Genomic DNA, 70,964 nt, shown 5'->3' with positions numbered 1-70,964 from the left:
TCCCTGGCTAGTTTCCATGCCAAATATTCCTGAAATCCTGTGTAACCTGCTCAACCAAAACAAACAAATTTCACACGAACGCTCGCGCATACACACACACACACACACACACACACACACACACACACACACACACACACTAATTTCTGACACGAGTCATCTTTTCATAATCCAGGCAGAAAGAATGATTATGTAAGTAGTTATCCAATCGAAACCCGATTGGATCACAGAGTCCTCTCCTTTCTGCTGCCTGTTTTTTTCCCATAGCAGAGAGACACAGACCAACTATGCTGCTGCCTGTTTGTTCCCATAGCAAAGAGACACAGACCAACTCTGCTGCTGCCTGTTTGTTCCCATAGCAGAGAGACACAGACCAACTCTGCTGCTGCCTGTTTGTTCCAATAGCAGAGAGACACAGACCAACTCTGCTGCTGCCTGTTTGTTCCCATAGCAGAGAGACACAGACCAACTCTGCTGCTGCCTGTTTGTTCCCATAGCAGAGAGACACAGACCAACTCTGCTGCTGCCTGTTTGTTCTCATAGCAGAGAGACACAGACCAACTCTGCTGCTGCCTGTTTGTTCTCATAGCAGAGAGACACATACCAACTCTGCTGCTGCCTGTTTGTTCCCATAGCAGAGAGACACAGACCAACTCTGCTGCTGCCTGTTTGTTCCCATAGCAGAGAGACACAGACCAACTCTGCTGCTGCCTGTTTGTTCCAATAGCAGAGAGACACAGACCAACTATGCTGCTGCCTGTTTGTTCCCATAGCAGAGAGACACAGACCAACTCTGCTGCCTGTTTGTTCCCATAGCAGAGAGACACAGACCAACTCTGCTGCTGCTTGTTTGTTCTCATAGCAGAGAGACACAGACCAACTCTGCTGCCTGTTTGTTCCCATAGCAGAGAGACACAGACCAACTCTGCTGCTGCCTGTTTGTTCCCATAGCAGAGAGACACAGACCAACTCTGCTGCCTGTTTGTTCCCATAGCAGAGAGACACAGACCAACTCTGCTGCTGCCTGTTTGTTCCCATAGCAGAGAGACACAGATCAAGTCTGCTGCTGCCTGTTTGTTCCCATAGCAGAGAGACACACACACACACACACACACACACACACACACACACACACACACACACACACACACACACACACACACACACACACACACACACACACACACACACACACACACACACACACACACACACACACACACACACACACACGTGCTGAGGAACTGGACATGCCAGCAAGGAGAGTAGGAGAGTAGGGTAGACGCACTGTATAGCACAGAACATGAGTACAGAATGAGTGAGTGAATGATTCTCCTTTGGCCCGTTTTACTGCGTTGAATGGTAGACTGTATAGTTCAGACTTTGAGACACAATTGAGTACAGGCTAACGAGGGTGCTTGATAGAGTGATGTAAGTGATTCTCCTTTGGCCTGCTTTCAGTGCAGACTGCACGGAGGCCAGGCAGACGTGGAGAGGGAGTGGAGGAATTCACAGGTCCACCTTTGCCCTATCTATCTATCTATCTATCTATCTATCTATCTATCTATCTATCTATCTATCTATCTATCTATCTGTCTGTCTGTCTGTCTGTCTGTCTGTCTGTCTGTCTGTCTGTCTGTCTGTCTGTCTGTCTGTCTGTCTGTCTGTCTGTCTGTCTGTCTGTCTGTCTGTCTGTCTGTCTGTCTGTCTGTCTGTCCGTCCGTCCGTCCGTCCGTCCGTCTATCTATCTATCTATCTATCTATCTATCTATCTATCTATGTAGGGCATCTATGTAGCATCTATGAAGAATCTATGTAGCATCTATGTAGCATCTGTCTGTCTGTCTGTCTGTCTGTCTGTCTGTCTGTCTGTCTGTCTGTCTGTCTGTCTGTCTGTCTGTCTGTCTATCTATCTATCTATCTATCTATCTATCTATCTATCTATCTATCTATCTATCTATCTATGTAGGGCATCTATGTAGCATCTATGAAGAATCTATGAAGAATCTATGTAGCATCTATGTAGCATCTATGTAGGGCATCTATGTAGAATATATATAGGGCATCTCTGTAGCATCTATGTAAGGCATTTATGTAGCATCTATGTAGGGCATTTATGTGGCATCTATGTAGCATCTATGTATAGCGTATATGTGGCATCTATGTAGAATCTATGTAGCATCTGTGTAGCATCTATGTAGGGCATCTATGTAGGATCTATGTAGAATATATGTAGGGCATCTATGTAGCATCTGTGTAGGGCATCTATGTAGAATATATGTAGGGAATCTATACATTATCTATGCAGGGCATTTATGTAGCCAATATATAGGGCAATTATGTAGCATCTATGTAGGGCATATATGTGGCATCTATGTAAAATATATATTAGCATCTATAACGGGCATCTATGTAGGATCTATGTAGAATATATGTATGGCATCTATGTAGGATCTATGTAGAATATATGTGGAATCTATGTCGGGTGTCTATTAGCATCTATGAAGATTCTATGTAGCATCTATATAGGGCATCTATGTAGGATCTATGTAGAATACATGTAGCATCTATGTAGCATCTATGTAGGGCATCTATGTAGCATCTGCATAGGACATCTACGTAGGATCTATGTAGAATATATGTAGGGCATCTATGCATTATCTATGTAGGGAATTTATGTAGCATCTATGCAGGGCATTTATGTAGCATATATGTGGCATCTATGTAGGGAGTTTATGTGGCATCTATGTAGCATCTATCTTGTGCATCTATGTAGGATCTATGTCGAATATATGTAGGCATCTATGTAGCATCTATGTAGGGGAATCTATGTAGGGCATCTATGTAGGGGATTTATGTTGCACCTATGTAGCATTTATGTAGGGCATCGATGTAAACTATATATTAGCATCTATGTAGGATCTATATAGAATATATGTAGGGCATCTACATAGAATCTATGTAGGGCATCTATGTAGGATCTATGTAGAATATATGTAGCATCTAAGTAGGGCATATATGTAGAATCTATGTAGCATCTATGTAGGATCTATGCAGCATCTATGTAGCATCTATGTAGCATATTTGAAGAATTTATGTAGGGCATTTATATAGCATCTATGTAGGGCATTTATGTAAGATCTATGTAGAATATTTGTAGGGCATCTATGTAGAATATATGTAGTATCTATGTAGCATCTATGTAGGGCATCTATGTAAGATCTATGTAGAATATATGTAGCATCTATGTAGGGCATCTATGTAGCATCTATGTGGCATCTATGTAGGACCTATGTAGCGTCTAAGTAGCATCTATGTAGGGCATCTATGTAGGATCAATGTTGATTATTTGTAGGGCATATATGTAGCATCTATGTAGGGCATCTATGTTGGGCATATTTGTAGCATCTATGTATCATCTATGTAGCATGTATGTAGTGCATCTATGCAGCACATATGTTGGGCATCTATGTAACATCTATGTATCATCTACGTACCATCTATGTATCATCTATGTAGAATTTATGTAAGGCATCTATGTAGCGTCTATATAGCATCTATGTAGGGCATCTATGTAGGATCTATGTAGAATACATGTAGCATCTTTGTTGGGCATCTATGTAGCATCTATGTAGCATCTATGTAGAATCTACATAGCATCTATGTAGGGCATCTTTGTAGCATCTATGTAGTACCTATGTAGGGCATATATGTATTATCTATGTAGCATCTATGTAAGGAATCTATGTAGGGCATCTATGTAGCATCTTTGTAGGGCATCTATGTATCATCTTGGTAGGGCATCTTTGTAGGGCATCTATTTAGGGCATCTATGTATTATCTATGTAGCATATATGTAGCATCTATGTACGGCATCTATGTAGCATCTATGTAGGGCATCTATGTATCATATATGTATCATCAATGTAGCATCTATGCAGGGCATTTATGTAGGGAATCTATGCATCATTATTGTATCATCTATGTAGGGCATCTATGTAGCATCTATGTAGGGCATCTATGTAGCATCTATGTAGGGCATCTATGTTGCATCTATGTAGCATCTATGTAGGGCATCTATGTATCATATATGTATCATCAATGTAGCATCTATGCAGGGCATTTATGTAGGGAATCTATGCATCATCTATGTATCATCTATGTAGGGCATCTATGGTGCATCTATGTAGAATATATGTAGGGCATCTACGAAGGGCATCTATGTAGTGCTTATGGCGGCTTATGAATGTTCTATAATGCCTTATGAAGTTGGACCAAACAGATTAAAAATAACACAGACTCCCAAACACATTGATATTGATATTCTTTCCAATTTATATACTGGTCAGGTGTACTGCAAGAGAAAGTAATCTACCTTGGAGGAGGGGATAATTGCATTGCAGTGTTTATGTGGATAACTTGATCAGAGCTGAGGTGTGTTAAGGTAAGCCTGTTCGTGAAATCACATAGACAGAGGAATCAATATTGTGAAGGGCACATGTTATTGTGGTGTACGATAAGCCCTGCTGTTAGTGCCCATGTTATTTTACCATTCTTTCTCCACATTACACCAAGTCAAATAAAAGTCTACTAAAGATGAAGGGTTGGCATCATGAAAAAGGCTTCAATCAACTGGAGCAGTGAGCGGAGAAAAGAGATGGGTGAGTGATAAAAAGAGGTAAAAACATAGATAGAAATGATCTTGTCCCTCCTCTCTTTCTCTCTCCTCTCATTCTCCTCTCCTCCCTGGTCCCTGTCAGTCCACTCAGTGTTGATTTCCATATCAATATTTGAGTGGTGCTGAATAATTTAAAGGCGTGTGGTGACACAACAGGATGGGAGGCAGAGTGGCACTTCCCTTGCCACCGCTAGCTAGCTCCTTATTGTGTGTTCACTGTGGGATGGGCGGTGGGGGGGGGGGGGGTGCTCTCCACAACATCAAACAAAAAGCAATTGGTCTGAATAAAACGTGGGAGAAAAAGGATCTCAAATGCTCATGGGAGAAGAAAAAAATGGTTGGAAAACCCCCAGTAAGAACACTTGACAAAATGACAAAAATAAGTGACAATTTCTCAGAATTAAATACATTGCTTTGTATCAGCCTGGTATGTAAGGTAGGCAGATGCACTTTGTGTTGTGAGGCCAATGCATTGGCAATAACCTGATGAAGCAAGCCACCTTTGTGGAGAGTATACCAGTGATCACTGGCACACAGCTGAGAGAGAGAGAGAGATAGAGTAGAGAGATTAGAAATAGAGTAGAGAAAGAGAGAGTAGAGAGAGCAGAGAGAGTAGACAGAGAGTGGAGAGATTAGAAATAGAGTAGAGAAAGAGAGAGTAGAGAGAGATTAGAGAGAGCAGAGAGAGCAGAGAGAGTAGACAGAGAGTGGAGAGAGAGCAGAGAGAGTAGACAGAGAGCAGAGAGTAGAGAGAGTAGTGAGAGTAGATAGAGAGTAGAGAGAGAGCGAGAGTAGAGAGAGAAGATAGAGACGATAGAGTAGAGAGAGTAGAGAGAAGAGAGAGAGTAGAGAGAGAAGATAGAGAGTAGAGAGAGAAGATAGAGACGATAGAGCAGAGAGAGTAGAGAGAATAGAGAGAGAGTAGAGAGAGTAGAGAGAGAAGATAGAGACGATAGAGTAGAGAGAGTAGAGAGAATAGAGAGAGAGTAGAGAGAGTAGAGAGAGAGTAGAGAGAGAAGATAGAGACGATAGAGCAGAGAGAGTAGATAGAGAGCAGAGAGTAGAGAGAGTAGTGAGAGTAGATAGAGAGTAGAGAGAGAGCGAGAGTAGAGAGAGAAGATAGAGACGATAGAGTAGAGAGAGTAGAGAGAGTAGAGAGAGAGTTGATAGAGTGATGAGACAGAGAGTAGAGAGAGGAGAGAGATTAGAGAGAATAGATAGAACATAGAGAGAGAGAGAGTAGAGAGACAGATTAGAGAGAGAGTAGAGAGAGTAGATAGAGTAGTTTGAGAGTAGAGAGAGAGTAGAGAGATGAAAGAGAGAAAGAATGAGAGTAGAGAGAGGGAGAGTAGATAGTAGAAAGAGAGTAGAGAGAGTGTAGAGCGAGAGTAGAGAGGGAGAGAGAAAGAGCGAGAGAACAGAGAGAGTACAGAGAGAGAGAAAGAAAGAGAGTAGAGAGAGAGAGTAGAGGGAGAGCGAGTAGAGAGAGAGAGTAGAGAGAGAGAGTAGAGAGGGAGAGCGAAAGAGCGAGAGAACAGAGAGAGGACAGAGAGAGAGAAAGAAAGAGAGTAGAGAGAGAGAGTAGAGGGAGAGCGAGTAGAGAGAGAGAGTAGAGAGGGATAGAGAAACAGCGAGAGTACAGAGAGAGGACAGAGAGAGAGATAGAAAGAGAGTAGAGAGAGAGAGTAGAGGGAGAGCGAGTAGAGAGAGAGAGAGTAGAGAGAGATAGTAGAGAGGGAGAGAGAAAGAGCGAGAGTACAGAGAGAGAGAAAGAAAGAGAGTAGAGAGAGGGAGAGAAGAGAGAGTGTAGAGAGAGTAGATAGAGTAGAGAGATTATATAGACAGTAGAGAGAGAGTAGAGAGAGTAGAGAGAGAGTAGAGAGTAGAGCGAGAGAGTAGATAGATAGAGAGTAGAGAGAGGGCAGAGAGTAGAGAGAGAGTTGATAGAGCGATGAGACAGAGAGTAGAGAGAGGAGAGATTAGAGAGAGTAGAGAGAGTAGATAGAGTAGTTAGAGAGTAGAGAGAGAGTAGAGAGTAGAGAGAGAGTAGAGAGAAAGAGAGCAGAGAGATGAAAGAGTACAGAAAGAGAGAAAAAATGAGATTAGAGAGAGTAGAGAGAGGGGGAGAGTAGAGGGACAGAGAGTGTAGGGAGAGAGTAGAGAGAATAGATAGAGAGATTAGGGAGAGAGCAGAGAGATAGTAGAGAGAGTAGAGAGAGAGTAGAGAGAGTAGATAGAGAGTGGAGAGAGGGTAGAGAGGGAGTATAGAGAGTGTAGATAGAGTATATATATTATATAGACAGTAGAGAAAGAGTAGAGAGAGAGTAGAGAGAGAGAGAGAGTAGAGAGAGTGGATAGAGAGTAGAGAGAGTAGATAGAGAGCAGAGAAAGAGCAGAGAGAGAGTAGAGAGAGTAGGGAGAGGGAGAGTAGAGATTAGAGAGAGAGCAGAGAGATAGTAGAGAGAGTAGAGAGAGAGTAGAGAAAGTGGAAAGAGAGTAGAGAGAGTAGAGAGAGTAGATAGAGAGTAGAGAGAGTAGAGAGAGAGTACAGAGTAGAGAGTAGAGAGAGAGAGCGATGAGACAGAGAGTAGAGGGAGGAGAGAGATTAGAGAGAATAGATCGGATGTAGAGAGAGAGAGAGTAGAGAGAGTAGATAGAGTTGAGAGAGAGTAGAGAGAGATAGTAGAGAGATTAGAGAGAGAGTAGAGAGAGTAGAGAGAGAGTAGAGAGTAGAGATAGCGAGAGAGTAGAGAGAGAGTAGATAGATAGAGAGTAGAGAGAGTAGAGGGAGAGTAGAGAGAGGGCAGAGAGTAGAGAGAGAGTTGATAGAGCGATGAGACAGAGAGTAGAGAGAGGAGAGAGATTATGGAGAGAGTAGAGAGAGTAGAGAGAGAGTAGAGAGAAAGAGAGTAGAGCGATGAAAGAGTACAGGAAGAGAGAAAGAAAGAAAGAGAGTAGAGAGAGTAGAGAGACAGGGAGAGAGTAGATAGAGAGTAGAGAGAGGGGAGAGAGATTAGATAGAGAGTAGAGAGAGTAGAGAGAGAGTAGAGCAAGAGAGAGTAGAGAGAGAGTAGATAGAGAGCAGAGAGAGAGTAGAGCAAAAGAGAGAGTAGAGAGAGAATAGAGAGAGAGTAGAGAGAGTAGAGAGAATAGAGAGAGTAGATAGAGAGTGGAGAGAGAGTAGAGAGAGAGTAGAGAGAGAATAGAGAGAGAGTAGAGCAAGAGAGAGAGTAGAGAGAGAGTAGATAGAGAGCAGAAAGAGAGTAGAGCAAGAGAGAGAGTAGAGAGAGAGAATAGAGAGAGAGTAGAGAGAGTATAGAAAAAAGAAAAAAGAAAAAAAAGCCCCACCCTCTTCAACATATATATTAACGAATTGGCGCGGGCACTAGAACAGTCTGCAGCACCCGGTAGAGAGAGAGAGAGAAAAGAGAGAGAATAATTAGACAGTAGAGAGACAGTATAAAGAGAGTAGAGAGAGAGTAGAGAGAGAGAGTAGATAGAGAGTAGAGATGGAGTAGAGAGAGGAGATAGAGAGTAGAGAGATTATATAGAGAGTAGAGAGAGTAGAGAGAGAGTAGTGAGAGTGGATAGAGAGTAGATAGAGAGTAGAGAGAGTAGAGAGAGAGTAGAGAGAGTAGAGAGAGGAGAGAGAGAGAGTAAAGTGAGAGAGCGAGAGTAGAGAGACAGAGAGAGTAGATATAGAGTAGACAGAGAGTAGATAGAGAGTAGAGATGGAGTAGAGAGATTATATAGACAGTAGAGCGAGAGTAGAGAGAGTAGAGAGTAGAGAGACAGAGAGAGTAGATATAGAGTAGACAGAGAGTAGAGAGAGAGTAGAGATGGAGTAGAGAGATTATATAGACAGTAGAGCGAGAGTAGAGAGAGTAGAGAGTAGAGAGACAGAGAGAGTAGATATAGAGTAGACAGAGTAGATAGAGAGTAGAGATGGAGTAGAGAGATTATATAGACAGTAGAGCGAGAGTAGATAGAGAGTAGAGAGAGTAGATAGAGAGTAGAGAGAGTAGATAGAGAGTAGAGAGAGTAGGGAGTAGAGAGAGAGAGTGCGAGAGTGGAGAGATTAGAGAGAGAGTAGAAAGTGTAGATAGAGAGTAGATAAAGAGCTGAGATAGATTAGATAGTGTAGAGAGAAAGTAGAGAGTAGAGATAGTAGAGAGAGAGCCGAGAGAGAGTAGAGAGATTAGAGAGAACGAGAGTAGAGAGAGTGGAGAGAAAGAGAGATAGCGTAGAGAGCGTAGAGCGAGAGTAGAGAGACAGAGTAGCAAGAGAGAGTAGAGAGAGTGGATAGAGAGAGCAGAGAGAGAGTAGAGAAAGAGTACAGAGAGTAGCTAGAGAGTAGCTAGAGAGTAGAGAGATTACATAGAGAGTAGAGAGAGAGTAGAGAGAGATTAATTAGAGAGTACAGAGAGAGTACAGAGAGAGTAGAGCGAGAGGGAGAGAGTAGAGAGAGAGTAGATAGAGAGCAGAGATAGAGTAGAGAAAATAGATAGAACATAGAGAGAGTAGTTAGAGAGTGGAGAAAGAGTAGAGAGAGAGAGTACAGAGAGAGTAGATAGAGAGCAGAGATAGAGTAGAGAAAATAGATAGAACATTGAGAGAGTAGTTAGAGAGTGGAGAAAGAGTAGAGAGAGTAGAGAGAGTAGAGAGGGTAGAGAGAGAGTAGATAGAGAGTAGAGAGGGTAGAGCGAGAGTAGAGAGTGGATAGAGAGTAGAGAGGGTAGAGAGAGAGTAGATAGAGAGCAGAGATAGAGTAGAGAGTGGATAGAGAGTGGAGAGAGTAGAGAGTGGAGAGAGAGTAGAGAGAGAAGAGAGAGATTAGAGAGAATTGATAGAACATAGAGAGAGAGAGTAGAGAGAGCAGAGAGAGAGTAGAGTAGAGAGAGAGTAGATAGAGAGCAGAGATAGAGTAGAGAGAGTAGAGCGAGAGTAGAGCGTGGATAGAGAGTAGAGAGAGTAGAGAGAGAGTAGAGAGAGAGTAGGGAGAATAGATAGTGAGTAGAGAAAGTAGATAGAGAGTAGAGAGGGTAGAGAGAGAGTAGAGAAAGATTAGAGGGAGTAGATAGAGAGTAGAGAGAGAGTGGAGAGAGAGAGAGTAGAGAGAGTGTAGAGAGAGTAGAGAGAAAGAGAGTACAGAGCGAGAAAGTGAGTAGAGAGATAGTAGAGAGAGGGAGAGAGAGAGGGAGAGAGGGAGAGAGAGTAGAGAGAGAGCGTGATAGAAAGAATGAGAGTAGAGAGAGAGAGTGAGAGAGGGAGAGAGAATAGAAAGAGAGTAAACTGTCCTTTGGATCCCATTGAGCCACGTCAGATAATTGTCTCCTGTCAGCGTGACGGATCAGCCATTTATCACCGTGGTAACTAACCTGGGACTGAGTAGCTAGGCTATACTGTCGTCACAGAGCCTTTGTCCTGGTTGGCTGGTATAGGGCTGTTCTCCTTTCATCCATTTCAGTTAACACAGTGGAGAGGAGGATGATACTGTAAACCTGTCTTGAATATTGTATAACACATAGTAATAAAGTTACTAGAAGAGGCGTCCCCATTCAAGTCAATGAGGCTCTCATTCTATTCTGCGGTTTTCTAACAGAAAGGCTCAGTGCAACATGGCAGTTGCCATCGTTTATAAAAGTTTTTCTCTAAAAGGTCCAAATAAACATGTCTCCAACCCCCATATCACACACTGAAAATATACACTGAGTGCACAAAACATTAGGAACACCTTCCTGATTTTGAGTTGCCCTCAGAACAGCCGCAATTCGTTGGGGCATGACCTCTACAAGGTCTCTAAAGCGTTCCACAGGGATACCGGCCCATGTTGACGCCAACGCTTCCCACAGTTGTGTTGAGTTGGCTGGATGTCCTTTGGGTGGTGGACCATTCTTGATACACATGGGAAACTGTTGAGCATGAAAAACCCAGCAGCGTTGCAGTTCTTGACACTCAAACCAGTGCCCCTGGCACCTACTACCATACCCTGTTCAAAGACACTTAAATATTTTGTCTTGTCACTGATTGAAGTGGATTTAATATTTTGTCTTGTCACTGATTGAAGTGGATTTAACAGGTGACTTCAATAAAGGATCATAGCTTTCACCTGGATTCCCCTAGTCAGTCTATGTTAAGGAAAGTGTTCCTAATTGTGTTCCTAATGTTTTGTACACTCAGTGCATGTGTACATTGTACAATCAATTGGCGAGAGAGAGAGGGTCTTAAATATTACATTAATTTGTACATATGCACTGCATACATGAATTGCAGCAAAGTTGGTTCCTGTTTCAGTCATCTCTTTGGTTACGTTCGCGTGCGTCAAACAATAACACCCCAAATGATTGGTTGCCAATAGAGCAATGCAGACGATGGTTGCAGGATGATGTTAGTGAAGAGCAACTGTAGAAACTGTTCATCCTGCAGCCATCACCTGCATTGTGGGAGGATCTATTGTCAACCAATCATTAAGGTGTTTTTGTTTGACCCACCTAAACGTGACCAAAGACATGACTGATACAGGAACCAACTTTGCCACAATTCAGGGATACAGTGGATATGTACAAATTAATGTGATATTTGAGCCTCTCTCTCTCTCAGTAATTGATTGAACAATGTTCAGTTTGCAAGTGATGTGTGATTTGGGGTTGGAGACTGCCAAGTTACACTGAGCCTTGCTGTAGGAAAACCACATCAGTGTCCGACTTTCGGCTGTTGCAGATGCACCTCCCCGACTTCACTCCTCAACTTGTCTCAGTCTGTTGCTTTCGCCAACATCTCTCTCTCTCTCTCTCTCTCTCTCTCTCTCTCTCTCTCTCTCTCTCTCTCTCTCTCTATCTCTCTCTCTCTCTCTCTCTCTCTCAGCTCCTACATGTGTGGGTCAATACTTAGTAGATTTCGAGGTCACTGCGATGGATGCTTCCCTCGGATATGATTTAAAAGGGCAAAAGTGATTTTAGTCCATCACACTACAAAACCAAAATATAAAATAGGACCCCCACTGACCATGCTTGGGTTGAAATATGTTCAAACATGTACTGCCCTTCAAAACGACTCAGACTAGATATGGTATACTATCAAACCAGCTTGTGGTCACCTTCCTCATGGTCATACATGTCATATACAGCCAGGGGAAGGGAGGAGGAAAGGGAGGAGGAAAGAGAGGAGGAGGGAGGGCTATTATTGTGCCAAACCCATCCCTCTCACACCACATGATTCAGAGAGATAGCCAGGGAGAGAAAGAGAGAGAGTGGAAAAGAGAGGGAAAGACAGAGGGACAGTGACAGAAAAAAGAGAGAGCTCAGCCACCCATGAGTTATTCATATTCTAATTAAACTAGTCAATGAAGGCATGTTGGGCACGCAAGGAGAGGAGAGGAGAGGAGAGGCTGTCTTCCACCCTGAAACAACATTCATGGTCATGTAGCACAATGGGCTTAGCCCCCGCCAGATAACTCTCTCTCTCTCCTGCCTCCCTCTCTCCCTTGCATGTCTCTCGGTGGAGAGAGCGAGCTCCAGGGCTGTGTGTGTGTGCATTCTGTTAAAAGGTCCTTGCTGGATGAATGATCAGAGATCGTCACCTTCTAGTTAGTACATTCACTTTCCTGTTCAGGGTTTCTGCCCTCGTCACTGAGCATCAGGGATGAACTGGTACCAGAAATAAGCCGGGGTATTTCACACACACCAGACCATTTTTTTTCCTTAAAAACCTTCATTATTAGCCAATAATGGACATTTTGTGCAAAACCCTACATTTTGACAGGCACACTGGGCTAAAAATGGACCAGCCTATCTAGCAGTTGCCAGAACTGCCCTGTGGCCAGCCCGCCGCTGCTGGGCGTTAAAAAGAACAACTCGAGCACACTGGTAATCTGAATGCTTCCAACAATTTAATGGATGGTATTTACCAACATTTCGGTCAAACGACCTTCATCAGGGTGTTTTATTACTGAGCATGCCGACATCTCACGTTCTGGAGGGAGATTATCACTGTATAAAGAATGTTACAGGTAATCAATAAAGCATGGCAGAGATATTCAGTCTCTTTGAAAGCCACTGATTCTCCAGAGGGAGGAATGTCTAATCTACTCCTCAGAAGAATGCATGCATCCTGGGATAGCTGATCCCAATGCATCTTGGGGTGGCTGATCCCAATGGACCACGACGAGGTTGTCTATCTGGAAATGAATATGAATCGTTTTTAATGTATTCATTTCTGAACTACGGTTTTAAATGCATGCAATATAATCACATGAAAGTAGTTATGATGTTTAGAACAGCAGCTAAGTAGCATCTTTGTGTCCATCGAGCGACGGAGCCTGTATCTGACAGTCTATGGAAGAACAGTCAAACACACACACACACACAAACACACTCTGACACCAGTGAATGGCAGCCCTGTCATGGTAAGTGGACTGTCAGTACAGTCTCTCCTTTCTTCTTCTGCCCTCTAGCTATATAGCCTACTGTCTGCCTCTTGACTGTCATCTGGTCATGGCACACAGGGCAGCTCAGCTCAGACACACAGCAGGTGGTCTATACATACACGCATACTACACTCCATGGCAGAGGATGGAGGACCACTTGACTCAGGAGAGTCTATGTCCGCATCCCAAAAGGCATCCTATTCCCTACAGGAATGGGCCCTGGTATAAGGAAGTGCCCTATAGAGGCTATATGTTGTCAGGAGGGCAGTTTACATGTCTGTGATGGGATGGACAGTCACAAGGCTATGGAGTATGGGTACACACAATGGATCTGTATGTTAAGCCATGATCTACACCATCAGCGGTTATTTCAAGAACAGATGGGGTTTTTGTCCCCTTTCTTTGTCTCTTCTGTTGTGACTGGGAAAGTCCCCTGTGTTCCTCTGAACTGATAACTAGGAACTATGAAACAGACACGGAACTGCCAGCTGCAGTGTCCTAATAAAGAAAACATATTTGGTTTTGGTTTTCAGTTCTCAGACCAAATGGAGAGCTTTGATTTCACAAGTGCCCTACTGTTAGCATGTTGTTATTCAACAACAATTCTCTGTCCATGACTGCCGTTATGTATAGTCAGAAGGTTAGAATTACAAGAACAAACAAAGCTCCTCAGATCATGGCTGTGTCCCAAATGGCACTCTATTCCCTATTGAGTGCACTACTTTTGACCAGGGCCCATAGGGAATAAGGTGCAATTTGGGACATATCCCACAGCTAAGCGTCTCAGTAGAGCTCTCCAGATTTGGTATGCGTCTGTTATCTGCTGTAGTAGAGTGCTATTTCTGACGCTCAGATGGCGAGCAGCTTCAAGCTGTCTCATGGAATTCATTCTTCAATACAACTCGAATTCTTCCCTCCCCTCCTTGGGTGTTCTCTGGACAAGTGTGTGGAATGAGAGAACGGTCAGCTGCCTCATTGGGAAACGCCATAGAATAGAAACAACATAGCCTCGCAATGTATGTAAATGATAGGAATTTCCTGTCTGTCTGTCTGCTTTGGTCTGGTCTGGCCTAGTGTAGCATAGGGGAGCCTAGCCATATAGATGAATGATAGGAATTGAATTCCCTCAGTCTGTACAATATAGTCACACAAAAGAATGCTCACGTCTGTCTGATATCTACAACGGTGTTATGTGGTTGTCTCACCTAGCTATCTTAAGATGAGTGCATTAACCGTAACCGTATAAGTGCATTAACCGTAACCGTATAAGTGCACTAACCGTAACCGTATAAGTGCACTAACCGTAACCGTATAAGTGCACTAACTCGGCATAAGAGCGTCTGCTAAATTTCAAAACTGTAAATGCTGGTCTGGAGGTTGGGGTTGATTTGGATGTCATTCCTTCTCCCTCCCTCCCTCCCTCCCTCCCTCCCTCCCCCCCTCCCTCCCTCCCTCCCTCCCTCCCTCCCTCCCTCCCTCCCTCCCTCCCTCCTTTTGTCTGTGCATCCAGCTGGGAGCCTGGCCAGGCTGTGGGGGGAACATCACTCTTCTCTCTCTGTGATTATTGTGTTGTTATAGCAGGGTGGAGGGAGGTGACAGGGGCAGACAGAGGAGGTAGAGGGAAACACAATAGGCTGGCTGACGTTGGCCTACGCCGTGTGTGTGTGGGGTGGTGCATCTGTAGAGGGTGGCAGCGTATGTGTGTGCATCCTGTCCCCTCCCTTGAATCCCTCATAGTGTTGTGATGGGGCTGTCCTGAGCAGTGTACCGTTACTGTAGACCCACTCTTAATCACTTCCCTGCATTGTGTGTCCCTGCTGAAGGAAGGGGATGGAGAAAGACTGCACTTCCTTTCAAAGCAACACAACTGTCGCCTGGTGGCTTTCTGTTTAGGAGAAGTGTATTTTTTGAGGCAGCTGCTGGGGGTGTGTTTTGTACTGTATGGATGTAGAAGTGGTGAGGGAGGGAGGTTTAGTAACAGGAGGAGGAAGAGGAGGAGGAGGAGAGGAGCGGTGGAACATCCCAAGGGTGTTCGATTTGGAGAGAGGACAGACAACAAGATGGAGATAGACAAAAAGGAGTAGGAGGTGGAATGTAAAGAGGGAGAGGGCGGAGAGGAAAGAGAGAGGGAGTGTGGGGAGAGGAGAGAGAGAGGGAGAGAGGAGAGAGAGGGAGAGAGGAGAGAGGGAAGGAGAGAGGGGGAGAGGGGAAGAGGGGTAAGAGGGGGAGAGGAAGAAGAGGGGGAGAGGAGGAAAGTGGTGAGAGGGGGAAGAGACGGTCAATAACTTCAAATTCCTCAGCGTACACATCTCAGAGGATCTGAAATGGTCAAACCACACAGACACCGTGGTGAAGTAGGCACGACAGCGACTCTTCAACCTCAGGATGCTGAAGAAATTCGGGCCCTCACAGTGTTCTACAGAAGAACCATCAAGAGCATACTGCCGGGCTGCATCATAGACTGGTACGGCAACTCCACGGCCGTGAACTGCAAGGGGCTTCAGAGGGTAAAACCCACAGCCGAACGCACCATTGGGTGCCCACTACCTGCCCTCCAGGACAGATTCAGATTCAGAGTGTTTAATAGTCACATGTACAGGGTTGCAAGTGTGATTGCAAGGTACAGTGAAAGTCTATTGATTTATTCTGCCTCCACCCACCCCAACGGAAATGTGTTTATTCAGACTACTACGGTTGTTATTATGTATATAGAGCTATTTTTATTTCTATTGTTGTTGTTGTTTTATTACCACTGTTATTGCTTTATTTCACACAGTCCTGCATGTTGGAGCTCGGAGGACAAGAGTTTCACTGTACCCTGCAAACACACCTGCAACCCTGTACATGTGAATCTGAGTGTGAAAAGAGGGGGAGATGAAAACAGAGAGAAGCAGGAAGTTGTTTGAGGAAGATAAAGTTTAAATAGAGATACCAAATGAAAAGCTGCTTGTTGAAATGCTATCTGGGTAGCATCTTCACTCAATAATTACAACTCAGCCTCTCTCTCTTTCTCTTGTCTTTCCCCCTCTGTCTCCCTCTCCTTTTTCTCTCTCTGTCATTGTTTCTGTCTCTCTCTTTCACACACGCACGTACCACACACACACACCAAACACACAGATCATCGCCCTTTGCCTGCTCGTCCTCACAGTAACGCTACCCTCACAGAAGCACGTGTGGCACACTCTCCATGAATCATTAACCATCTGCTGGCTAGGAGGAACAAGGGAGGGGAGGGGAGGAGAGAGATGAGGAGAGAGAGACAGGGAAGGAGAAGATAGTAACGAGAACAAAGTCTTCCTTTTGTTTGGCATGTCTTGACCCAAAACAAAGGGTCTGTTTAGTTGCCTGCAGGAGGACAGCACAGGGTGGCTGGGAGGGGAGGGATGGAGGGACGGAGAAGGGGGAGAGAGGGAAAAAACTGCAACACAATTAGACCCAACCAAATCATGAGAAAACAAAAAAAGAATTACTTGACACATTGGAAAGAATTAACAAAAAAACTGCACAAACTAGAATGCTATTTGGCCCTAAACAGAGAGTACACAGTGGCAGAATACCTGACCACTGTGACTGACCCAAACTTAAGGAAAGCTTTGACTATGTACAGACTCAGTGAGCATAGCCTTGCTATTGAGAAAGGCAGCCGAAGGCAGACCTGGCTCTCAAGAGATGACAGGCTATGTGCACACTGCTCACATAATGAGGTGGAAACTGAGCTGCACTTCCTAACCTCCTGCCCAATGTATGACCATATTAGAGACACATATTTCCCTCAGATTACACAGATCCACAAAGAATTAGAAAACAAATCCAATTTTGATAAACTCCCATATCTACTGGGTGAAATACCACAGTGTGCCATCACAGCAGCAAGATTTATGACCTGTTGCCACAAGAAAAGGTCAACCAGTGAAGAACAAACACCATTATAAATACAACCCATATTCATGTTATTTATTTTCCCTTTTGTACCTTAACCATTTGTACACCGTTACAACACTGTATATAGACATAATATGGCATTTGTAATGTCTTTATTCTTTAGGAACATCTGTGAGTGTAATGTTTACTGTTCATTTTTATTGTTTATTTCACTTTTGTATATTATCTACTTCACTTGCTTTGGCAATGTTAACATATGTTTCCCATGCCAATAAAGCCCCTTGAATTGAATTGCACAGTAAGCACATCCTTCCAGTGGATACAGCTGCTCTCCTTGGCCTGGCCACTCGTCCTTGCCATCAGGGATCCTTGGGACACCCAAGTCTGACGTCACCCCATTGAAGTGGACATTTAAAATGGTTAAGGTAAGGGTTAAGGTGAGGGTTAAGGTTAGGGTTAGGTAAGGGTTATGGTTAGGTTAGGTAAGGGTTATGGTTAGGTTAGGTGTTAAGGTTAGGGATTAGGGTAAGGATGTCCCAAGGATACTCAATAGCACTAACCCTGGCCACTCCCCACTGACCACCCAAGGCCTGGCCCTCACAATCTGCCAAACAGCTGTTTCAATTACCCACCAGGTTAGTCAGCACAGCCAGCACACACACACACGCACACACACACACACCAGTGGTGGTGGTCAGTGCCGTTTAAGAGAAGGGAGGACAATTTTCTGTTAATGAGCATGGCCTTATTTCTATTACAGCATATTGGATGACTGTCATTCATATTCCATTTACCCAGTTCAATGTAACATTGATAGGTTTAGGCTACAACATGATACTCCAATTTTCCCGATACCCATCATGAGGTTGCTACAACCTAGCCTATGAAGGAAAGTTTACAACTTAGGTGCACACAGGTCGAGACGAATTTGAGGTGACAGTGACATATGGACAGACAGTGACATTCAATACTGTCTTGCACGCTCTTGCCTGCATCTAGCTGATATAGGGTGTAATCATTAGTCCCACAGTGGCAAACGAGAGTTTCTATTGTACAAATTCAGGTATGTTCATCCCCATTTTGTTCCGTTTGCCCTCCGTTTAAGAAACGTTTTTCAACAGATTTGGCGGAATGAATACACCCCTGATAACGCGTAAACACAGTTCACTTTCATAGCAGCCACATTGTATTAATTCTCGCATCTATGCGTCTCCTCCTCTCACCTCTTCCCTTCACTTGTGGACTTCAATGCACAACCCATCAGCTGTATGTGACCAGGCGAAAACAATCTTTCCAAGCCAAACCTCTACAAACAACCTACATCGTTGTCACAATATTAGCTAAAATAATGCCATACTAATGCATAGCTAATAAAACTAACTCGTTAGTAAACCCACTGCCATCATACAGTAACGTTACAGCGTACAGTCAGTAAGTGGTTACACCGCGGGCCCCGGTGGCATTAAATTGGTAAAATCAAAAGCTTACCTTGACATGGAAGAGTTCCAGTGTTAGGTTGGAAAGTCATAGCCAGCTAGCTAACTGTTTGAACAGGGTGTTCCAGTAGGCTAAACTAGCTCGCTGGATTTGCTAGCTAAGTAGCGTTAAGTGAAACTGAAGGTGAAAAAAAGAGGAAATCTATCTCTCTATTTCTCTCTTGCTTCTCTTTCATTTTGGAAGAAATTAATTTGTTAAAAACTGTTCAACTACTGTCTTTCTCTCTCTTTGAGTCAACTGCTCACCACATTTTATGCACTACTGCAGTGCTAGCTAGCTGTAGCTTATGCTTTCAGTACTAGATTCATTCTCTGATCCTTTGATTGGGTGGACAACTGTCAGTTGAGAGTAGAGAGCGCTGCTGAGACTACTGTTGACGTTCTTTGCAAAATAGTGTGTTTTAATCAATTATTTGGTGATTTGTGATTATATTTAGCATAGTTTTATCTAAAAAGAATAACTTTTTAAATGTTTTACCATAAGGAGAATGGTCCTCCCCTTCCTCCTCTGAGGAGCATCCACTGACACACACACAAGAAGGCTGGCTGGCGGTCAAACCCAGCCTCAGGTATTTATATTTAGTCCTGACTAAATGCCAAAGTTGGTTGACCACCAGCATAGTTCACTATGGCTTGCCACAGGCAAGTTATATTCTGGTCAATTGTTGGCTATAACCGAGAGTCTAATGAATGGTGTTTTAAACAATTATTCTATGCATGTGTGCTGGTGTTATTATACCTTTGAATATTATCTAAGGATTTATCTAAACTCTTGAGGAGTCCATGGCGAGTCTATGGCAATGTGTTACAATGTGTCATTGTGAACCCGCAAATAAAGCTTTGAGCTGAGTGTGTGATGCAGTGTGTGACAGTGTGTGGTAGTATGTTTAGTGGTGGGGGGTAGAGGCTGGTGCATAGCTGCAAGCTGTTACACTCCTGGCTTAAAGAAGCAGCCTGCGGACTCCTTCCAACAGCACACAGCGGCACACACTCACACACTCTCACACACTCACACACTCTTACATGCTCACACACATACTCACACACACAGCGGCTGAAGGAGCCTATTGTTGCAGCCGGCAGCCAGTCTGGGTGGAAGGAAAAGCACACACACACACACACATCCTCCAATGGAGTCCATTGTCGAGGGAAGAGAGACAAACACAACAAAGAAAGACGGGGACAAAGAGAGGAGCGGAGAGGGCCACTGAGAAAGCAGGAGAAAAGAGAAATGAGAGAATTAGAAAGCGAGAGATGAGAAAGAGAACAGAGGGGGTGTTGTGATGGACAGGTGGAAGGATGCAGGGAGGGAGGGAGGGATGCAGGGAGGGAGGGAGGGAGGAAGGGGTGAAGCATTCTGTGTACTATGTGTACTGTGTACTGGTATATTGAATGAATGTCTGGCTATGTGTCTTTCTCTGCTTTATGAGTGGAGAGGGCTTTCATATGTTGTCATTTAGCATGTATGTAATGGACCACTGATCCTTACTAATGTGATGTATTGACTGTCTATGGATTGCTCACTTGCAGCTTGGGTTCAGGGTTAAGAAATGGTTCTACACCTATATCCTCCCCCATGACACCCCCCAGAACAGTATTGTGGATGGCTAATACTTCACCATGCACTGTCAGATACCTAGGCTGGCCTATGGGCGCTGGTCAAAGTAGCTGACTAATAGAATAGGGTGTTGTTTGACACACAGCCCTATTGTAGTCATAGGAAAGAAGCAGCTGGGGGTAGCACAGGATTAGAGCTATTTAAGGACCTGCACGTCTGGCTATCTGACTCCAGGCCCAGGCACTTTGTAAAGCACACCCACACGCATGCACGGACGCACGCACGCACTCATAAACACAAACGGCAAACACACACAAATGACAAACACACACGTACACACACGTACACAAGCACACGACACACACACACACATCCCCCCTCCTGTAGCTGTAGTGTTCTTAGAAGAAGAGGTCAGTGAGTGCAGTAGCCCGAGGCCCAGACGGTTCTACTTTCCTCTACCATGGAGGATGATGTTATATAACCTAGCCCAGAAGACCAGGCCTGTCTGCCTTCCTGCCTAGCCTAGATAGAGAATAGAAAAGTGAAGGACAGAGAGAGAGAGAGAGAGACTGCAAGAGAGAGAACAAGACAGAGAGAGATTTAATTCCATAAGTGTTTCAGTCTCACAAATCACCAGTAAGCGATGATGAGGTAGAAGTGCTGGACATGTTCTCACAAAATATCCCAAATCCTGTTTAACTACAGGAATTCTCCTCAGCACATCTGGTTGGGGTGGGGAGAGGAGGAGAGGGAGAGAGGGGAAGAGGGAAAGAGGGGGATGGGTACTATTGAGTAATGGAGGGATGACAGTCTGATGTGTGTCCTTGTATCGAGGTTAACACAATGTCTGTTGGACATAAGCTGTAGTCCTGACTGAACCATGCGGAATGGAGATGTCTGTCTGTCTGTCTGCTTCTCTCTGTTTAACGGTAAAGGAAACACACTGCACAGCAGACACGTACACTGTGCTTGATTTAGCTTGTCTGGCCCAATGGAGCCACTGGAATAGTACCAAAAGTGCAAACCCAGCTCATCGAGCTCGCCAGGGCAGGTTCAAGCAAACTCGCAGTATTTGAAAGAGTTGGAATAGGGAACTCAGGTCTGCCGCACAGCCTTCCTCCCATGGGACCCTGCGTCTTCCTTTCCCTGACACCCAAGTTAATTATGTAGCTTAGAGGGTTTCTCCCTTTGGGGATTCAAACCTCTTTCAACATGCTTTTAAAAAGACTTCACTTGCAGAACTTCACTTGCAGGATGAGAAGCAGACTGAGTGTGTGTCTCTCCATCTTTCAATTTATCTCTGTTACATCTGAGCTGGGGTTTGACAGTTTGACAGGTCTGATCTGTGAAAGGGGTCACGGCCTAGCCTTGCTGTGTTTTGATGCTGTCGTCCTGCCTGCCGCCTCACGCTGCTACGGCTTCAGACCATCACCAGTGAGACTCCTGCTGTGTTTCTATAGCAGGCAGCTTTTCTGTTGGGGCCATTGAGCACCTAAAGCTGGAGAGCTGCTGGTAGGAAAATAGCCTTGTAGAAAGCAGTGTGAGTGCAAAGGACTCTTCATTTGTGCCGTCCAGTCCTGTCTCTCCCAGTAATTACCTCACCCCAACGCCACAGAGACTGGGGCTGAGACTGTGCATTATGCAAAACGTTTTGCTACATTTTAATTTTTGCTACAATATTTGCTTGCCCTACTGAACACAACCATGCTCTGTTTGGTAGCAGGACTCAGGCAGAACACATTCAGCCTGACCCAGGGCTGAGGCCCATCATTAATGACCTCCCTCCCTTCTTCAGCCTGGCCGAGGCCTGGCCCAGGGGAAGGGAGCTGGGAGCTGACTCTGAGGCAATCTGTCGCTTGTTTGTGCCTGTGACATCTGCTCCCATGGGGACCAGGATTGGTTCTCTCCCTGAGACAGAGAGAGAGAGAGAGAGAGAGAGGAGGAGGAGAAGAGTGAGTTCCACAGGCAGGGGAGTGAAAAAAGGCAGAGGAGTGAAAAAAGATAGCGTGCATATTGGTTTTTCAGTATTCATCACACGTCGACACAGCAGTTCTATGTCCTTAATCACGACTTACACAGTCAGCTATATAACACTGTCATGGCTACCCATCCATAGAGAGACAGAGACGGAGAGAGAGAGAGAGCACCTTACCACCCTCCTGAAGCACCTTACCACCCTCCTGAAGCACGTGACCACCCTCCTGAAGCACCTTACCACCCTCCTGAAGCACGTGACCACCCTCCTGAAGCACGTGACCACCCTCCTGAAGCACCTTACCACCCTCCTGAAGCACGTGACCACCCTTCTGAAGCGCTTTACCACCATCCTGAAGCACCTTACCACCCTCCTAAAGCACGTGACCACCCTCCTGAAGCACCTTACCACCCTCCTAAAGCACCTTACCACCCTCCTGAAGCACCTTACCACCCTCCTGAAGCACGTGACCACCCTCCTGAAGCGCTTTACCACCCTCCTGAAGCACCTTACCAGTCACGCCACGTGAAAAGCTAGCGACTCACTGGCGCAAGTGGTGCCACTTCAGGCTGAGGAGTATGTTTTACATCTCCCCATGTGCTACCCACACACTTATCTCTCTTTCTCTGTCTTGTTTTTCCTAGCAAGCAGAAAACATTTTGTTCCACGGTGTTGTGCTACGTTCGTATGACTTGCCACTAGTTCTTAGAACCGAAACAAACAGACTACGGACACAGATATTGTGTTCTCCCTTCTTCCTCTCTTCCTGCTCTGCTCTCGCTCTGTTTTCTCTTGCTGTGAGCTCTGAGAGAAACAGAACATTCTCAACATTCCAGACGTTCTGATTGGACAGTGTGGATGCAGCTGGCCTCATTCACAACTACCCCAATCTTCATCACGATCATCATCATCGTCATCATCATTTCTAAAACATGACACCCTGAACTTCAAACACAACTGAATACACCCTACTAATTGTAATGGGTCTGGAAGTATTAACAATATCAGGTCATTGTGTGTTGCAAAGTCCTGAGTCACCTTCACTGAACTGCAGTTATATTCCAGCTATTTGAATTGGCATATTGCGTTCTCGACTGCTGGGCGACAAAAAAGTGAGTTACTGCATCTTTATTCGGTGTACACAAAGGTCCATAGAAGGTTTACTTTTTTTTGTCACAAACAAGATTGAAGTTCGGCAACATGGCAGTGTACCCGTGAAGTGTTGAGTCTACATGGTTACTACATACTACACCCCTGTCCCACACAGCCAACCGATGACTGTAGAAAGACACAGATCATATGGGTTGTGAACTGTAGATGTAGCTTAGACCTTATGCAAGAGTACAATTTTACCTCATTCAATGAAACGTTTTGTGTTGTTAAGCATGTACTATGGCGCAAAGTGTTAATGAATCTGTCAGATACTTTATGTTTCATGAGGCTTCTAAGGATTCATGTCACTTGTTCTTCAGTACAGCTGTGACTCATTGTTACCATTGTGCCTATGCAAACATCCTTCTCCGTCTCTCTTGCCCACTCTCTTTCACACACACACACACACACACACACACACACACACACACACACACACACACACACACACACACACACACACACACACACACACACACACACACACACACACACACACACACACACACACACACACACACACACACACACAGAGTGCAGCTAGAACACTCCCCCCACTGCTGCCCTTGTTTGAAACATATATCCTGCCTAATTCACTGTTATATAAGACACAATTATACAAGCAATTCACGGGGCTCCTCAAAGACCCCGCCCGCCTAGCGTCACAAGGGCACTTCAAACACATCGCAGGGAAAGGGAGGGGGCAGGGGAGATAGAGATGTATAGGAGATAGAGTGTGGGGGGGAGAGAGAGAGAGAGAGGGGATAAACTTCATTGAGAAGGAGATCCCTCACAGAGAAAAGGGGAACAAGGGAGGAGAGAGGGGAGGGGGGGGGGGGGGGTATAGGGTGCTAGACTAGTAACCATTAATCCTTAGTTTATGGAATATTTTTCTTCTCTATATAGCTGCACTCTTCCATTCCTTTCCTGCTCCTCCAGATATGAGTGTCTACATAGTGGCAAGGCAGCAATGCTGTGTCCAAAAGGCTTTTGCTTCCTCTTTGTAATTCTGTACACTGATGACTGTGTGTCCGGCCTCACACCAGACTAACATTCCAGTAAACATGTGACTGATCCTTCTCTCCCTAGTACCTTCCCTACCCCCGACCATGTGACCGCAAGCCCCAGCTAGCCATCGACAAAGTTGATAAGGAATCGGATATAAGCAAATGAGTTAGGGCAGTGCCAAAACTATTATTATGAATCATAGCTACCACCGCACACACACACACACACACACACACACACACACACACACACACACACACACACACACACACACACACACACACACACACACACACACACACACACACACACACACACACACACACACACACACACACACACACACACACTCCCCATATGGACATACTTATTGGTTTGCATGTCCGTCTCCTTGCCACTAAAAACAGCAAATCAAACAGCTGTTGAAGACTACAGTGATGTCCAATCATCTGGCCTGGCCATCATGTCTAGGAAGGTCACTAATACAGCCAGCGGTTGTAATTTACCCACACACACATCTGCCTCTCACAGAGAAATAGTAGTCCTGTGTGGGTCAATTGGTAAAAGCGTGATGCTAGCAACGCCAAGGTCGTGGGTTTGATTCCTGCAAGAGTCATATACAAAATGGATGCACATACTGTAGCCTACTATAAGACCTCTATACGAGGCGGTGTTAGAGGAAGGCCATAAAAATGGTCAAAGACTACAGCCACCCAAGTCATAGATGGTTCTCTCTGGTACTGAGGCGCCAAGTCTTGGACAAAAAGGCTCCTTATCAGCTTCTAGACATAAGACTGCTGAACAGTTCATCAAATGGCCACCTGGACTATTTGCATTGACCCCCTTATTTTCTTTTGCACTGACTTTCTTGCACAGGCTGGATGTACACTCACTGGACCCACACACTCATAAATACTACACTGACACTCCAACACACACACATGCTCACATTCCTTCACACTCTTCACATACACTGCTGCTACTCTCTGTTTATTAGCTATGCATAGTCACTACCCCTACTTACATGTACATATTACCTCAATTACCTGGACAAACCCATACCCCTGCACATTGCCTCAGTACCGGTACCCCCTGTATATTGCCTCGTTACTGTTCTTTAAGGTGTTACTATTTTTCCTTTAGTTAAGCAACATTTTCTTACTTTTTTAAACTCTGCATTGTTGGTTAGGGGCTCGTAAGTAAGCATTTCACTGTAAGGTCTACACCTATTGTATTCGGCGAATGTGACAAATACAATTTGATTTGTACGTTGCTTTGAATAAATGTCTGCTAAATGGCATATATCAGGAAGATACATCAACCAACCAGTAGATTTACAGTAGAACCAATTGGATTTACACTATGTAAGTTCAACAGGGAATGATATAAAGGATACCTTGGGATAGTATAATACAATATGTGAAACCTGCAGCTCGTGTATGCACCATTATACTGTACTGCCAAGGTCATAGAGGAATATATAGGTGAGGAAGACCTCACACAATGTAACATCCTAGAAGATTTTATGGGATTTGTTTTTCAGCATGAATATGTTTTTGTCCCTCTCTCTTTTCCTTTCCCCTCACCAGCTGCATCACGTTGTTCTGTTGGGCCAGGAAGACACCCAACCAGCTGCATCATGTTGTTCTGTTGGACCAGGAAGACACCCAACCAGCTGCATCATGTTGTTCTGTTGGACCAGGAAGACACCCAACCAGCTGTATAATTTTGTTCTGTTGGACCAGGAAGACACCCAACCAGCTGTATCATGTTGTTCTGTTGGGCCAGGAAGACACCCAACCAGCTGTATAATTTTGTTCTGTTGGACCAGGAAGACACCCAACCAGCTGTATCATGTTGTTCTGTTGGGCCAGGAAGACACCCAACCAGCTGCATCACGTTGTTCTGTTGGGCCAGGAAGACACCCAACCAGCTGTATAATTTTGTTCTGTTGGACCAGGAAGACACCCAACCAGCTGTATCATGTTGTTCTGTTGGGCCAGGAAGACACCCAACCAGCTGTATCATGTTGTTCTGTTGGACCAGGAAGACACCCAACCAGCTGCATCACGTTGTTCTGTTGGGCCAGGAAGACACCCAACCAGCTGTATCATTTTGTTCTGTTGGACCAGGAAGACACCCAACCAGCTGTATCATGTTGTTCTGTTGGGCCAGGAAGACACCCAACCAGCTGTATCACGATGTTCTGTTGGGCCAGGAAGACACCCAACCAGCTGCATCATGTTATTCTGTTGGACCAGGAAGACACCCAACCAGCTATATCACGTTGTTCTGTTGGGCCAGGAAGACACCCAACCAGCTGTATCACGATATTCTGTTGGGCCAGGAAGACACCCAACCAGCTGCATCATGTTATTCTGTTGGACCAGGAAGACACCCAACCAGCTGTATCACGTTGTTCTGTTGGACCAGGAAGACACCCAACCAGCTGCATCATGTTATTCTGTTGGACCAGGAAGACAACCAACCAACTACATCACGCTGTTCTGTTGGGCCAGGGAAATGAAACAGTCATATGCTGGCCTTTCCCTCCCCCTCTTTTCAGCCTGTGATATAGATATGAATGAGATATGTGGGGGATGAGGCTTTAAATATTATCACTGTGTCCTTGTCCTCTCTCTCTCTCCCCACTCCTCTCCCTCTCATCGCTCCCCACCCTCACTGCCTCTCTCTCCATGGCAGCAACAGTAGTTTGATTCATGATTTGTGTTATCTGTTCTCCAGGAACCACCAAGCCCAGCTGTTCCAACAGTCACCGTGGAGCAGAAGGCTAAATGTAATTAGCCAATGGATGGGAGAGTGGGAGATGGGGCCTGGGTTTGGCTGTGTGTGTGTGTGTGTGTGTGTGTGTGTGTGTGTGTGTGTGTGTGTGTGTGTGTGTGTGTGTGTGTGTGTGTGTGTGTGTGTGTGTGTGTGTGTGTGTGTGTGTGTGTGTGTGTGTGTGTGTGTGTGTGTGTCACTCCAATATGACAGTGCGATATCGCACCATGTATAAACCCCCTGGTCGAATGTCATCCTCTCAGAATAATCAAATGAGATAAAAGTCACAGTGGGTGGAAGAGAACAGCCCAACACACCCACACACACACCCTTCACACACACGCACACACTGCCATGACTATTAGCTGGGTTTTGGTTGTTCTGATGTTGATGAGATAACATGTGTGGATACATGTGGCCGTCCTCCTGACTTGGGACCCTAGGGAGATAGCTGTAGATTAGAAAGTGAGAGAGAGATGGAAAGAGAGAGAAAGAAAGACAGTGAGAGAGAGCAAGAACACACAGTCCTCACTACCCATCCCCCCTCACACACATACTCACTCTATCAGCCTGGTCAGTGGTATGCTCTGAGCATGTCAAGGTAATCCACACCACTATTAAAGAGCCTCCACTAGGTATGCCCCCTACCTTTATTACAACCCAGCCTGACCCGAAGTTACTACTCTCTTTTCCCACCCCCTATGTTGTTACCTGCACTTCCCAGTCTCCAGCCTCACAGATCAGGGAGGGAGGTTTTCATGAAAAAGATTGAGAAAGGGATGAAACCCTGTTCTTTTCTTTTATCACACAGGGCATATGGGACTTAGGCCTAGTACACCATGTGGTTAATCAGCTGCCATGCTACGTTTCCATTTCTAACCAGAGGAAATGGCTTGTGGAGGAGGCAGGCAGCCAATCAGCCAGTCACACTGTGGGAGTTTAATGAGATCATTGCCATGGTCAGATTCCATATTAAAATGGACTCATTAAGCGTTACTTCCCAGAGACAGGGGCCTGATGATAATATTCACTAGTGTGGAATGACTGTTTCTGGACTAAAGGAATCATTTAGCCCTAGGAAGTGCTGTGGTCGTCACCCCTCTGGTCCAGTCGTCAGTCAGACACTCCAATACTCAATGCCCAGGGTTGTGTTCAATATAGATTAACGTTCTGAAACGGGGAGGTATTACCTGAACACATATTTTCTAAATGTTTTCCTACTGTGTGCCATATTGGAATAATGAAGATAACCCTGCTCTCCTGTATATTGGCCAGTGGCGACCCGTCATTCAGGGCAGGTGGGACAGAGCCCCACCTGTTTTGAGCTCCACCTGTTTAGCAAAAAATAAATGGAAATGTCATGTAATTTTGGCATTATTACGTGTCACATATCAGTTTGCAAACAACGTAAAACATTTTAATAATAATTGAGTTAATAAAGCCGCATAACAACATGGTCTCTTTTTTGCTTTCTTCAATAAGGCAGCTCCAAAATGCAGGTATTTCAGCCTAGCTCAGTGCTTTCTGTGGTAGTGGGGCAGCCAGCGGAAAATACAGCACGTAGGGGTTGGTAATGTTCTCTAGTTGCGCCATGATTGGCTCAGTGTTCTGTCACTCATGGGGACGCTACGTCACTGCAAATTCTACGGGGAGAGCTAAAAAATTCAAGCACCTTAGGTGCTGCCATAGAAGTACCCATCCAAGAAGGCTCAAGGTCATTGTGCACAGATAAAATGATGTCAAATCACGTTATATCTACCATAGCTTTGATTGGTCTGATCATGTCAACATCATACCTTCAAAATCTTAGCTAGCAAGCATGCAGTCATCATCATGAATCAAGTCAGCTATCTACTGGCAAATTCTTTTCAATCCTTGTCATTTGAAGATAAATAATGAAGAGAAATTATAGATCAAACATATCGGTGCTCATCGGCAATTGGACATTAACATTACACAACAAGTTAGAAATCACAAATTCAACAATGAGTGGTTTGGAAGGAATCAGTGACTAACTGCAAGTATTGCAAAACAATCACTAGCCTGCTATTCAGTGGAGTGGCTGTGTGGTCCAAATCTGGTTTTAAAGGTTTCTTTTCAATCCAGCATGACTTCCGCCACGTTTAAAAAAAATGGAAACTTCAAACTGGGAAATCTCAGACTTCAATGAGTTCAAGACAACTGGGAACTCTGAAAAAACTAGCTCTGACTGGGAAAATACGTTTTCAAAAGTCATCCAACTTGGAATTGCAAGTTGGGAACTCGGGACTCTTTCTAGAGCTCTGACCTGAAGATCACTGACGTCATGATTCAACCTTGTTTTTTTCAGAGTTGTTTTGAAAGCACCATAATTCCAGAGAATGCCAGACTTTGATGACAAAGTTCGATGACAAAATTTGCCCATGAAGGACCGCCGTACCACCTTCCTGTTCAAGTGAGCACAGCATAACAAGGTGAGTCCAAAAATGTATCGTATGTTGCTGCATAAATTATATGCTGTACCTAGGAAAGTAATACTAAGTGTATGTTGTGTAAGCTGTTGGTAGCCCATGTGCCTCACCCTAATAATTTGGTCCTAACAGCCCATGTGCCTCACCCTTATAATTTTGTACCTTTTCCTTTCATAATTTAGCCTACTGTTCTGACTTGGTGGTGGACATGTAGCCTTTAGCCTGTTTTAGAGATATGTCATCAAATATTGAAGGAGTTTTCATTGTCAGCTTATATGCCCCCTTTATTTATCCTAACATTCTGACTTGGTGTACAGGGAAAATACTGTAAGAATGGCTCATGTTCTGAATTCTGGCTGTACATTTCAAAAGAGCTGAACAAATAGTTACAATGCATTCGGAAAGTATTCAGACCCCTTGACTTTTTCCACACTTTGTTGATTAGCCATATTTTAAAATTGATTTAAAAAAAAAATCCTCATCAATCTACACACAATACCCCGTAAAGACAAAGTGAAAACATGTTTTTAGAAATGTTTGCAGATAAAGCCCTAAGCCTAATTTATTTACTTCAATTGACTGATTTGTAACTCAGTTAAGTCTTTGAAATTGTTACATGTTTATATCTTTGTTCAGTATAATATCCCTCATAGTAGAAAAGTGTACATATTCTATTGGTCAGCTTGTCGAGAAAGAAATAGCTCAAACAGACTCTGGGACAGTTGTGGGGGGATAGATACCAAATGAATATAACCAGTAGGCCTAGGCTGCATAAAAAGATGTTTAAAATGATTGAATCTGATGCGACAGATCAGAACGTTTAGCTTAACATTTTGAGAAACTATTATTTCTTAACATTATTAGCACATCAATGCGCACAAGGCAGTAGGCTACGCACAAATCTGCATTTGGCTACCGGACAATGAAAGAAAGTTGAAAACCAAAGAACATGAGAGAAATAGGATACTGGTTTCAATGCATGTGGAAGTCTTATTGTCACGTTCCTGACCTATTTTTATGTTATTTTGATTATGTTTAGTTGGTCAGGGCGTGAGTTGGGGTGGGCATTGTATGTTGTGTGTGTTTGGTTAGTCCATGGGTGTTGTATGTGTATGGGATAGTGTTTGTTAGGTTGTCTAGTTATGTCTATGGCTGCCTAGATTGGGTCTCAATCAGAGACAGCTGTCATTCATTTGTCTCTGATTGGGAGCCAGATTTAAGGTAGCCATAGGCAGTAGGCTTTTGTGGGTGTTTGTTCCTGTGTCCTCACAGGACAGTTGAAGGTTAGTCTCATTTTGTAGTTTTGTAGTGTCTTGTTTGCTGTTTTTATTAAAAGATGGCTTATTTCCCTCAATCCGCATCTTGGTCCTATCCATGCTCCTCCTCGTTTGAGGAGGAGAACAACATTGACTGCCTTTACACTTATAAAAGAATTGCCTCTTCTGATATGGTCGAATTTTGCCTAGGCTACTTTGAAGCAAGGTAAAACATGCCTCATAATTTGTAGTAAAACATTCAGGTTTCAAACAATTCAGTAGCTATATGTTTTCAGAATGCGTACTGCCTCTAGAGCATTGCAAAGTGGTGTGTGAAGCGCTGATGAAGTCTGCCTTCCGTTGTCTATTAATTTGAACGGCGAATGGGAAGCTTGCTTCAATTACCAGTTGAGAAATAAAAAGAGTAGCTCTTTTTAATCTTGCATTTAGAACTGTTGCGCAATGATTGGGCTTATAAAAGCGCTGTCTGACAGGCTCTGTATCTGTATGCTGTGCAAGTGTGATAAATAAGATACATAACGAATATACAAACGCACCAATTGAATTCCACTAAATTATGCAAATTAACTCATAGACCGATAAGCATGACCACTCAAATGTATTTACATCAACTTCTATTTCCATCAATGAATAGGCTGAAAAGCATTATTTCTAAATTGTAATTTTTTTCCCTTCTCCCAGTGTGAATTTTATTTATCTGCATTTCAACAACAAAAAATGTACCTGCTAATGGAAATGCGCACACACGCACGCACGCACACACACACACACATGGAGCCAGTGTGTTGGAGTGGAGGACATCATGTCAGTATAGTGCTCCTATGAATTACTATGAGTCAAAAGGAGATCATGCACCACTCTCAAGATGCACCACTCTGTCCTGCCCAGGGAGCTCTATACGGGATGGTTTGTTTTGGAGTTTGCTACATAAGAGAGGGTGACCTTTGTCTGTTCAACTACACTGAACTGAAACTCACCCTAAAACATGTGCTTTTACTCCCCCCACAAATGATATTAGCCGACTCCTGCTGTACCCTGAAACTGCCTGCATGCTTGGAAGCACATCAACATGTCACTGGCAAGAAACCATATTGATATACTGTAGCAATGCTCCAAGAAACACACAAACTCCAAATGGACTCACATAGAATAGAGAACCATTTGTACAAATTGGCTGCTTGTTCATCAGCCGCATACAAAACTAAGGGTGTAATCATAATGATACATAAGAAACTCAAAATCACCATCCTTGGCAAAGGTGAAGACCAAGAAGGCAGAATCACTTTCCTTAAATATATCCAAAATGGAACGAAAATTGCCTTTATTAATGTGTATGCTCCGAGTTTTTTGATTCTCTGAAGAGCATATTGTTAGAATTAATTGAATTCCAACTGGATATTGGGACAGACATGAATGCTATTTTGGACATGTGGGACAAATCGAATAAGACCAACAACAATCCACAGGCAACTAAGGCTCTCCAACATATACTCTCTGATTACAACCTCATTGATGCCAGGCGAGCTCATAACCCTAAAGCTAAAGAGTACACTTTCCATTCAAACAGGCACAAACCATTCTCCAGAACCCATTTAAATACGATTATCTACTACTCTATTTTCTTCAATCACGAAAATAGAAATTTGTCATATGAGCCTATCTGATCATTGCTTACTACTGCCTGTTACACATTTCAGAATTTCCTAAAAGAGCCACAATATGGTGCTTTAATGTTTCCTTACTACAAAATCATGACTTTCTGTGAAGAATTTTAAACTGAATTGGATGAATTGATAATAATTAACAAAAATTCAGTCGATGACCCCTGGATTCTATGGGATGCCACCAAAGGCTTTATTAAAAAATAGTGCAACTGCATTTGCATCTGGGTTGAATAAATCACAATTAAAGAAGATTTCAGAATTTGAAATGTTGTTAACTGTGATAGAGCGTTCTCAACAAACACTAATTTCAGACCTTGGTAGCTGATACTCTTTCCAAAGGCAAGACAAAAGAATTAGGAACGCCACTTTCAACAGAGGTAGCCACCTCGCTGGGAGACCAAATCACTCTCAATGAACTCAAAAGGACATTGGATAGCACGAATAAAGGCAAATCACCTGGATGGGACAGTATTCCTCCTGAGGTCTATTTAAAAATAAAAAAAAGTTAATAAAGGTTAAATTAAAATAAATAACGTTTTTAAATCAATTAGGTCCACTATTGCACGAAATGATTAACAAAGCCATTCACAAAAAAGGTAAAGATGCCACCTAGTGTTCTCACTAGCTTCCCTTATCTGTGATTAACTGTTTTACAAAATGTTGTGGTTCTGTCTAGACACTTACTTTCCCAAATTGTTCCACACGGACCAAAGCTGGTTTGTTAAAAAAAATACTTTTATCCCCGGATTACCTCAATTGACTATTACATATCTTAAATGCTTCATCAGAAACAACAGCTTATTTCTCAATACAGAAAAAGGTTTTGACAGACAAGAATGGCCATATCTCTGGTCTGTCTTGGAACATATGGGAATTGGCTCCAATTTCATGAATATGATTAAAATGCATTATGCCAATCCCTCAGCCATAGTTATAAGAGACAATATATTCTCTACTCCGTTCAGAATCACTAGAAGCAGCATACAAGGCGATCCAAAATTCATAATGCCGTTTTCTAAATGTATATGGAAAGGTAGGCTAAAGGATCCCGGGTAAAAATTAACAAACCTACAAAAAGGGAAAGACGTAGGAGGACTATCCGTACCAAACATAAATAGTATTTCCAGGCAATAGCATTTCACCCAATCCTAAATTGGTTTAGACATGGTTTACCCCCTGGCTGAGTATAGAGAGAAATATGATGTCTCCTATTGCCCTGCAAGAGGTGGTCTTTACTGATATATCCCTTAAACAATGCAAACTATGCTTTGGTCCTATTATTGCTCCCAGAATTTCTATTTGGCGCAACATTTTAAAACAATGTAACTGGGAATCAAAATGGCATGCTCCTACTCCAATATTGACTTGCGATCTGGAGTGCCGCCTTTTGCATCCCCCCAATGGTCCAAATGTGTAATCCATACCCTTGTCAATATCATGGACAGTAATGGTTTGAGAACATTCCAAGATTTGAAAGATACATACACATTACCAGGCAAATCCTTTTTTCTATATTTACAATTTATGTCTGCTATGCTGCCTAGTACGTCCCCTCGCCCCGACCCGGGCGCGAACCAGGGACCCTCTGCACACATCAATAACTGACACCCATGAAGCGTCGTTACCCATCGCTCCACAAAAGCCACGGCCCTTGCAGAGCAAGGTGCAACACTACTTCTAGGTTTCAGAGCAAGTGACGTAACTGATTGAAACGCTAGTAGCGCGTACCCGCTAACTAGCTAGCCATTTCACATCCGTTACACTCACCCCCCTTTCAACCTCCTCCTTTTCCGCAGCAACCAGTGACCCGGGTCAACAGCATCAATGTAACAGTATAAGTTTAGTACGTCCCCTCGCCCCGACACGGGCGCAACCAGGGACCCTCTGCACACAACAACAACTGACACCCACGAAGCGTCGTTACCCATCGCTCCACAAAAGCCGCGGCCCATGCAGAGCAAGGTGCAACACTACTTCTAGGTTTCAGAGCAAGTGACGTAACTGATTGAAACGCTAGTAGCGCGTACCCGCTAACTAGCTAGCCATTTCACATCCGTTACATATGGAGTCCCTTGGGAAACCCAACTACCGAACCATCTAATGATGGTATTTATAAATAAATGATCTGGTCAACTTTTGGAAAGCTCATAGTCTCAGGTAGCCATTATAAAAGTATGGTCCACAGATCTATATTGAATCTGAACAACCCTTTATCTGGAACAGAATATGGAAAAATATGTCCTTGGCATCCCGTAAACAGAACCATCAACAGTTTGCTCACAAACTGTTTTTAACACCAAAGAAACAGTTTATGATGAAATTGGCCCCAACTTCCATCTTTTCATTTAGTTTTTATTTAACTAGGCAAGTAAGTTAAGAACAAATTCTTATTTACAATGACAGCCTACCCCAGCCAAACCCAGATGAAGCTGGGCCAATTGTGCACCGCCCTATGTGACTCCCAATCACTGACAGATGTGATACAGCCTGGACTTGAACCAGGGACTGTAGTGACACTTCTTGCACTGAGAAGCAGTGCTTTAGACCTCTGCACCACACAGGAGCCCTGAATTAGGTATGTACAATCGTCCATTTGATGTGGGAGTGACCTGCAGTAAAATACTTATAGGGTAAAGTTTATTTTAGGGCATGAATGTAAATATTCAATTATTTGCATATATTATGTTACTTAACGATGATAGCTCCTTGAATCTCGCCATAAATCAGAGACGATTACTGCTGGCAGGCAGCACTGCAGCAAAAGAATATGTTGGCTCTTAGAAGGCAATCACCTCACTCTCTCCCCATTCGCCAGTGGATAAAGTTACTATTAGAAGTTCTAAAATTCGACAGTGAGAAGGAATGGTGCTAGTCATTGAACAATTGAGGCCTGGACAAATATACTTGACTTTAAAGTCAAGAATATTCAGTTCCTGAGTGTCGCAGCGGTCTAAGGCACTACATCTCAGTGCAAGAGGCATCATTACAATCCCTGGTTAAAATCCAGGCTGTATCACATCCAGCTGTGATTGGGAGTCCCATAGGGCGGTACACAATTAGCACAGTGTTGGCTGGGGATGGCTGTCATTGTAACTAAGAATTTGTTCATAACTGACTTGCCTAGTTAAATAATTAGCTCAGCAAAAGCCCAACACTTACAAATTAACAATTCATAAAGCCCAACACAAACATGTAAGGGATCATGGATTCACCTGGTCAGTCTATGTCATGGAAAGAGCATGTGTTTCTAATATTTTAGACACTCAGTATATATACATATTTTAATATTTTTTACTTTCTTTGCTTTCAGGCCCACGAGAAAGGGTTGATATGGGGAAGGTTTTCTCTGGTCTCAGGGAGGGGTGGCGGGAGGGTGAGGGTTGCCTGATGAGCAACCATAGTTGCTAGGTGGTGGGAAGGTTTCCGGGAGAGGGGGGTGGGGGAGTTGGGTGGAGACACGGGAGGTTGGGGGTTGAGGCCCATTTATTTTTGTTTTCTTTTCCTGTTTGTACTGAATGTATTATTACTTAAACTCTAAGTTCTTTTCTTCTTCTTCTTTTGAGTGGCAGCCTACTAGTACATGTTTTATAAACATGTAATTTTAAATCAATAATGTACCTGTAACCCCCCAACAAAATTTAGAAAAAAAATAAAAATGTGGTAAAAAAAAAACAGCTAAAATCTGTCAACCTGCCCCCAGGTAGAACAGATGAGTTTGAAAGTGGATGTGATATTGTGTGTTTACATGTAAACATAATTATAAAGGCCTTAGGTACCAGGGGTAAAGCGAAGAGGCATTGCACCACTATTGTACTCCCTCCATTGCAGAATATATCATATACTTTTCAAAAGATGTATATGCATTAAAGACAACGTTTATTGTTTCATTTATTTATTGCGTTTTTCTGCCATGTACAGCGCGTCAAAGCAGCCACCAAGGATTTTAGATGGAGCAATACTGTCACCTGCCGGTTGCCCCACTAATTATCAGCTGTAAACACTTACCTCCACCATCATGTGGACTGTTCGGCGTATTTTTTTATTTTTATTTAACCTTTATTTAACTAGGCAAGTCAGTTAAAGAACATATTCTTGTTTACAATGACGGCCTACCAAAAAGCAAAATACCTCCTGTGGGGACGGGGGCTGGGATTAAAAAGAAATAACATAAATATAGGACAAAACACACATCACCACAAGAGACAACCTAAGACAACAACATAGCAAGACAGCAACACATGACAACAAAGCATGGTAGCAACACAACATGACAACAACATGGTAGGAACACAACATGGGAGCAGGACAAAACATGGTACAAACATTATTGTCGTTTGCTGGTTTGTATCGGACATCATTTGACTATTTTACTCACAATCATGCAATTATTATAAAAATGTAGACATAACAAAAATAACAATATGAAATAACGATTGGCATATTGATATAGCTCAAACCCTGAAAAAAAAATACAATTGTTACATTTCCAGCGTGGTGCATGCGCAGATCCTACGCAACCTTGGCGTCCTCGACCACAAGGCCACTCTTGCTTAGTCGCGGGTCTTTTTCTGTACTGCTCTGGTAGAAGATTTGGCCAGTGAACACGTGTTGGAATTTGGAGTGGATGGATAGTCAATTCTAATTAAGTAACTTTTTTTTTTATTATTCAAGATTTGAAGGAAGAATTGAAATGTATATACATTGATAATTTAAAATGTATAAAGTCCAAATATTTACAATTTGACCGCCTTACACTATTTAGTTTTGGTTGAAAAACATGCTTCCTTTGTGAACACCGCAGCGCTGAGGTAGCCTAGCCTGCTGTTCGCTTGTTAGCTCAATTGACGCAATGGAGTCAAATATTTGTAGAGCTCGTTGTTCTATCTATGATGGAATCCTCGGGCCTGGTTCCCTTGGAGTCCGCATTTTATATATCCCCTGTACTGTATTATGACAGGTTTGGGCGCGTGGTACGTCAATGCATTGTCCTGGGTTAGGATTCAGTTTAGCTAGCTATCCGGCTAGTGTGGCTCATAGTTATTGACAATAGAATAGGATATCAAGCTAACGTTTCTGTAGATAACGTTACTTTATATGTTGCAAGTCCTTTACTGTTAGGTAACTTGTGTTACAACCTTTGCACCTGGCTAACTGCAATGTTTATTAACGAGCTCAGTTGTTGTACATTGTTGCATTTACTTGGTGGTTGTAACCACTGAGAGTAGATATTTTAGATTTCCGATTTTAGCGTTGATGCCTTCGATAAGCGCGCCCTCTTTGTCCTTTATTTCTCTGACCAATGTAACGTTAGCCACCACGCAGGTATCGCTGTACGGTCTTTGCATGTACTGTACTATCGAACGATAGGAATCAGCAAGACCCTCCCCATCCCGAGGGGAAGGAATGTTGATTACAAAAAACTCTTGTGCGATTTTTCCACTATCTCAGAGGGGTAGACTTGCTTGGTTGAGCAACACTAAGCGAAAAATAAAATGCTAAAGTTTCTTGCCTAAGGGCACAACGGCAGGAGATGGCATCTAGGTGTAGGATACCTAGAATCCTCCCGGTCGGACTTGGGATTCGAAACAGAAAGGTTCCAGTTGTTGGTGCACCTCTCCAGGTTCCAGCCGCCTCAAGTAGCTACTAGAATCAATTAACTACATTACTGTAATCCGTATTATTTTGTCTCCTACCCAGTGCCACAATGAAGTACATCCTGGTCACTGGTGGCGTCATTTCAGGCATCGGGAAGGGCATCATCGCCTCCAGTGTGGGAACCATCCTCAAGTCATGTGGTCTGCGTGTCACCGCCATCAAGGTTGACCCCTACATCAATATAGATGCAGGGACCTTTTCTCCGTATGAGCATGGTGAGTTCAGGAAATGTTCTGTATTATAGAAATAGGGATTTTAAGATCTGTCTTGTGTGTATGCTGTGAAACTTGGTTCACAATGGTGAGTCCAGGGTCATGAAACCGAAGAAAATGCTAACAAACTATTATAGGTTGAAACGACACTGTCAATGCAATTCTATGCCATGATGAGGCCTCCTAAGTACTATTCTCTGTTTGTTATGGAATTACTTTCTTTGCTCAAGCACAGTTGTCTGAATCAGAACATGTTATTGCCATACAATAAATGTTACTAGGAATGTGTGTTGGTGTCCTGTGTACACAGAAGGGTACCTCAACATCAATAGTCTAGATTAGATTTCGACCGATCAATCGGAATGGCCGACTAATTTGTGCCCATTTCAAGTTTTCATAACAATCAGAAATCGGTATTTTTGGACACCTTTATTTCACTAGGCAAGTCAGTTAAGAACACATTCTTATTTTCAATGACGGCCTAGGACCGGTGTGAAATGGCTAGCTAGTTAGCGGGGTGCGCGCTAATAGCGTTTCAATCGGTGACGTCACTCGCTCTGAGACTTGAAGTAGTTGTTCCCCTTGCTCTGCAAGGGCCACGGCCTTTGTGGAGCAATGGGTAACGATGCTTCGAGGGTGGCTGTTGTCGATGTGTTCCTGGTTCGAGCCCAGGTAGGGGTGAGGAGAGGGACGGAAGCTATACTGTTACACTGGCAATACTAAAGGGCCTATAAGAACATCCAATAGTCAAAGGTATATGAAATACAAATGGTATAGAGGGAAGTAGTCCTATAATTCCTATAATAACTACAACCTAAAACTTCTTACCTGGGAATATTGAAGACTCATGTTAAAAGGAACCACCAGCTTTCATGTGTTCTGAGCAAGGAACTTAAACGCTAGCTTTTTTTACATGGCACATATTGCACTTTTACTTTCTTCTCCAACACTTTGTTTTTGCAGTATTTAAACCAAATTGAACATGTTTCATTATTTCTTTGAAGCTAAATTGATTTTATTGATGTATTATATTAAGTTAAAATAAGTGTTAATTCATTATTGTTGTAATTGTCATTATAACAAATACATTTAAAAAATCGTCCGATGTAATCGGTATCGGATTTTTTTGGGTCCTCCAATAATCGGTATCGGCGTTGAAAAATCCTAATTGGTCGACCTCTAGTCTAGATCCCTCAAACTCAACTCTGGACCTTGAAGTCAGTTCCACCCCTCCCCTCTAATCAGGGACTGATTTTGACATGGGGCTCCAAGTGTGTGTAATGAATTATCAGGTCAAACAGAGAACCAGCGGGCTCTGGACCTCGTAGGGTAAGAGTTTAATACCCCTGGTCTAGATCAACATCGATACAGATGGAGACATGGACATCTATTCAAATATACAGAATCCTGTCCCTCGCTCTGTCTCTACGTGACATGTTTGCGTGTTGACTAGGGTTTTAACCATACCACTCGACTTCTTCCGGGTGAGGTGTTTTAACGCTGTTCCTCTGCTCTCCCTCCAGGTGAGGTGTTTGTGCTGGACGATGGGGGTGAGGTGGATCTGGACCTGGGGAACTACGAGAGGTTCCTGGACATCAGACTGACCAAAGACAACAACCTGACCACCGGCAAGATCTACCAGTCTGTCATCAACAAGGAGAGGAAAGGAGACTACCTGGGAAAGACTGTACAGGGTAAGACTACCTACAAGACGGTGCACGACAAGGGCTGGGATGACTTGTAGAAACTGTGTATATACAGGGGTTAAAGGAAGAGCTACTAATCTGTCATCAACAGGAAGAGGAGACTACCTGGGAAAGACTGTACATAGTCATGCTGGGAGAGAGACTGGGTATACAGGAGTTCAGACCCTTGTTGAATAGTTGATGTGCATTTGATTTAGCTTGTGTGACATGGCAGTTCTGACCTCAGTCCAATATCCTATGAAGAACCAATGACAAAAAGGAAGGATATGAGCAATCAAGTTCTCTTGTCACTTTCTCTGCATCTCCAGACTAACTGTCCCTGTTTGGTATATCCTTGCAGTGGTGCCCCACATCACTGATGCGATCCAGGAGTGGGTGATGCGTCAGGCCATAGTACCTGTTGACGATGACGGTGTGGAGCCTCAGATCTGTGTCATCGAGGTAAAGATTATGGTTAACACTGGTAGATCAATGACTTCCAGAGAACCTTTATTGGTTTGATAATAGTGTGACATATGTACTTGGAGTCATTTCAGGCTGGCTAGTTACTAGTTGTATTCCTGTGTAATTGTGTATCCCGGTATGTCTGTTTTATGTGTGCAGCTAGGAGGCACTGTGGGAGACATCGAGAGCATGCCTTTCATCGAAGCCTTCAGGCAGTTCCAGTTCAAGGTGAAGAGGGAGAACTTCTGTAACATCCACGTCAGCCTGGTCCCACAGCCCAGTGCCACAGGAGAGCAGAAGACCAAACCCACTCAGAACAGTGTCAGAGAGCTCAGAGGACTCGGCCTGTCTCCTGATCTGGTGAGTTTAAATTAACCCAAGTTTTTCTAGTCCTAGCAAGCCGTCATAACCACTTTTCTGTCCATTTGTACATTTAGTGCAAGGATTGTTTGTGTTGTCAATTCCCTCTAGATCATGTGTCGCTGCTCCACTCCCCTGGAGAACTCTGTCAAAGAGAAGATCTCCATGTTCTGTCATGTAGAACCTGAACAGGTAAGACCTGATCGTACAGTCACACACTAGAATGAAACGACACTGGCTCAATAAATCTTCCCAGTGATTCCTCACATCCTACCTTGTCATCTCCTTCTCTACTGTACTAGAGAAGGTCCAATAAATCTCCCTTTGGAGGATGTGAGGAATCAAGGAAAGATGAATAAACAACCACTGAAGCCTTTAGTTGTGACTGAGTGTTAGCTCTCCCCTCCTCTCCCAGGTGATCTGCGTGGCAGACGTGTCGTCCATCTACAGAGTGCCTCTGCTACTGGAGAACCAGGGGGTGGTGGGCTACTTCTGTCAGAGACTAGACCTTCCTATAGAGACACGCCCCAGGAAGATGCTCACCAAGTGGAAGGAGATGTCTGACAGGTGGGTGTGGCGGGCAGGCTGGTAGCACTCGATTATTTAGACCGGGGCTCAGTTTCCCATGCTTAAGATGCTTTTGGGAAACCGGGCCCTGGGCTGTTAATTGTCAGTCCTAATAAAGGACCAATTCAGACCTGGGACACCAGGTGAGTGCAATTAACTACCAGGTAGAAACAAAAAACAAGTGTGTCGTCCCTCCAGGACCAGAAATGAACAGCCCTGATTTAGACCCACCACGTTTGAGTTTGACCTCTGGATAAAGAACTACATATCTGGATGAGAACTACAGAGAAATGTAATGATGCTGTTTGGTTGCTCTGCCTATTCACCTGTTGTATTGCAGCACTATGGAGTGACCGGTATTCAGATGATTGGTGCTTTAGACAACTGGGAACTCTGAAAAAGGGGGTCAAATCATGACGGCGGTTATCTTCAAGTCGGGAGCTCTCGAAAGATGTCAGTGTTTCTCAGTTCCCAGTTGTCTTGAATGCACTGAAGTTGGGGATTTCAGAGTTCTCAGTTTTGAACGCGGCATATAACTTTGCCTATGGTGTTTTTGAATCCCAGGTCAGACAGGCTCCTAGAGCAGTGTTCTATAGCCCTGGTGGGGAAATACACCAAGTTCACAGACTCCTACGCGTCAGTCATCAAAGCGCTAGAACACTCGGCCTTAGCCATCTGCCACAAACTGGATATCAAGGTAAAACACAAACAGCCAGGCTAAAACACATGTACAAACTACACACTTGGAAAGGCACTACTGGCTGGTTTCCTGGACATATAATAAGACGAGTCCTAGCCTAAGAAACACTTTCAATGTAGAAAGCACATTCTAGTCCAGGATTACGCTTAATCGGTGTCTGGAAAACCAGCCCTACATCCAAAAGCATCTTAACCTGTGCTTGACAGTGCATCTTTTTCTATTTAGTTTCTTACACAGCAAGGTTAAATTATACTGTTCCTCTGGCTTGGATGTCCTCAGGAAAAGGTTTTATTTTGAAGAAGATTGCTGCTATAAAGTGTGATTTCATGTTTAAGTCTTACTTGTTTGTGCAGTCATGTCAACTATACTGAACAAAAATATAAACGCAACATTTAAAGTGTTGGTCCCATTTTTCAAGAACTGAAATAAAAGATCCCAGAAATGTTTCATATGCACATAAAGCTGATTTTGCTCAAATTTGTTTACATTCCTGTTAGTGAGCATTTCTCCTTTGCCAAGATAATCAATCCACCTTTACAGGTGTGGCATATCAAGAGGCTGATTAAACAGCATGATCATTACACAGGTAGACCTTGTGCAGGGGACAATAAAAGGTCACTCAAATGTGCAATTGTCACAACCCAATGTCACAGATGTCACGTTTTGGGGGAGTGTGCAATTGGCATGTTGACAGCTGGAATGTCCAACAGAGCTGAGGAGTGTTCTGTCTTTAAAGCCTTTTGTGGGGGGAAAACTAATTCTGATAGGCTTGGCCTGGCTCCCTAGTGGATGACCCTATGACCGCCCCTGCCCAGTTATGTGAAATGTATAGATTAGGGCCGAATGAATTTGATTTAAATTGACTGATTTCCTTCTATGAACAAACGATTTTACTGAGTTACAGTTAAGTATTTGTTCAGTATTGGATAAGCTACGTCCTATCGGGTCAATAGCAAACCATTCTCATGTCTCCCCCTCCCGTCATCTATTTTTCTCAGTATATTGACTCAGCAGACCTGGAGCCAAACACACTGAAGGAGGAGCCTGTGAAGTACCATGAGGCGTGGCAAAAACTCTGCAGTGCTGAGTAAGTATGGTGGGGTCTGGGGTAGAAGGTCTAGCAGTGGGATGTGGCATCTTGTATTCTCCAATCCTCTTGTACCCCCAGCCAGTTCTACTTATTTTATGTACGGTAGTCCAGTACCAGCACAGCTGATTCATCCAGTTGAATAGGGTATGCCTGAACTTAAACATGCTCACCAAGTGGAAGGAGATGTCTGACAGGAGATGTCTGACAGGTGGGTGTGGCGGGCAGGCTGGTAGCGCTCGATTATTTAGACCGGGGCTCAGTTTCCCATGGGGAGAAACACTGAGATATGGCATCACAGGGGGTCAGTTGGACTGGTAGAGAACAGGGTCAGTATTGTGACTATGTTCATGATGATGGTGTTTCCCTCCCTCCACAGTGGCATCCTGGTACCTGGGGGGTTTGGAGTCAGAGGGACAGAGGGGAAGATCCACGCCATCAACTGGGCACGCAAACAGAAGAAACCCTTCCTAGGTACAGAATTGTCTATCGGTGGCAGGCAGCCATGAGGATGCAGTCTTTAGATCAAGGAACAAATTACACCTAAGGATGGAATTAAAGCTTTCCATTCACATTCCTTCATGTATGTGCAGCGTTAACCTGACTCCTATGGGTTTGCAGGTGTGTGTCTAGGGATGCAGCTGGCTGTGTGAATTTGCCAGGAATGTGCTACAATGGGAAGATGCCAACTCTACAGAGTTTCATCCCGAATCAAAGCATGCTGTTGTAGGTTCCACCTTCATAAGATCTCCCCTCCCCTTTACTGGTTGTGAAGGCCAACAAAAAGAAATCTGATTCCTTACTGGTTCTTTCTAGGTGATTGACATGCCAGAACACAATCCTGGGCAGATGGGTGGGACCATGAGGCTGGGAAAGAGACGGACCATTTTCAAGACCACCAACAGTATACTAAGTAAGAGACCAAACTTTGAGAGTAAAGTCAGTCATAATCACACACTATAAAGTGCATTCGGAAAGTATTCAGACCCCTTGACTTTTTCTTATGTTAGACTTGTTTTAAAATTGATTAAATAAAACATTTTCCTCAATCTACACACAATACCTCATATTGATAAAGCGAAAGCGTTTTTTTTGTTGCACATTTATATTTAAAAAATAAAAAGATACCTTATTTACAGAACTATTCAGACCCTTTGCTATGAGACTTGAAATTGAACTCAGGTGCATCCTGTGTCCATTGATCTTCCTTGATGTTTCTACAACTTGATTGGAGTCCACCCGAGGTAAATTAAATTATTTGGAAAGGCTACCACCTGTCTTTATAAGGTCACACAGTTAACAGTGCATGTCAGGTCGAAGGAATTGTCCATAGAGCTCCGAGGCACACATCTCGGGAAGGGTACCAAAACATTTCTGCAGCATTGAAAGGTCCCCAACAACAGTGGCATCCATCAATCTTAAATGGAAGAAGTTTGGAACCACCACGACTCCAGAGCTGGCCTCCCGGTCAAGCTGGGGAGAAGGGCTTAGGTCAGGGAGGTGACCAAGAACACAATGGTCACTGGCAGAGCTTCTCTATGGAGATGGGAGAACCTTCCAGAAAGACCACCATCAATCAGGCCTTTATGGTAGTGGCCAGACGGAAGCCACTCTTCAGTAAACGGTACATTACAGCCCGCCAAAAGGCCCCTAAAGAATCTGACCATGATCAACAAGATTCTCTGGTCTGATGAAACCATTTGACCTCTTTGGCCTGAATGCCAAGCACCATCCCTACGTGGCAGCATCATGCTGTGGGGAGGTTTTTCAGCGGCAGGGACTGGAAGACTAGTCAGGATCAAGTATAGAGATCCTTGATGAAAACCTGCTCAGGACCTCAGACTGGGGGCGAAGGTTCACCTTCCAACAGGAATGGAATGGCTTCGGGACAAGTCTGTGACCCAGCCAGAGCACGGACTCGAACCAACCTGACAATCATACCCAAGAATGGCGTAAAGAGTCTGAATAGTTATGTAAATGTCAGTTTATTTTTAATGAATTTGTTTCATTATAGGTTGTAGATGGGTGGGGTGGGGGGGACTTTCATCCATTTTACAATGTGGAAAAAGTCAAGGGGTCTGAACTTTCCAGCTGTGTTTAATTGCAGGAAGACTTTACGGAGATGTTGAGTACGTGGATGAGAGACACCGACATCGCTTTGAGGTTGATGTTCACATCACTTTATATACCTTCTCTACATGTCACTAGTGTTTCAGTGTGCTTACCTTGTTTCTGGTCTCAGGTGAACCCAGAGCTGAAGGATCACTTTGAGGGGAAAGGCTTTCACTTCGTGGGTCAAGATGTAGAAGGAGAGCGAATGGAAGTCATTGAGCTAGACGGTAAGTGTCTGGGATCATGTGTAGACAAAATGGTTTGTCTGGTTTGCATGTACCTTTTATACTCACACATCCCTCTGCTTTTATTTCTAGATCATCCGTATTTTGTAGGGGTGCAGTATCACCCTGAGTTCACCTCTCGCCCCATCAAACCATCGCCTCCCTACTTTGGCCTCCTGCTGGCATCAGCCGGGAAACTACAGAGCTACCTACAGAAGGGTTGCTGTCTGTCTCCACGGTAACTCAGTATGAGTCCTAAACCTGTGTTAAATTCTGCAGTGAATGTCAAAGGTACGAGAACTGGCAAATTAATATTGTGTCGTTTGAATACCATCTCTGTAGGGACACGTACAGTGATCAGAGCGGCAGCAGCTCCCCAGACCCGGAAATAACTGAGTCCTCATAGGAATTTGTGACAAGTAAGCAACACTAATATTTAATTCTGACTTTAGCATGTCAGTTTGGATTCTAGGCTACCCAACTGCTAACCATTTAACTGCCCATAATTTTCCTTTCTTGCAGAGGGAAGGGAACAATGAAGAGATGTAAAAGGAAATCCATTTCTAAATGGAGGATCAAGGGCTAAAGCTCTTAAAGATGTTTATGTATATGCTGTGAAATGTAACTGTCGTTTTGGGTCAAACATGCCTCAATACACTTACGCAGTACTAAAGATGTGACTTTCTTTACCTGGGACAAATCCCTTGAGATGAAACATGGATTGGTCGAGTTTCTCTTTTCATTGAAACACTTATGACAAGAAATGAGGTCTGTACATTTCAGGGTTAATTCATTTTATTTTACTGAAAGGATGCACACGACAAGATTTTTTTTGCAGTGAAGAACAAATATTTTTCCATCAATACTTGAGCTCTTATAGCACAAATGATTTAGTCATTGTGACGGATGTGAGCAGCAGCTACATACCGTTAGTGGAATTCCCACTAGAGCATAACAGCTGATGTTATGCTGGCAAGAGAAAGCCCTTGTGTAGGACATTCCTTTCACAAGACCTGAGAATAAAAGTAATGTTTTAGTGGCTGAGACAATTTGTATCGTACACACTTTGAAGGTAGCGTTCTGATCTCAGTCCCATATCCGCATGTTTCATCCATCAGTCACATTTTAAAAGGTATCAATCATTGATCAGAACACACCAGAGCCTGCACAGATAATTCAGTGATTAGCATGAGGCAAAGTAGAAGTACCTTAAAACCCTTTTTACGAGTATATCAACGCTGAAGTGTAATTGGTCAATGCTAGTCATTTCACCCAGAGGCAGTTGCAAGACCTGCAAATTAAATAAGTTCAGCATCTTGATATATACACATACATTATGGCCAAGGAATTACTCTGATCTAAGTCCCATATCCGCATGTTTCATCCAGCAGTCACATAAGGCATCAGCATTGATCTGAAGATTAATCACAAGCGCTTAACCCCCCAAAATGATAGTTCAGTATATACCTACAGATGGACATTCCCATCAAGGGACCTGGATGGGCCATTTCATCTCAAGTGTTGAGGCACACTTTTACCTCCATACCTGCAGAAAGACCCAGTCAGACATTAGAAATTCAGCAGTGCACAAATTAAGCGCTAATGGCAGAATTTACATTGTGGAACCATCGAAGCTACATTACTACGGTTCAAAGATGCAGCTAAACATCTGTAGGACAGTAGAGTGACTACCTCAGACACAGAGAGGCTAGGACAGTCAAAGACTCCCCATTTCTCTGGCATGCACTTGGAGAACCAGAGGCTACAGACAGAGCCCGGGTCCTTAGGATAGCATGCTACCATGGGGACCAGACAACACTTGAAAAAAAAAAAAAAAAACTTACCAGCTGTTCAATCTCTAGGCGATTGGGTCGTCACCTCTGCCATTTCAGTTGGTACGAGACCTGATGAGAAACAAAGTGACCTTATTGGGATGATCAATCTAGGCTAATTTCCATTAAACAGGCTCAGAAGTTGAATAGTGGAATGTCCTCATTTATCCAGGTAGGTTAAATTATCAAGACAATGAGGGCAAGTGTGTCAGACAGAATGAAAGGCAGACATTTTGAATTACCTTCAGAATATTAAGTGGTTAATTCTCAAGGCATCTGGGGTTAAGCCTATAGAGAAAATTGTGAGTCAGGTTAGACAGCTACATGTTTATTTACATAGTAAAAACACACCAATTTGCTCTCATTGCAATATCTTGGCTCAGACGAGTACTATAAATTCTCATCAAAGAGGTACTCTAAGTGAGGGCAAGTTTGTCATCACAGCCAAAACATAGATGTAATTATTTATTTATTTTTTTACCTCCAATTAGAACGTCCACTGGTTCATTCTAATCCCATTCTATAGGGTCTTCAGACTAACTAATCCTGTAGAGCATTAGAAGATTAGGATCAGGTAAAAATATACTTTGTTGTATAGCCAAAACAAAACAGTTTACATTCAGTTAAGTAAATGATATATCTGGGCTCAGACGAGTACTAAGAAGTTCTCAGCATCGAGGCACTCCTCTAAGTGAGGGCAAGTGTCTCATCACAGCCAGAATGAAGGATGGTGAAACGTCTTGAAATCATCCTGCATAAACGTACCTTCTGCATATCCATTTGTTAATCCACCGTCGGGGGACTGCTCAGAAGATACCATTGGGCTTAGAGCGCATAGGGAAGCAATCCAATTAGAAAACGTAATCCATCATATGACCAATACATCCACATTTTCTAAGTACAATGGTGCATGGACTGTCCTTCCCCTTAATGTTGCTGCGTCAGTTACTTTCGAACTGGACAGCGACCGTCGGTGAAAGTATTGTTTTTGGCATCATGTTGACCATGTCTGCTACAAGAATGCAGGAACGGCTTCGATAGGTGCCTGGGTTTTATAATGGGTTGTACAGAGATCATAGTTCATTGACACTGCTCACCTATTCTGCAGTAGCAATGCAGCCATATTGGGTTGGGCAGGGTTTATCGTATGGAGTTTGTCCACCTAGAAGCAGAGATCAATGAGGTACTCAGTAGGGCTAACCTTAAGTCCACACAGCTAGTTAGCTACACTCACTGCACAATCTAACAATTGCTTGTAAAACAATCTACTCAATGTTTGACATCGTTTGCCATAGTTGCTGGCTCACTAAAATTGTCACCGTTCTTTCCCAAATTGTTGCTGATAAATTAGACCTTCACAGCAACCGTCGGTAAAACCATGGCTCTTTTGTCGACCGATTCAGCGGGAAGAATGGACTGAATCGGCATCGATAAAGGCCGCGAGCAGCAGCGGCCACGTGGAAATCACAGGCCAACGTAGTTAGTTAACAATGAGTATTGAACTAGCGTAGGTAAGCATGTTCGAAACAGTACATGTAACTTCACGATTAACATAAGCTTGCCCACAAGGTTCACAGAAACTACTTTAGTTGCTAACTTAACTGGCTATAGCAAACTAGGTCACAATAACGTGCAGGTCCCGCCGGAAGTTAGTCTACCAGTCCTAGGAACCGATAACAACCCCCAGAAAACCCATTCGAACATTAAAGTACATGCTTTTCCCAAGACATGTAATATTGGCAAATAAGTTAAACAGCTTTCACTTGAATATAAAAGGTGCTGTCAAGCGATAACGCTTTTGCTGGTAACTCACCTTTGTATTTAGCTTGAACTGAAGAGAGCGAAAACCCGCCGTCTATTGGTTTATATAGTGTGGGACAACCTGGCGATTGGTCCACATGTGTCACATGGACGAGATGTATGACGGTATATGACGTTCGCCATAAATCATAGACCGCTATCAACATAGCTACCAATGCTAGAATGTGTCAGAAATTATATAGCTAATGGCTACTGATAAGACTAACTATAAATAATGAACAAATAATACAACGAAAATAGACGGGGTAAAAAAATGAAAACCCAAACAGAAATACCTGTTTGAAGAGAGGCAAACAAAAACATTTTCACTTGAAGCTATTGCTAATTTATTACGCCTGGTCAATGTAGTTCTGACCAAGACAAATCAATGGATTGCTGCCAGTGCCAACACTTGTGATTTTTGGATTAAGGCATCTGAGGTTGATAAAGGCCACACACTAGTATTTATTCCAGACGTCCTATGCCTATACGAGTAGGCAACAATGGGAAATTACACTTTTGAAAATGGATGTGTAGGTCTGTAGGTGATAGAATAATTTTTATGTTTAAGATAATGACTAAAGTATTCCACCCTGAAAGCATATAATTGTATGAAATGTGTTAGAGTCATAATCCAATAACGTGTGTGACTAGACCTTTTAAGACTAGGCCATTGTGTTACTATTTCGCAATATGAGCAGGGTATAGTTGAGACATTCAAGGACAACTGAACTGTGGACTTGTGATAACGGTGAAACTAATAACTGGAAAGAGGCCTCCCCAGCCTAGGGAGGAGAACAACTGTTAGAAACGGCTTGCAGAAGATGATGAAACATGTTGCAGAAGTGTGATAAACAATGTATGTGAACTGTGGGAAAATACAGCCCACCTAAAGCGAGGTGGAGTTTCTACTGATGTGAGTTTATTTGTGTGTGTGCTATAAAACGACTGTGTTCTCATTTTGAAGATAGAGCGCTCTCTGAATAAAGAATTGATCTGTTGCAGGTTGAGACTGTCTATATATTTGAACTGGAGCTTTACAACCTTAAGGAATTAGACAGAGATATAAAATAGTTCAGTTAGAACATTGAGATAGAAATTCTCGTGATAGTAGAACATCTATGCAATCGAGGTGTATATATTTAGTAGGCCAATAGTGTTGAAAGTGATTACTATAATCAATGCTGTTAGGCAAGCCTAAGTGAGAACTAGATTTCAACTGAGCAAAGTCAACAACCCAACAAACGCACACACTGACTGACGCCAAAAACCGGTCTCAACGTTTCAGCACCAGGGACAGTTCCATGACTGCTGCGACTAAAGTTTAATTGAAAAGACAGAATTGATTTGCCTTTCGAACGGACATAACAAAACAAATACAAGAATATCATGCAATGCATATCACAATTCGTGTACAGCGCAGGAAATAGTTTCGCCTACAGCTCATGCTATGCCGTCATGGCCATGTCAAGTCAATAAGCAATTTATAGACGGACTAGGCATAGGCTCCATTGAATTTCACACCAATTTGAGAGTCAGATAACAGCTTGCCTTATCATCTGCTATCTAACTATATTTTCACACTGTATAGGCCTCACGTACAATTCATATTTTCATTATCGAAATTACGCTTCGTGGTCTTGGCCCATAGGCTAGAATACAATACAATAAAGCTATAGAGTTGTCATAACATAAATGTGACGTTATATTATTTTTATGGTGATGTTCTGAAGCAATAGGCCCTATAATAAAGCCCGTGCATGGACCTGGGTAGGTAGCCTATCACATGACTGCAGCACTATCGCTTTTTGCTCGCTGGCGCTCCCATCTCTGTCTGACCAGTAAGGCAATAGGCAGCAGCAGTCACTGGCTTTGTAAACAAAACGTGCTGCGCAGCTTTGTTTCAGAACCACCACCATTGTGGGTCTCTCTCTAGCCATGTCATGGATATTTTGTGGCAATATCAGTTCAGGATAATTTTGCTCGGAGACTCGACCGTAGGGAAATCGTCTTTGCTGAAGCGGTTTACAGATGGAATTTACAGCGATGTAGCGGATCCAACGGTCGGTGTGGATTTTTATACCCGTTCGTTAGACATTGAGCAAGGGATTAAAATCAAGCTTCAACTGTGGGACACGGCTGGACAGGAACGATTCAGGTGAGATGTAGACAATAAATGTTATCCTAGGCCTATATCTGTTATCGATAATCTGTTGACAAGATCATGTAATTCATTATTTCCATCAGTATAAATTAACCGAATTGTATCAAATAAGTAACACGCACAAACCCTCACGATATCTATTGTGATCGGTTTACAATTTTTGGTGAATAACAGTGGAGAAAAATATTCGTTTTTATTGTCTCTCTATTCTCTCTAGAGAAACGAGGTCAGTCATCGTCAGTCATGTTTTACCCTATGACTGTAATAACGGAGGCCCCTTACTCCAATCTCCATCATAAAAACAGTCACCAAACTGTGGCGCATCATCAGTTACATTCATTCACGGATGATGGGCAACAACCTCGCCTTGATATTGTTTTGTGTAATACACAAATTAAATATCCCTTTATAATACAATGATAAGAAGGTTTTGTCTTTGGATGGAGTACACTCAAATCCAGTTATTCTGTAAGTGTCGTTTGTTGCTGCTGAGATGGCCTGTAAATCCGCAGGCATGTCTCTCTCTCTCTCTACATGCATGTTGTAATGTGCCTCGTTGAAGCCTAGTCTGCAATGCCCAGACATATACAGTAGCCATCCAGGAGCCAGTATATTGTAGTTGAAAAAAACATGTAAACAACATAATTCATTCCCCACTGATGCCTGAAGTCTCAGATACAATTCCTCTAAGATCATTATAACTGTGTTTGCAGACTCTGATCTCAGATCTCCCTTTCCTCTTGAAGCCAACCTGCATGTCTCTGACAGAATATTATGGAAGAAAGACTGTTTTCCCCTAGGAGGTTCACAGTACACACCTAAAATAGATTCTCAGTGGCATGAATGAAATGTCTCTACAGGTCTGTACTGTTATCGTTCCTTTGTAAGCCACAAGTGATGTTTTTCCCTGGACCTGCAAGGAGTCACGGATCTTGTTATGCTGTTTCGCCAACTCCTATATGGCTGTTGTCATGCTATGAGTGTAGTTTGGTTCCGAGTTACACTGAGATTCAAGTCAGCATTGTTGAAATTCACGTTTCACTATGGGTCAGAGCTGAATTGTAACATCTCCTACTCCATCTTCCAGGTCCATCACTACTTCCTACTACCGTAACTCAGTGGGCGGGCTCCTCGTGTTCGACCTGACCAATCGCAAGACCTTCGACCACGTGAGGGAATGGCACAAGGAAGTAAGCGAGCACATTCTGCCGCACCACATGGTCTACATTCTGATTGGCCACAAAAGCGACCTAAACAAGGACCGGAAGGTGACGCGGGACGAGGCTGAGCAGCTGGCGGCGGAGATGGGGATCCGCTATGTGGAGACGTCGGCTAAGTGCAACAGCAACGTGGACCGGGCCTTCCAGCTGCTCAGCAGGGACATCTATGAGCTGATGAAGATGGGGGAGATCACAACGAGGGACGGATGGGATGGGGTGAAGAGCGGCCTCACCACCGGGGTCCTGTACCCGGGCGAAGAGGACATTGAGGTGGAGCCAAGGGAGAAGAGCTGCAACTGCTGAAAGACTGAGCCTCGATCTCTGACCCCTGACCTCATCCATGGTCAGTTTCATTAGGCACCAAATGGAAGAAAACGGACTGAAAAAGAGAGGGACTACTTGGAATTGTCCAATAAGAAACGCACATTTTTATTTCCCGTTGCGAAACGTTTTAGAAAACGTGTTCCGATATGTGCCCTAATAAACACGACTCGTGTCTCCACTGTTGTTCTCCCTCTCTTATCTCCACAAGTATCTCACATCGTTTCACAGTTTAGTCAGTTTCCCATCGAAATTAAGCCACAGTCTAAAGTGAGGCCCTTGTCCTATGACATCATCGTCATGCGTCCACGTGTCACCCTATGCTTAGTGTAGATAGGATGCCAGTCCCCTCTGTATCAGTTCCTACAGAGGTAAGGATGGGCCTGTTTTCTGATGGGAGTACACAATACACATCCTGTGTATAGATCTTGATGTGACAAAAGCTTCTCTACAAACACAAGAGTCTGAGTCTTTAGTAGTCTGAGTCAAACACCAGTGTAAATCCTTGCAGTGGAAAAGCATCATACATGTACATGCTAAACGTACAAAAATTAGCATCACCTGGGTCGCTTTGGGCCCAGTTAGGTAAGGCAGACACAGAGGCTGCATTTTCACAGGCAGACAATTCTGTTATTTTGTCCAATTATTGTTCATTTGACCAATGAGAAAAGTCCTTTTGCCAATAATTGGGCAAAAGATCAGAATTGGGCTGCAGCCAGAGACACCTGTATGAGAGAGATCAGGCCTTGAGTTATTCCAGTACATATCCTATTCATTCCTGGATGCCCTATGCTGCCGCAGGAGTTACTGGAGTCTCAAGCAGGCAAGGTCTGGACTTGCGGACAATGCATTATTGCGGTCTGGCATCACTCCTATTACGTTGTTGTTGGTTGGCTCCTGTTTGGCTGTGCGTGTGTGTGTGCATATGTCGTTGCTCTGCCTGCAGTCCCCTGAGACTGTACATCATGTTCGGTATGGTTAGCTCTGGTGTTAAAAGGTCACTGACAATAGGCAGGGAGAATAGACTGTACTCTATATGTGTCACCACGACCCCCCGTTCCCTGCTAATCAATATGGTCCTGTAGACTACTAATCTATGTAAGTGCACATAAGCCAAATAATTTTCATGTTGCATCATGTTGTGGACTTCCTACTTCAGAGCAGACGAGTAATGTTTTCAACATTTAAAAAAACATATCTATCATTTGTCGTGCATTGCTGAAGCCACAAACCATTTGGTAGCCACTCTTTGTATTTGTATACTATATGGCATATTAAAAAACAAAACAAACCTTCCAAAGTGGGTCTTCAAGGGGGAAAACCACACCAAACAATTTTCCTTTAACTGGAGAGAGGTATTGGCTGACTTTAAGACTGCTCACATGGGGCTTTTGTAGCCATAATAGCAATTTATTGGCATTATTACATTATCTGGTTGAGAACATGACATTTCGGCCCTAATGGCTTCCATGCTCCATCAGAATGGTTCCGATATCAAGACAGCCAGAATGTTGCACTGCTCTGACTATAGGCCCTTTCTACTTGCAGAGAGGCATAGGAAGATAACTCTAGTTTTCTTTGGTTACTACCTCTATACAGCAAACCCCAGTGCAGATAACAGTTGCGCTGAGACTTGGCTGTAGATTCTGGTGTTACCATAGGAGTGTACAGCCATGGCTCAGGGCCTAGATAACAGCTCACTTTGCCTGGTCCCTCCTACCTCCCTCCTTCCTTCCTTCCTTCCCCTCAGCTCACCTTGTCCACCTCTCACCAGCACCACACCTCACCAGACACTTCACACACTGTAGATGACAGGAGAGACATTGTGCATTCAGCAACAGTGACTTTATAGTATTGTGTTCTATGTTGGTTTTGTGTTTCAGTGGTCATTGGGCAAGGTCCAGGAGCATACGGGCTGTATCATGGTCATGCGACTTGACTTATTGAAAGGAATGTCTAACTAACTAATCTTTTGGAAGACTTTATATACATTCTCGCAAACAACTTACTAAGCCTCAGCAAACAATTTCTTGACAACAGTATGTGTTTGTCTACATACAGTCCGTATGGTTTTGCCTCTTGCTTTACAAAGTCTGATGCAAACATAGTTTACTTGTTCCCACACTCATGGGTTTAACCGGGTTTATAGTTATGCCGTGGTCAGTTTTTCAGCTCTAGTGAACATTCACAGACTTTATTTAAACCTCTGTTATCACAGGTCATAACCCATGTCTCATTTCTTTCAAAGTTAAATCAGTTGGCTAACTAATATCTATGACAATCTATATTGATCCATGTTCTTGTTGTGGTAAGGAAGGACACATCTACAAAGAGAAGGCAATACCCGAGGCCTAGGGAGAAGAGACATGCCCTTTAAATGAACAAAAACAGTCTTGCCTGGGAATGTATGGGAATTGAGAATTATATTTTTCAGACATGGTTTCAGAGGTATGATAATCTAGGCTGCTGTCTGTTTGGTCATCGCAATTCAACTCCTTTTGAAAAGCAGCAAATATTTCCATTCTAATCCACAAAGGAAGTTAATGTTAAATCATGTTCCTTATGGTATGTACCTCTTCCATTTTTCAGCTTTGTGTGTAATTTATAACAGGGTTTCTTTTGTACAGCTGTATTTTTAATGCTTACAATAATGATAATATGTGCTGTAATACAGCTGCTTGTCAGTGAATGCAGTCAGTGAATATTCCCGATCACTGAATTTGATAAGGATTCTTATTGGTTGTATTGTTACATGAGATATGAAGAAAACAGGAAATAGCAAGCTGTGATGATGATGCCGATGATGGTCTATGAAAAAGTTGTATCTGGAGAAAGTCCCATGTCACTGAGATGGAGCACCAGCTATATTCAACAGCCTAATCAGGCTCAAGGACTTGAAAGAAGAGATTGAGCTTGGTTCTTGGATCTTGACACGTTGCCAGTCGAACTAGAAACGTTTAGATTTTAGAGCAGAGAAATGCTAAATAATTGATATTTTAGAAAGTGTTTAGTTGATTATAAGTAATAAGTGGCAATTTTCATTGTGATGATAGTTATATCATAATACTGTAACTCGAATATCAATTGACAAAACAATCTATTTAAATCTGTAGTATCCAACAGGTCCTTGATAGTACAACAACATATGACAAATCACGAATGCATTTTTCTTGCAAATTCTGTTTTTTGGCAAGCTTGGAACTAGACATAGCATCACAGCAGTGCAGTTGATGCCTCTATTTTGCCTCTGACTAAGTCTGATCACAGTTCACAGCTTGACGGAATACATGTTATTTATTTTCTATTCTAAATGTTCTGGGCAAGGTACTCTACTGTTAAAGGGGTATTCAGTCAATAAACAACATTATGTCCATGGTGCCATATTATGATTGACGATCTCCATCCCAGGGTTGTGGCGTCCCCCTTTGGTAACAACCGAACTGCATACCTGACCTACTTAGCTGAATCACAGTGCAAATAAAATACTAAACTTCAACTAATAAACATAAAACTGTGTATGGTAATAATAGTGATGTTGTGTTTTAATTTTCATCAGCCTCTGTTGAAAATCACAACTGTTAATTAGTATAACTAATCAATAACAACAATAACGAATTAATACCACTTGTGGAAATGAAGCTGTTCACTGATATTGCTTTCACTTGCACCCTCCACTGCTGTCCAGGCTTCACCTTTAGAAACCATGCATAGACTTATGGTAGAAACAACCGTGGTTCTCAATGAAACATCTGGAGTGAGGAAATGCAGACACACACAATCTAAAGGTGCAAATTCATTAATATGACAGTGCAAATCACTCTGTGCAATTTCTAATGTACATTTAGTTTAGCTGAGCTGTATCATATGGTTTTGTAAGCTGTCAAAATGTGTGATTATTTGATATGTGGTGAAAGATAAAATAAACGTTATGTTAAATTAAAGAAAGACTTGATGCATTTATATGATCATATCTTTTTAAAGTTAATTATTTTATGAAAGTGACAGTAAAGGTATTTTGTAAGCCTACTGAGCATGGATTTGTGCCTGGTACCGAGTCTAGATTGGTCTAGATCAGGGATGGGCAATCCGCGGACCAATAATAATACAATTAAATAAACTGATGAGATCCGTTTTTTTTGTTGACCCCAATCAAAGTTGCCCATTCCGGAATGATTAACCCCTAGAGGTGTGTCCAAACAATCTCACATTTCTTCTGAAGTGTGCATTTGTTCCCTTCATGGATTTGAAAATAAATGAATGGTATATGGATGGAAACGCCAGTACACCGATCCAATATTTGTACATTTGCGGGGGAGTCGTGAACAAGTACACACTTCAGGAGGAATGGGACGTAAGAGGGTCGGTGGTAGTGTCGATTTGATATAAAATTGCAAGGTCAGCCTATTTATCCCATGATGCTTTGCGGCAGGAAAAATTACAGAAAAATTCAATTAATTCTGTTTGATTCAATGATATCTCTTGTTTTGTCATCTAATATATGGTTTAAATGCTTAACCCAACTGAAAATCACAAACATAACATGTTTCGTAAAATAAAGGTAATTATATTCTCTACCCTGACTGAAGTCCCTGTGTTCCGAGACCAGATTGTAGAACTGTGAGTTTTAACGTAAAAAGGGTTTCTGCTATGTATAGCACAGGGAAGGTAGTGTTACTCCACCTTTCCTGCGGAATCTATATCAAGAGATTTCGGAAGCATAATTTTTACCTTCTGGGGTTGCGAATGATCGTGAATCTTTGCGCCCCAATATGTTGTACAATAAAGTCGAGATCAATTGTTGTGCGGCGCCTGTACGAACAGACAGGCCTGTGTCACTGGTCCACAAAATTAAATATTCAATTGCTAAAGCAGGTCGTAACCCGAACGTCAGTGAAATAAGTGATGATTGCTGTCAAATTTTTTTTTTACAGCGACTGATTGTCAACAGGCTTGTGTTTTATGTTTGACCTATTTTTGGGGAAGCAGCATGCATGACTGGCGAGCCGCGCTATATCTCAGGAAGTGTAACTGCACGAAGTGCGCATGCCCAGCAGCTTGTAGGGATGTATTCGACTTCGTAAAAACGGTAAGGAAATTCAGAACGATGGCTTTGCAATTTTAGGTTTATTCGGGTTATAAAGGCGAACTGATTTATATGCTAGGTAATGTCTATCTCCACGTAGAGTTTGGTATTTGTAAAGGGGCAACACCCCGGGCTCGCTCCGAATGGCGGGGCAACGCCGTCGCCGCGTTGTTATTTTCGTGTACGTGCTGCCGCACAGGGACGTAATTTTGAGAGCGGAGAAAAGGAAAAAGTTGAACGAACGGGCGCACGCTTGTTCAGAAAAAAGCGTCACGTAACCGCCGTCACTATGTAAATATCCAAGGTGGCTAGTAACAACTCAGCCTTAGGTTGCTTAAGCTCCAAACCTCTGCCCAGAGTCTATTATTTTAGTTAGCCTAGCCATCTTGCTAGTTACAAGCCGCCACCTTGCTAGCAAGATAGTACATTGTCATTGCATGGGCGTAAGCCGTTCATATATACCTCACTGGTGTAGGCTATTCGGGCAAATGGTGCATTAGCTATCAATGTTAGACCTGATCTTATGACTAACTAATGCACTGCCCTGCCCATACCCATAGAAACGTTGTCAGTAGAAAAATAGTGAAAACTTGCTGTGCATAAAGTTGAACTAGTAGCTAGCTAACGCAACGTTTCTGTGGGTATGGGCAGTGCAGTACACTAGTTTCAGTTTGGAGATCCGGTGTAACAATAGCTAGCTACTAGTTAAAAGTTATGCACAGCAAGTTTTGTAGAGATCCAGTAAAAAAGGAAACTAGCTATTAACCATGTTGTGCCCCCTTTTCTAAATATGACAGAATAACTGAGTAACACTTTGGAGATTAAAATGCTGAAAAACCATACTGTCATTGGCTGAAACTTTGAGGCAATTGAATCTGTTTACGAGCATGGTCTGCCCTAAGAACATCTTATCCAGATTCTGCCTTGTCCAGTCTGTCCTCCTGTAGTCTTTGTCTCTCTCTCACACACACACACACACACACACACACACACACACACACACACACACACACACACACACACACACACACACACACACACACACACACACACATTATTCTAATCTACTTTATTTGTAACCATTGTGCTCTTCTTCCCTATACTCAGCTGGGCCTTCGGTAGGCTACACTGGGAGGATGGCACAAACCGAGGTGACAACGGTCTCCATGGGGGACCTGGTGGTGGTGAAGGCTACTGATGAAGAGAATGGTGATGATGAGGACAGCAACACACAGGTCATCCTCCAGCTACAACCAATCACAGCAGGGTAGGTACAGACTGATGTTTACTTGGGCCTGATAGGGGAAAAGGGGACAAGACTAGTGTAACAGAGTTGGTTCGGTGAACCATGCTCACATGATGGCTCCCCAAGCTAATTGCCCAGGCTTTAGGTTAGTGAGCTAACATAGTCAGACCCTGCTTTGTTTTTTGCCAACATTTTCATTTGTTGTGTTTCACTTTCCCTTGCAGTATGGATGAGTCAGGAGAGACAGACACAGCTGTGGAGGCATACCCAGGTAAGGAACATATACACATATATAAATAAACACACACATAAATAAACACAAACAAAGTATATCATCAAAAATATTCCTTCAGAAGAAGCCACAGTTGATGGGGAGGAGGTAGAGCTGGGTTATCCCATCACATGTGGAGAGTGTAAAGCTGTGCTGCTGGTCAAGAAGTTTGTCTGTCCTGGAATAAACGTCAAATGTGTCAAGGTTAGTATTGTCATGGTCATTGTATTTTCTACAGAAATCAAATCATCAAGTTTTTCAAATGTTAGTATGCAGAGAAGGAACAGCTCAGCCTGCCAGCTATTGATATACTTATAATCCTGTTTGTACAATGTCAGCAGAAGAGATTGTCACATGCCATTTAATATATGCCATTTAGCAGACGTTTTCATCCAAAGCCACTTAGTCATGTGTGCTTACATTTTACTTATGAGTGGCCCCAGGAATCGAACCCACAACCCTGGCATTGCTAACACCATGCTCTAACAACTGAGCCATACAGGACCAGTTGTTTGCTTTAACAATGCCTTAGACATCGGTTGAATGTTTCTCATTGGCCAGTTGGTTCTTTGCTGTCTCCTTTCTAATAAGGTGGTGTAGGTATATGTTTGTAATCCCAGTGAACAGGTATGGTTCCTTTCTAAACTCTCTCCCAATAACCTCTGCCCCATACAGTATGAAGACCAACTGATCAGTCCCAAGCAGTTTGTCCGCATGTCTGGGAAGGCTACACTGAAGGACTGGAAAAGAGCTATCCGGATGGGAGGGGTCATGCTCAGGTGAGTAGTAGAGTCGACCAGTCCCAAATCAACCGCTAGACTCTAGCCCCTAAGCACCTGTGTAGAGATCTGAGATCATTTGATTGATAGACATAATCTAGAGGTAGTTTGAATTTAGAGAGGTGGACCAGAAACTGGAGGGTTGCCAGTTAGGATCCCAGGTCTGAGTGGAAAATCAACCTGAGGTGATTGATGTAGATGATGGGTCCCTTCTCTTCCCTCTGTCTTTCCTCACTCTTGTCCTTTATCGAATAATCTCTCTCCTTCAGGAAGATGATGGACTCGGGGCAGCTAGACTTCTATGAACACAGCACTCTGTGCACCAACACGTGTCGTAGTACCAAGTTTGACCTACTGATCAACAACACACGCTTCCCCCCTGATGGCAGCGGACTCACCACACCCATCTCCTCACAAGGTGAGACCAGACCCACCCCTCACTGAGGACTGTAAAGATCTCAGGGTGTCTGTGGCAAAACAATTTAAAAGTTTGTCAGGCAGTTATTTTCTGTAAGGAAACTTTTAATCCTATTTTCTCCCATTTTAACTTATTTTTAATTGGTGATATTGTACACATGTCCATTAACTTGACATTTTCATTGGGATATATACACAAGTTTGGAATACAGTATCAGTCAATAAGCATCCAGACCCAGAATCATCCGTGTTATTTTGTGTATTGAATATTGTAAGTAGTGTAGCTGACCATGTCTCTCCCCTGTTGGACATGTAGCCCAGGTGGTGATAGGTAATGGTGGCCAGGTTGCCATGACAACAGAGGAGCGGTCAGAGATTCTGACCGGAACAGTGGAGTGGAGTTCAGGGGCTGTAGCCATGGAGACAGAGAAGAAGGAAACCAGTGAGATATCAGGTGTGTTCTTCACCCAGACAGCTCCCACTAGTGACTATTTCCTGTAGTTGCACTCACAACTCTGATGTCAAATATATTGAACAAAAATATAAATCCGACATGCAACAATTTCATTGATTTTACTGAGTTACAGTTCATATGAGGACATCAGTCAGTTTAAATAAATCAATTCGGCCCTAATCTGGCTCCCGAGTTGCGCAGCGGTGTAAGACACTGCATCTCAGTGCTACAGGCGTCACTACCGGCTGTGATCGGGAGTCCCATAGGCCGGCGCACAATCGCACCCAGTGTCGTCCGGGTTAGGGGAGAGTTTGGACGGGGTAGGCCGTCATTGTAAAATAATAATTTGTTCTTAACTGACTTGCTTAGTTAAATAAAGGTTACATATATAAAAAAAATATATGGATTTCACATGACTGAGAACACAGTTATGCACCTGTTGGTCACATATACCTTTTTAAAAATATGCCTCAAAATGGTCCTCAGGATCTCATCACAGTATTTTTGTGTATTCAAATTGCCATTGATAAAATACAATTGTGTTTGTTGTTCGTAACTTATGCCTGCCCATACCATAACTCCACCGCCACCATGGGGCACTCTGTTCACGACGTTGACAATAGCAAACTCCTCGCACACACCAGGGGTCTGCGCTTTGAAGCCGGTTGGCCGTACTGCCAAATTCTCTAAAACGATGTTGGTGGCTTATGGTAGAGAAATAAACATACAATTATTTGGCAACAGCTCTGGTGGACATTCCTGCAGTCAGCATTTATTGTCCCCAGCACAAAGGGCACCTGTGTAATGATTATGCTGTTTAATCAGCTTCTTGATATGCCACACCTGTTAGGTGGATGGATTATCTTGGCAAAGGAGAAATGCTCATTAACAGGTATGTAAACAAATTTGTGCTCAAAACTTGAGAGAAATTTTTGCATATGGAACATTTCTGGGATCTTTTATTTCAGCTCATGAAACATGGGACCAACACTTTACATGTTGCATTTATATTTTTGTTCATTGTAGTTTTCTGGTCATTAGTCTTGTATCAATCTAAGGTTCATACCTGGGTCAAATACATTATGTCAGATACTTGCTATTGGGTGCCATTGGTTTAGCTCGACCGATAAAATGGAACCAACGGAATAATCCCCAAAGTGCAAACTCCGCCCATCCTATATGCCGGTCAAGCTAAACCAACCACATCTCAAGTATTTGAAAGTATGTGACACATGTAATTGACTTAAGGTCTTTCTCATCTCTCTCTACCTCGTTACTCAAATGGCATAGAAACTACTTTGAACTCTGCTGTGGCCTTTGTTCCCCCCAGAGGAGACGTTGAACTTCTGGAAAGGCATAGCTGACGTGGGCCTGATGGGGGAGGTGGTAGACAACATCAGGACAGAGCTGTTGGAGATGCTGAGAGGAGTGCAGCTACGCAGCGAGCAGGCTGCCCTGCAGGACGCGGGTGGGTACTGGCACCTAAGACACAGAGAATAGGGTACAGGGTACAGGTACTTTCTAAGGGTATATGGTGTCACACAGGTGCAATGTTGGTTTCTGTTGATGAAGTCTGGGGATTAAATAATGTAAAGTCTACATTATGGGTCTTTTGTGGGGCATCCCCACAAATAGGGGACACGTTTTATGTCTTGTTGAATTGTCTTACTTTAGTAAGTGAATAAAGTTTACACTTCTTTGCTTTGATTAATTGATTGACTGATGGATGTGTTGTTACAGATGATATGAGGGAGTGAGGGGGGGGATGGATGGATGTGTTGTAAGTGACCCTGTGATGGGTTGATGGATGTGTTGTTACTGACCGTGTGATTGGTTGCCCACTGATGGATCTCAGATTCCTGTCTGGTAGAGGTGGCAGTGTTGAGTAACCTGGCCCAGGTGTTTGGCCTGCTGGACTCGGTCAAACACATCCTGAACGTAAGGAGAGAACAGACTGACCCTGGAGAGGAGCAGGTCATTAGCACACTGACCAGTGAGTAATGTTTAATTCAGAAACTTCAGGCAGAGGAAGGGAGATTGAGATATGTACACTGCTCAAAAAAATAAAGGGAACACTTAAACAACACAATGTAACTCCAAGTCAATCACACTTCTGTGAAATCAAACTGTCCACTTAGGAAGCAACACTGATTGACAATAAATTTCACATGCTGTTGTGCAAATGGAATAGACAAAATGTGGAAATTATAGGCAATTAGCAAGACACCCCCAATAAAGGAGTGATTCTGCAGGTGGTGACCACAGACCACTTCGCAGTTCCTATGCTTCCTGGCTGATGTTTTGGTCACTTTTGAATGCTGGCGGTGCTCTCACTCTAGTGGTAGCATGAGACGGAGTCTACAACCCACACAAGTGGCTCAGGTAGTGCAGCTCATCCAGGATGGCACATCAATGCGAGCTGTGGCAAGAAGGTTTGCTGTGTCTGTCAGCGTAGTGTCCAGAGCATGGAGGCGCTACCAGGAGACAGGCCAGTACATCAGGAGACGTGGAGGAGGCCGTAGGAGGGCAACAACCCAGCAGCAGGACCGCTACCTCCGCCTTTGAGCAGGAGGAGCACTGCCAGAGCCCTGCAAAATGACCTCCAGCAGGCCACAAATGTGCATGTGTCTGCTCAAACGGTCAGAAACAGACTCCATGAGGGTGGTATGAGGGCCCGACGTCCACAAGTGGGGTTTGTGCTTACAGCCCAACACCGTGCAGGACGTTTGGCATTTGCCAGAGAACACCAAGATTGGCAAATTCGCCACTGGCGCCCTGTGCTCTTCACAGATGAAAGCAGGTTAGCACTGAGCACATGAGCACATGTGACAGACGTGACAGAGTCTGGAGAAGCTGTGGAGAACGTTCTGCTGCCTGCAACATCCTCCAGCATGACCGGTTTGGCGGTGGGTCAGTCATGGTGTGGGGTGGCATTTCTTTGTGGGGTCGTACAGCCCTCCATGTGCTCGCCAGAGGTAGCTTGACTGCCATTAGGTACCGAGATGAGATCCTCAGAGCCCTTGTGAGACCATATGCTGACACATGCACATTTGTGGCCTGCTGGAGGTCATTTTGCAGGGCTCTGGCAGTGCTCCTCCTGCTCAAAGGCGGAGGTAGCGGTCCTGCTGCTGGGTTGTTGCCCTCCTACGGCCTCCTCCATGTCTCCTGATGTACTGGCCTGTCTCCTGGTAACGCCTCCATGCTCTGGACACTACGCTGACAGACACAGCAAACCTTCTTGCCACAGCTCGCATTGATGTGCCATCCTGGATGAGCTGCACTACCTGAGCCACTTGTGTGGGTTGTAGACTCCGTCTCATGCTACCACTAGAGTGAGAGCACCGCCAGCATTCAAAAGTGACCAAAACATCATCCAGGAAGCATAGGAACTGAGAAGTGGTCTGTGGTCACCACCTGCAGAATCACTCCTTTATTGGGGGTGTCTTGCTAATTGCCTATAATTTCCACCTTTTGTCTATTACATTTGCACAACAGCATGTGAAATGTATTGTCAATCAGTGTTGCTTCCTAAGTGGACAGTTTGATTTCACAGAAGTGTGATTGACTTGGAGTTACATTGTGTTGTTTAAGTGTTCCCTTTATTTTTTTGAGCAGTCTATATAAATATTCCTATGATGTTTTGTTCCGGATCATTTCCATTTTAGTCATATTATTTAATGTCAATGGTCAGGAAACAAAAAAGCCAAGTCTACATTCAAAGCAAAGATGGACCTGTTTTGGATCTTGCCTCAAACTTGCTAATTGATACGGTTGATTACTGTAGGGCACCACCTGAGTAATTTCTGACCTCTGACTGATCTCCACAGACCTGGAGCTGCAGCTGGAGGAACAGAGACGACAGCAGCACTTCAGAGCTCAGCTCTGCCACCCCCAGCCCCACAACAACATCAGTCACACCCCAGGAGGCAAACCCACTAAGCCCAAGGCCAAACGACCTCGCTTGCAGCGGCCAGCCTCCACCACCCTCCTCTCCTCTTCCCTCTACCAGCCCCAGACAGCCACCCTGCAGCCCCAGCAGTTCACTGTACTTTCCCCCATTTCATTCTCTTCCATGGGCCAGCCCTTCTCCCTGTCCGGCTTGTCTGGCCTGTCAGGCCTCTCCATGGCCACGCTGGGTCAACAGAACAACACGGTGACCCTCCACACCCTACCCGCTGGCGCCCAGACCTTCACCCAATACATCACCACCATGGTTGGGGCCGACGGCAAGACAGAGACCCTGACCCTCCAACCGTCCCAAGGGCTGACGCTGGTGGGCACCACCCTCCAGGACCCAAGTCAGCTGGGAGGAACCATGATGAGTCCCTTGGAGCTGGTCCAACTCACCCAGGGAGAGGTGACCGTCAGTGGGGAGATGATGGTTGAGCAGCCCATGGGCCAAGTTGTGGAGAGTGGGACAATGGTACTCCACCAGGAGGGGATGGTACAGGAGGGATTGGTGGAGGGAGTAGAGGACAAGAGCCAGGCACAAACGACCGTGACCGAGATCGACCCTGCACCGGGCGACCAGACCATGGGGGCGGTGATGGAGCTACAGCTGGCCCAAGAAGGAAAGGCTGAGGTTGGGGAGGAGGGTTTCGCCATGGTCGTCCATGGTGGGATGGATGTGACCATGGTCTCGGAGGAGGGGAAGGGAGGGGAGGGAATGGTGGTTCAGGGGGAGTCAGAGAATGCCCAGGGGGATGTTCTCGAAGCTGGGCAGCAGAGCCAGGTAGAGGGGGTAGAGCTGGATGCTAACGGGCAGATCTCATGCCTAAGGATAATGGTGATCGAGGAGGAGACTCAGGAAGAGGACAAGGCTAAATGACCCAGCTCTGCTCTGCAGACAGAGACAATACCCTCTCCTCTCCATGTTGCCATGTGAGACAGTAGGGATGGACTAGCCTGGTTCCAGATATGTTTGTGCTGTCTTGCCAACTCTCTGTGACTGATCATAAGAGCTGGCAAAACAGCACATACAGAGGGTGGACTCATAGATAGAACATAAAAGAGCATGCAGGCATACTTGTGGTGTGAGTAAGTGTTTGGAGTATGCTATTTACACAGAGAGCTGCCAAAGACCTAGCCTTCTTAAGCTGTGGTCCTTAGCAGCTAGGTATTTTGATACCTTAGCAGCTAGGTATCAAAATGACAACGCAGCCAGGCACGGTATCTGATGTTGTTTGTTTTGTAACATGTGTGTTACCCTTTTGGTGTGTGTGTGTGGCTAGAGGTCTACTGTGGGATGACAGCAACAGTTCTAAAACAATAAAGTCTGCTCTATATTTTTTTCATTAAATAGAAAGCATACCACTCCTCCGCTGTGCAGCTTTTGGGATGAAGTCTTTTCTGCAGTTTTTGTAAAACAAAACAAAGATAATTTGTTGAGCTCACTGTTGTCAGTTCTGTGAATCGACACTTATTGTACTCTTCACTGGAAGCCTTTTATTTTCAAGATTTGCATAATTTTTCACGTGATTGTCTGTATGGTGAGAAATGCAGTAGATGTACAGTATCAGTCAAAAGTTTGGACACACCTACTCATTCAAGGGTTTTTCTTTATTTTTTTACTATTTTCTACATTAGAGAATAATAGTGAAGACATCAAAACTTTGAAATAACACATATGGAATCATGTATTAACCAAAAAAGTGTTAAACAAATCAAAATATATTTGAGATTCTAGAATAATAGTGAAGACATCAAAACTATGAAATAACACATATGGAATCATAATCAAACCTTTGACTGGTACTGTATATGCAAGTTCCATAGAGAACAACACATTTCTCTCCATTGCAATTTCTTTCTCTGTTTATGATGTTTAGTGTGTGGTTATTTTGCCTCACATGTTTAATAGACAGAAATGGACCTAAAGTTAAAGTATGACTAAGATGGTTATTTATGTAAGTCAAAGTAGAATAACAGGGTCTCTAATGTCAAGCTGAACAAAATGCTGTTAACACTTTAGGAAGGGGGTATACATACGGCATTCATTACACCTTTACCCAAACCGCTGCCCAGCCTAGAACAAATAACAAAAGTTATTACTTTGTTTTCTTTACTCATAATAACATGCAGAGTTCCATTATCCTGATCGCTTTCAGACACAGAAGTGCGGTGTTGAGACAGAAATTAATAAATCCATTCAATTATTTTGGTCAATGAATGTGAACAAACTTGCAGGGTATTTATAGTTAACTAATATATCTGTAATGGCCTGTTCTATAGTTAACTTTTCAAGCCTTGAGTAAACAGGTTATTTCCATAATGACTTTGTAATGTGTTTTAATATTAAAATTAATATTGGTGGTTGGTAGTGGTGTGGTGGTTGGTAGTGGTGTGGGTGTGGTGGTTAGTAGTGGTGTGGTGGTTGGTAGTGGTGTGGTGGTTGGTAGTGGTGTAGTGGTGTGGTGGTTGATAGTGGTGTGGTGGTTGGTGTGGGTGTGGGTTTGGTGGTTGGTAGTGGATGTGGTGGTTGGTAGTGGTGTGGTGGTTGGTTGTGGTGTGGGTGTGGTGGTTGGTGCGATGGTTGGTAGTGGTGATTGGTGTGGTGGTTGGCAGTGGTGTGTTGTTTGGCAGTGGTCTAAGTGGTGTGGTGGTTGGTAGTGGTGTTGTGGTTGGTGGTGGTTGGTGTGGGTGTTGTGGTTGGTGGTGGTTGGTGTGGGTGTTGTGGTTGGTAGTGGTGTGGTTGTGGGTGTGGTGGTTGGTAGTGGTGTGGGTGTGGTGGTTGGTGTGGTGATTGGTGTGGGTGTGGTGGTTGGTAGTGGTGTGGTGGTTGGCAGTGGTGTGGTGTTTGGTGGTGGTTGTTAGTTCAGTGGTGGTTGGTGTGGTGGTTGGTAGTGGTGTAGTGGTGTGGTGGTTGGTGGTGGGTGTGGTGGTTGGTAGTGTTGTGGCGGTTGGTGTGGGTGTTGTGGTTGGTAGTGGTGTGGTGGTTGGTGTGGGTGTGGTGATTGGTGTGGTGGTTGGTAGTGGTGTGGTGGTTGGTGTGGGTGTGGCAGTTGGTAGTGATGGTTGGTGTGGATGTGGTGGTTGGTAGCGGTGTGGTGGTTGGTGTGGGTGTCGTGGTTGGTGTGGCAGTTGGTGGTGGTTGATAGTGGTGTGGTGGTTGGTAGCGGTGTGGTGGTTGGCAGTGGTGTGGTATTTGGCGGTGGTTGGTAGTGGTGTGGTGGTTGGTGTGGGTATGGAGGTTGGTAGTGGTGTGGTTGTTGGTTGGTGTGGGTATGGTGGTGGTTGTTGGTGGTTGGTAGTGGTGTGGTGGTTGGTGTGGGTATGGAGGTTGGTAGTGGTGTGGTTGTTGGTTGGTGTGGGTATGGTGGTGGTTGTTGGTGGTTGGTAGTGGTGGTTGGTAGTGGTGTGGTGGTTGGTGTGGGTGTGGCAGTTGGTAGTGGTGGTTGGTGTGGGTGTGGCAGTTGGTAGTGGTGGTTGGTGTGGGTGTGGTGGTTGGTAGTGGTGTGGCGGTTGGTGTGGGCGTGGATGTGGTGGTTGGTAGTGGTGATGTGGTTGGTGTGGGTGTCTTGGTTGGTGTGGGTATGGTAGTTGGTAGTGTTGTGGTGGTTGGCAGTGGTGTGGTGGTTGGCAGTGGTTGGTAGTGGTGTGGTGGTTGATAGTGGTGTGGTGGTTGGTGTGGGTGTTGTGGTTGGTAGTGGTGTGGTGGTTGGTAGTGGTGTTTGGCGGTTGTTGGTAGTGGTGTGGTTGTTGGTAGTGGTGTGGTGGTTGGCGGTGGTATGGTGTGTGGCAGTGGTCTTAGTGGTGGTTGGTAGTGGGTTGGTGGTTGGTAGTGGTGGTTGGTGTGGATGTGGTGGTTGGTAGTGGTGTGGGTGTGGTGGTTGGTAAGGGTGTGGTGGTTGGCAGTTGTGTGGTGTTTGGCGGTGGTTGGTAGTGGTGTGATGGTTGGTAGTGGTGTGGGTGTGGTGGTTGGTGTGGGTGTTGTGGTTGGTAGTGGTGTGGGTGTGGTGGTTGGCGGTGGTATGGTGTGTGGCAGTGGTCTTAGTGGTGGTTGGTGTGGGTGTGGCGGTTGGTAGTGGTGTGGTGGTTGATAGTGGTGTGGTGGTTGGCAGTGGTGTGGTGTGGTGGTTGGTAGTTGTGTGGTGGTTGGTGTGGGTGTGGCGGTTGGTAGTGGTGTGGTGGTTGGTGTGGGTGTGGCAGTGGGTAGTGGTGGTTGGTGTGGGTGTGGTGGTGGGTAGTGGTGGTTGGTAGTTGTGTGGGTGTGGATGTGGTGGTTGGTAGTGGTGATGTGGTTGGTGTGGGTGTCTTGGTTGGTGTGGGTATGGTAGTTGGTAGTGGTGTGGTGGTTGGCAGTGGTTGGTAGTGGTGTGGTGGTTGATAGTGGTGTGGGTGTGGTGGTCTTAGTGGTGTGGTGGTTGGTAGTAGTGTGGTGTTTGGCGGGGGTTGGTAGTGGTGTGGTGGTTGGTGTGGGTGTTGTGGTTGGCGGTGGTATGGTGTGTGGCAGTGGTCTTAGTGGTGGTTGGTAGTGGGTGTGGCGGTTGGTAGTGGTGGTTGGTGTGGATGTGGTGGTTGGTAGTGGTGTGGTGGTTGGTGTGGGTGTCATGGTTGGTGTGGGTGTGGTGGTTGGTAATGGTGTGGTGGTTGGCAGTGGTGTGGTGTTTGGCGGTGGATGGTAGTGGTGTGGGGGTTGGTAGTTGTGTGGGTGTGGTGGTTGGTAGTGGTGTGTGGGTGTGGTGGTTGGCAGTGGTGTGGTGTTTGGCGGTGGTTGGTAGTGGTGTGGGTGTGTTGGTTGGCAGTGGTGTGGTGTTTGGCAGTGGTCTTAGTGGTGTGGTGGTTTGTGTGGTGGTTGGTAGTGGTTTGGTGGTTGGTGTGGGTGTTGTGGTTGGTAGTGATGTGGTGGTTGGTGTGGGTGTGGTGGTTGGGGGTTGTTGATAGTGGTGTGGTGGTTGGTGTGGTGATTGGTGTGGGTGTGGTGTTTGGTAGTAGTGTGGTGGTTGGCAGTGGTGTGGTGTTTGGCGGTGGTTGGTAGTGGTGTGGTGGTTGGTAGTGGTGTGGTGGTTGGTAGTGGTAATTGGTAGTGTTTGTTGGTGTGAGTGTAGTGGTGTGCTGGTTGGCAGTGGTCTTAGTGGTGTGGTGGTTTGTGTGGTGGTTGGTAGTGGTGTGGTGGTTGGTGTGGGTGTGGTGGTTGGTATTGATGTGGTGGTGGGTGTGGTGGTTGTGGGTTGTTGATAGTGGTGTGGTGGTTGGTGTGGTGATTGATGTGGGTGTGGTGGTTGGTAGTAGTGTGGTGGTTGGCAGTGGTGTGGTATTTAGCGGTGGTTGGTAGTGGTGTGGTGGTTGGTAGTGGTAATTGGTAGTGGTTGTTGGTGTGGTGTTTGGTAGTGGTGGTTGGTAGTGGTGTGGTGTTGTGTGGGTGTTGTGGTTGGTAGTTGTGTGGCGGTTGGTGTGGGGGTTGGTGGTGGTGTGGTGGTTGGTAGTGGTGTGGTGGTTGGTAGTGGTGTGGTGGTTGGCAGTGGTGTGGTGGTTGGCAGTGGTGTGGTGTTTGGCGGTGGTTGGTAGTGGTGTGGTATTGTGTGGGTGTTGTGGTTGGTAGTTGTGTGGCGGTTGGTGTGGGGGTTGGTAGTGGTGTGGTGGTTGGTAGTGGTGTGGTGGTTGGCAGTGGGTTGGTGGTTGGTGTGGGTGTTGCAGTTGGTAGTGGTGGTTGGTGTGGGTGTGGTGGTTGGTAGTGGTGTGGTGGTTGGTAGTTGTGATGTGGTCGGTGTGGGTGTCTTGGTTGGTGTGGGTATGGTAGTTGGCAGTGGTGTGGTGGTTGGCAGTGGGTGGTAGTGGTGTGGTGGTTGATAGTGGTGTGGGTGTGGTGGTTGGTAGTGGTGTGGTGGTTGGTGTGGGTGTGGTGGTTGGTAGTGGTGTGGGTGTTGTGGTTGGTAGTGGTGTGGTGGTTGGCGGTGGTATGGTGTGTGGCAGTGGTCTTAGTGGTGGTTGGTGTGGGTGTTGCGGTTGGTAGTGGTGGTTGGTG

The 70,964-nt window shown here is 44.1% G+C and overlaps 2 protein-coding genes, 1 long non-coding RNA gene, 7 other non-coding genes and 1 pseudogene across 13 annotated transcripts; 4 read left to right on the top strand and 7 right to left on the bottom strand.

The window, feature by feature from the left end:
- Window positions 1–36,864: 36,864 nt before the first annotated feature.
- On the top strand, window positions 36,865–46,452 carry LOC129820040 (CTP synthase 1-like; annotated as a pseudogene).
- Window positions 46,191–49,143, bottom strand: LOC129820043 (uncharacterized). Of its 2 annotated transcripts, none has more exons than XR_008754144.1 (9): window positions 49,059–49,143; window positions 48,343–48,407; window positions 48,011–48,069; window positions 47,727–47,791; window positions 47,488–47,533; window positions 47,258–47,317; window positions 46,881–46,959; window positions 46,622–46,704; window positions 46,191–46,426 (listed from the first exon to the last, which is right to left on the bottom strand). It is a non-coding gene; the product is annotated as an uncharacterized LOC129820043 (long non-coding RNA). The 2 variants fall into 2 exon arrangements; XR_008754145.1 differs by having other exon boundaries at window positions 46,885–46,959; window positions 49,059–49,142.
- On the bottom strand, window positions 46,492–46,564 carry LOC129820420 (small nucleolar RNA SNORD99). The gene has a single exon (XR_008754219.1). It is a non-coding gene; the product is annotated as a small nucleolar RNA SNORD99 (small nucleolar RNA).
- LOC129820417 (small nucleolar RNA SNORA44) lies at window positions 47,081–47,212 on the bottom strand. Its single transcript, XR_008754216.1, has one exon. It is a non-coding gene; the product is annotated as a small nucleolar RNA SNORA44 (small nucleolar RNA).
- LOC129820404 (small nucleolar RNA SNORD103/SNORD85) lies at window positions 47,619–47,694 on the bottom strand. Its single transcript, XR_008754204.1, has one exon. It is a non-coding gene; the product is annotated as a small nucleolar RNA SNORD103/SNORD85 (small nucleolar RNA).
- Window positions 47,885–47,965, bottom strand: LOC129820405 (small nucleolar RNA SNORD103/SNORD85). Its single transcript, XR_008754205.1, has one exon. It is a non-coding gene; the product is annotated as a small nucleolar RNA SNORD103/SNORD85 (small nucleolar RNA).
- On the bottom strand, window positions 48,159–48,294 carry LOC129820406 (small nucleolar RNA SNORA16B/SNORA16A family). The gene has a single exon (XR_008754206.1). It is a non-coding gene; the product is annotated as a small nucleolar RNA SNORA16B/SNORA16A family (small nucleolar RNA).
- LOC129820407 (small nucleolar RNA SNORA16B/SNORA16A family) lies at window positions 48,562–48,687 on the bottom strand. The gene has a single exon (XR_008754207.1). It is a non-coding gene; the product is annotated as a small nucleolar RNA SNORA16B/SNORA16A family (small nucleolar RNA).
- Window positions 49,144–50,846: 1,703 nt separating the features above from the next.
- On the top strand, window positions 50,847–56,277 carry LOC129820041 (ras-related protein Rab-39B-like). The gene is made up of 2 exons (XM_055876857.1): window positions 50,847–51,203; window positions 52,297–56,277. The coding sequence occupies exons 1-2, from the start codon at window positions 50,989–50,991 to the stop codon at window positions 52,730–52,732; spliced, it is 651 nt and encodes a 216-aa protein (XP_055732832.1). The 5' UTR covers window positions 50,847–50,988; the 3' UTR covers window positions 52,733–56,277.
- A 1,104-nt stretch (window positions 56,278–57,381) lies between these two features.
- Window positions 57,382–57,517, top strand: LOC129820418 (U11 spliceosomal RNA). Its single transcript, XR_008754217.1, has one exon. It is a non-coding gene; the product is annotated as a U11 spliceosomal RNA (small nuclear RNA).
- Window positions 57,482–67,312, top strand: LOC129820039 (glucocorticoid modulatory element-binding protein 1-like). Of its 3 annotated transcripts, none has more exons than XM_055876856.1 (10): window positions 57,482–57,836; window positions 58,941–59,100; window positions 59,304–59,350; window positions 59,433–59,554; window positions 60,026–60,129; window positions 60,399–60,547; window positions 60,863–61,000; window positions 62,331–62,468; window positions 62,856–62,993; window positions 64,828–67,312. In XM_055876856.1, the coding sequence occupies exons 2-10, from the start codon at window positions 58,970–58,972 to the stop codon at window positions 65,826–65,828; spliced, it is 1,968 nt and encodes a 655-aa protein (XP_055732831.1). In that variant the 5' UTR covers window positions 57,482–57,836; window positions 58,941–58,969; the 3' UTR covers window positions 65,829–67,312. The 3 variants fall into 3 exon arrangements, with proteins under 3 accessions (XP_055732831.1, XP_055732829.1, XP_055732828.1); XM_055876854.1 differs by lacking the exon at window positions 57,482–57,836 and adding an exon at window positions 57,841–57,912 and having other exon boundaries at window positions 59,436–59,554; XM_055876853.1 differs by lacking the exon at window positions 57,482–57,836 and adding an exon at window positions 57,841–57,912.
- Window positions 67,313–70,964: the final 3,652 nt, after the last annotated feature.

Source organism: Salvelinus fontinalis, chromosome 22 (assembly GCF_029448725.1).
Source record: "Salvelinus fontinalis isolate EN_2023a chromosome 22, ASM2944872v1, whole genome shotgun sequence".
In the NCBI taxonomy this organism is placed as follows: Eukaryota; Metazoa; Chordata; class Actinopteri; order Salmoniformes; family Salmonidae; genus Salvelinus; species Salvelinus fontinalis.
This window is presented reverse-complemented; position numbering and strand designations above follow the sequence as displayed.

Coding starts and splice junctions, on each gene's coding strand:
- LOC129820041 (XM_055876857.1), top strand. CDS start 50,989: ATGGATATTTTGTGGCAATATCAGTTCAGGATAATTTTGCTCGGAGAC. Junction 51,204..52,296: donor GCTGGACAGGAACGATTCAG/GTGAGATGTAGA, acceptor TCCATCTTCCAG/GTCCATCACTACTTCCTACT.
- LOC129820039 (XM_055876853.1), top strand. Junction 59,555..60,025: donor TAAACGTCAAATGTGTCAAG/GTTAGTATTGTC, acceptor TGCCCCATACAG/TATGAAGACCAACTGATCAG. Junction 61,001..62,330: donor GGAAACCAGTGAGATATCAG/GTGTGTTCTTCA, acceptor TGTTCCCCCCAG/AGGAGACGTTGAACTTCTGG.